This window comes from Ruditapes philippinarum, unplaced genomic scaffold (assembly GCF_026571515.1).
Source record: "Ruditapes philippinarum isolate M1 unplaced genomic scaffold, ASM2657151v2 ctg270_1_1_1_1, whole genome shotgun sequence".
Lineage (NCBI taxonomy): Eukaryota > Metazoa > Mollusca > Bivalvia > Venerida > Veneridae > Ruditapes > Ruditapes philippinarum.
This window is the reverse complement of record NW_026858176.1, coordinates 166,776-221,646: the sequence shown is the minus strand read 5'-3', so window position 1 is coordinate 221,646 and position 54,871 is coordinate 166,776. Positions and strand designations below refer to the sequence as shown.

The following is a 54,871-nucleotide window of genomic DNA, read 5'->3' as shown; positions in this document are numbered from 1 at the left end:
AAGGACAGCGCGCTTTTTTTTTAGTGCTTGCCTATAAAACAAAACTTTGACAGTTAAGGGCACACAAGACTTTAACTAGGAATTTCTAAGTACAAATCAAGAAACATTTTCACAGAGTTATCTTCTCTTGCTTACAGATTAGGTCTCATGATGGCACATAAGAACTCCAACTTCCAAAGTAATATCTCAAATGGTTAAGTCAACAAGTGGACAAGAATGAAAATCTTAACTGAGTTTCTATGTCAAAAAGGGCCATAATTCAAATAAAATCCTTAACAGAATTACCTTCTCCTGCCCATGTTTTGGGACCATGATGGTAAACAAGTATTCCAACTTTCAAATTAATATCTCAAACAGTTCAGTCAAAAAGTGGACTGGTACTAAAAACTTAACCAAGATTCTAAGTCGATAAAAGGCCTTAATTTTTTTAAACACAATCCTTGACAGAGTTACCTTCTCTTGCGTACAGATGGGGGTAATGATGTGAAATAGCATTAAAAGTTTCAAAGCAATATCTCAAAGGGTTAAGGCAATAAGTGGATTTTACCCATATTCAATGTATTTTCTAAGTCAAAAAGGGGCATAATTCTGTCAAAAACCTTGACAGAGTTATGTCCTCTTGTCTGTTGATGAAGGTCGTGATGGTAAACAAGTATGGTCAGTTTCAAAGCAATACCTCCAATGGTTTTGAAATAAAGTGAGGTGGTACAAAAAACTTAACCAAGCTCAATACACTTTCTAAGTCAAAAAAGGGCCATAATTCTGTCAAAAACCTTGACAGAGTTATGTACTCTTGTCTGTAGATGGAGGTTATGATGGTGAACAAGTATGGTAAGTTTCAAAGCCATACTTGTAATACTTCTGAAATAAAGTGGGGTGGTACGAAAAACTTAACCAAGGTGTGACGCCGACGCCGGGGCGAGTAGGATAGCTCCCCTTTTCATAGAAAAGTCGAGCTAAAAAATGAAGTCTGGTGAAATCTGTATAGACAGATCATACCGAATGAAATCTGGTGAAATCTGTATAGACAGATCATAATGAATGAAGTCTTGTGAAATCTGTATAGACAGTTCATAATGAATGCAATGTAGTGAAATCTGTATAGACAGATCATACCGAATGAAGTATGGTGAAATCTGTATAGACAGATCATACCGAATGAAATCTAGTGAAATCTGTATAGACAGTTCATAATAAATAAAGTGTAGTGAAATCTGTATAGACAGATCATACTGAATGAAGTCTAGTGAAATCTGTATAGACAGTTCATAATAAATAAAGTGTAGTGAAATCTGTATAGACAGATCATAATGAATGAAGTCTAGTGAAATCTGTATAGACAGTTCATAATAAATAAAGTGTAGTGAAATCTGTATAGACAGATCATACCGAATGAAGTATGGTGAAATCTGTATAGACAGATCATACCGAATGAAATCTAGTGAAATCTGTATAGACAGTTCATAATAAATAAAGTGTAGTGAAATCTGTATAGACAGATAATAATGAATGAAGTCTAGTGAAATCTGTATAGACAGTTCATAATAAATAAAGTGTAGTGAAATCTGTATAGACAGATAATAATGAATGAAGTCTAGTGAAATCTGTATAGACAGTTCATAATGAATGCAATCTAGTGAAATCTGTATAGACAGATCATACCGAATGAAATCTAGTGAAATCTGTATAGACAGTTCATAATAAATAAAGTGTAGTGAAATCTGCATAGACAGATTATAATGAATGAAGTCTAGTGAAATCTGTATAGACAGTTCATAATGAATGCAATCTAGTGAAATCTGTATAGACAGATCATACCGAATGAAATCTAGTGAAATCTGTATAGACAGTTCATAATAAATAAAGTGTAGTGAAATCTGTATAGACAGATTATAATGAATGAAGTCTAGTGAAATCTGTATGAAATCTAGTGAAATCTGTATAGACAGTTCATTATAAATAAAGTGTAGTGAAATCTGTATAGACAGATTATAATGAATGAAGTCTAGTGAAATCTGTATAGACAGTTCATAATGAATGAAGTCTAGAGAAATTTGTATAGACAGATCATACCGAATGAAGTATGGTGAAATCTGTATAGACAGTTCATAATGAATGCAATCTAGTGAAATCTGTATAGACAGATCATACCGAATGAAGTATGGTGAAATCTGTAAAGACAGATGATACCGAATGAAATCTAGTGAAAACTGTATAGACAGATTATAATAAATAAAGTGTAGTGAAATCAGTGTATAGACAGATCATAATGAATGCAATCTAGTGAAATCTGTATAGACAGATCATACCGAATGAAGTATGGTGAAATCTGTATAGACAGATGATACCGAATGAAATCTAGTGAAAACTGTATAGACAGATTATAATAAATAAAGTGTAGTGAAATCAGTGTATAGACAGATCATAATGAATGAAATCTAGTGAAATCTGTATAGACAGATTATAATAAATAAAGTATGGTGAAATCTGTATAGACAGATCATAATGAATGAAGTCTAGTGAAATCTGTATAGACAGATTATAATGAATGCAATCTAGTGAAATCTGTATAGACAGTTCATAATGAATGAAGTCTGGTGAAATCTGTATAGACAGATCATAATGAATGAAGTCTAGTGAAATCTGTATAGACAGATCATAATGAATGAAGTCTAGTGAAATCTGTATAGACAGTTCATAATGAATGAAGTCTAGTGAGTCTAGTGAAATCTGTATAGACAGATCATACCGAATGAAATCTGGTGAAATCTGTATAGACAGATCATAATGAATGAAGTCTGGTGAAATCTGTATAGACAGATCATACTGAATGAAGTCTGGTGAAATCTGTATAGACAGATCATAATGAATGAAGTCTGGTGAAATTTGTATAGATAGATCATACCGAATGAAGTCTGGTGAAATCTGTATAGACAGTTCATAATAAATGAAGTCTAGTGAAATCTGTATAGACAGATCATACCGAATGAAATCTGGTGAAATCTGTATAGACAGATCATAATGAATGAAGTCTGGTGAAATCTGTATAGACAGATCATACCGAATGAAGTCTGGTGAAATCTGTATAGACAGATCATACCGAATGAAGTCTGGTGAAATCTGTATAGACACATTATATAGGGTGAAATATAGTAAAATTAGTGAAGTTAAGTTTTTTAGTACACATAACTTGGTAAGATCTTTCAAATCAGGACACATATTAGGATAGACATTATTAGTTCAGTCAAATCTGTATAGACAAAATATCAAGAGTAAAATTTGGTGGTCATGAACCTTTTTCAGTACATGCGGTAATGCATTTTTTATGTTTTTGTTCAAACTATTCCTTATAAAAACCTAATTTATTTTTCATTAAAATGAAAAAGTTTCAGAAAAACGTATCTTTTATTCCTTACAGTAGATCTATATTTACTTTCACGACATCATGCAGATTTTACGACTTTCAAATCTGTATGGACGAGTACCTTCAAATCTGTATAGACTTTCGCCCTTTCCCATCAACAATGGAATCGTTGTACAATATTCCCTTTTCTGTGTTAGAATGTCCACGGTTGAGGTTAAAGAAGCCGACGTGGATCAAGCAACCCTCTGCGATGACAATGTTTGCAATTGTCTTGCTGTCATATTTTCTTGTGACAGGAGGTAATCATTATTTGATTAAACTTTGGGTATTCAGACTATTCTCTCCCTTAAGCCTAGGTCACAAATAAGAAAATGCCGCCGGGCGGCGACTGTTTCTCCACAAAATCGCAATATCGGCCGGCGTCCGTCCGGCGGCAGTGACTATCGGACGGCAGCAGCTGAAAATTTTGCTCATCGGGCGGGCGCCTTCGAGTTTTAAGTAATACTTAAAAGCTAACGGCGGCCGGAAGATAATTTTTGGTGTCACTGAGTATAAATATCATCGAGCGGACATCGCTCGGTCGCCGGGCCGCGACAGGGCGATGATTTTTTGATCGGGCAATTTCTTGTTCTTCTAAAACACCGTCCGATTTAAAAGGCGTCCCGACGGACATCGGCCGGGTCCCGCCCGGTCCCTGAATAGAGACAAGTTGTCAAACGATTATCGCCCGGTACCCGGACGATTCATGTACAGGCACCGGGCGGTCATCGTTTTGTCATCCGGCGACCGGGCTGCTTATGTTTGTTGTAATTTCAGCTTGAAGAAGTTGTAATTGCCTCAAAAATATATTTGTGAATTTCTTTTGAATACTAGTAAACATGAATTTTTTCTTCAATGTCCATGAGAATGTTTAATTGATTTTTGCCTTCTACGGCCTCGACACTGGCCGTTGGTGACTCGGTGTCAACAACACTGACCATCTCCTTGGCCTCCCCCTTGGCTTTGGCAGCTGACTTCTTTGCTGGCATAATTACAACTGGCTGATTTATAAAGGATGTCATTAAATGTAAAGTTATTGTCGCCCGGCGCCCGCTTGGCAACCGTCGGATTCACTCTTAAATCGCACAGGCGCCGTACGGACATTGGGCGGCGACCGCCCGATCCGTTTAATTCTTTCTGTAAAATCCATTTGGCAAAAATATCCCAACGACTGTTTCATTCATGACCACGCAAGGTATCAGATTTAAAATCGCCCGGGCGTCCACAACATCAAAAAATCTGCCGATTTTATAAAAATCGTTTAATCAGACGGCGCATATTTTATTTGTGACCTAGGCATTACGAGTTTCTGCCCTGACGTTTCCTCCTTGACGGTTCTCTCCCTATTTTGGGGGGGAGAAACGTCTGCATATTTGCAAATATGCATACAGTTACTCCACATTTTTATTTTTAATATGAAAAAAGGCAAAGCCTCAAAGCGAGCTCGATGTATTTTTAACTTTAAATAGTATGAAATAATCGCTCATTTTTATTTTAAAATTTCCGTTTTAAAATTGTCATTCGATATTTTATACACTGCTTCCATTTATTCTGGTTCCCTCCTATTAAATGAATATAATTAATGTATTTTGTCATTTGTGCTACGTGAATTACCTTAATTTACAGGAAGAAAGAAGGAATCAGCTCAACTGTTGTTTCAATGTTTGTAAACAAATGCATGCAGTGACGAGTGCGTGTGACGTCACACGTACTGTGTTAAATATGGCTTCGCCCCTTTATTTTTTCTGGGTTTTTTTCTTACACGTCAAGAAAACATATAATTATTATTAAATGTTGGATTTTTATGTCTGGGTGGTTAAATTTGTTTCCGATAGAAACGTTCTTTAGAGGCACTGTTCCAGTGGTATGAAAAATAAAGGCTGTTCTAGTGGTATGAAAAAAACTGTCGTTAAATCTTACGTGTGTAGAAACATTTTGAGAATAATGAATTTTGAAAACGTTGATAAAAGTTTTTTTGTTTATTTCAGTCTATGCGAAAGTCAAATTTTTTTTCAGGCCACAAGGACCGAGACCCTTAGGTTTATTTCCGGCCCGGATGATATTTTTCCGGCCCAGACATTTCAAGCATTATTTTATAATAACTCGGTTGAATGTAAAAATGATTGTCTTTCTTTAAATTAGTGAGACCATCAATATAGAAACATAAGAAGATGCTGACCAATTGAAATAACTTAAGCAGGGTTCTCACTAGGATTTTCAAAGGAGGAGTCCTTGGACTCCCAAGCACAGAAAAGTAGGAGCACAGATCACATTGAATATGTTAAGCCATCTTTGCTGCACTTATGCAGTTGACGAATATGATGTATATTAGCAGAGTAAGCTAAGGGTTGGAGAGTCGGAGTTTGAACAGAGAAAAAGCTTATTCAGGAAAATGGTAGTATGTCCCAAATGAAATACACTGTACCATAAAAGTGATTGAAAAGATTTAAAATATAATTTCAAGAACTCTACATCATCAGACCATTATGCTGTTTTCTTCCAGATTCACTCCACACACCCCCCTCCCATAAGAAAATATTCATTGTAATATGACAAACACATACTGGTAATGGCTCCATCTCAACTAATGTGAACAATAGCTTTAGTAATTTTAATTCTTAAACTACATTTAAGTGTTATTACACACATTTTAACAAAACAAAGTTTCCTTTTGGTTACGATTTTTTTATTATAAAAAGCGGCATCGCGAAAATATGTGACAATTGAAAATTTGTCTGTTTCCTGCAGAAACATTCACAATTCTACTTGTTGTTGGTTTTGATTACATTAGATTTAATATTTTTTGATTATTTTAAGATTGTTACTCATTGGCTATTTCAACAGGCATCATAAAACAAAATTTTCAAATCTGTAATTTACGGCAAAATTTACCGTTGTTGATTAAACTTTTTGAAGACAGAGTTGACTGGTATTTATTTGACAGGTACAAAATAGATCTAAGGTTGGTCAATATCTTCTTTAATAAATTCTTTGCATCACCGGGAACTTGTTATCAATCAGGTCATTGATATTTTAACTTTTTGAAATTTTATTCGGACATGAGGACTGACGGAAAGGAATTTTTCTCGGACCGCATGATTTTTATTCAGCGAGGACCGACGGACTTTCGCACAGACTGTTATTTTATTTCACTCTATAATTTTTCAAGTGAAATAAAGATTATTAAAAGTGAAATAAATGTAATACTTAACACGTTTGCGACATTAAAATAGCGTACTTGATTTGATTGTTTTGCACGTGCTGTTTGGCGCTACATTGTGACGTCATAAACAATACTTTAAACGTCTGTACAGCGTTAACGACTGAATAAAAGATATTGGTGTTCGGATTCATTTTCTTAGTAAGACCATTTTCTTTCATTCTAGATAGTTTTCACATCAAAATTCGACAAAAAATTGTTTGGATTTATCAGATTTTTCAAACAAAATGGCGCCCTCAATGTGAAAATACACAGGGAGATAATAAGAACGGCGAGTGCATTGTTGTCGGGCCTTCTTTGTTTATACGATAGTGTTAGAATGTTTTGTTTGTTAAAAAAAGAGGAGGTAAATGTACATTTAATGAAATCCGGCAAAACCTATGTACGGGAAAAGTCGGTTAAAATTTTCAAGTTCAATTTTCATTTTACATTTTCCGTTTTAAAACTGTCATTCCATATTTTATACACATCTTCCGTTATTCTTATTCCCTGTCCAATTATGGTTCCCATAGAAGTGCGCAGGTGACCAGTCTACACATCCGTTTTCAGTCAGAATTCCTCAGTTTTTATAATTCGAGGCCAGCTCGTTGAGCTCGCTATTATTGAAGTATTTAGATGTGTAATAAACATGATAAATGGGCAAGTTTATTATTATATTATTAGCGAGTTCGACGAGCTGGCCCAAAGGGCCTGCTCGCAAAGCGAGCTTTATGGTAACCCGAGTACCTGCTAAGTGATGGTTTAAGAAACTTTCGTCCGAAGTACCGAATTGGACACATCGCAACTTTTCCAATTACAAGATAACGATAAAAGCCGATGTACTCTGATTGAAAACCGAAACGTAGACTGGTGTACTGCGCACTTACATAGGAACCATAATAGAAAAGAGGAACCAGAATAAATGGAAGCAGTGTATAAAAAACCTAATGACAATTTTTAAACGGAAAATGTAAAATAAAAATTAACGATTATTTTAAACTAACTTACGGTAAAAGAAAATCGAGCTCGCTTTGAGGCTTTGCCTTTTCCATATTAGGTATAGAATTCTATATGTATTTTTTAATTGTTTTTTATTTGATTTTCTTTTAAATATACGCATGTAGTCTATAGCTTCGCGGGCCCAGCCTTTGACTTCCCTGTATTAATTAGAGGAAAACAAATATTTTATTGAAGTATTTAGATGTTTAATAAATGATGTTTAATAAGTTTATTATAAATTGATATAAATTAGCTTTAATGATTTAATGTCAAGCATAATGCATGTTCAGAATACATATAAACCAAATCTTTCTTTCACTTAGTAAATAAGTAAATTCATGTATATTGTACCGTAAAACAGAAACAAATAAATTGATGGTGTTCAACCTATCATCAGAGGGCTGCAAATATTTCCAAAATTATCCAAACTCCACACAGTGATTTGATTGGCTATGCTCTGTGATTGGCTATGCTCTGCATCAGAGTTTGATAAATCCCATCCGCCATTTTTTAGCTCACCTGTCACTTTGTGACAGGGTGAGCTTTTGTGATCACTTTTCGTCCGGCGTCAGTCCGTCCGTTGTCCGTAAACTTTTACTTTAAATGACATCTCCTCATAAACCTCTAAGCCAATTTCATCCAAACTTCACAGGAATGTTCCTTTGGTGGTCACCTTTGAAAATTGTTCAAAGAATTTAATTCCATGCAAACTCTGGTTGCCATGGCAACCAAAAGAAAAAAACTTTAAATGTCTTCTTCTAAAAAACCCATAGAGCTAGAGCTTAGATATTTGGCATGAAACATCTTCTAGTGGGTGTCTACCAAGTTTGAACAAATCAAAGCCCTGGGGTCAAAATTGGCCCCGCCCCAGGGGGTCATTGATTTTCCTTATATGTATATAATAAAAACTTGAAAAATCTTCTTTTAAAGAACCCAAAGAGCTAGAGCTAAGATATTAAGCATGAAATATCTTCTAATAGGTGTCTACCAAGTTTGTACAAATAAAAGCCCTAGGGTCAAAATTGGCCCCGCCCCAGGGGGTCATTGAATTTTCCTTTATGCATATAGTAAAATCTTAAAAATCTTCTTTTAAAGAACCCAAAGAGCTAGAGCTAAGATATTTAGCATGAAACATGTTCTAATGGATGTCTACCAAGTTTGTTCAAATAAGAGCCCTGGGGGTCAAAATTGGCCCCGCCCCAGGGGGTCATTGATTTTCCATATATGAATATAGTAAAAACTTAAAAATCTTCTTTTAAAGAACCCAAAGAGCTAGAGCTAATATATTTAGCATGAAACATGTTCTAATGGATGTCTACCAAGTTTGTTCAAATAAGAGCCCTGGGGTCAAAATTGGTCCCACCCCAGGGAACATTGATTTTCCTTATATGTGTATAGCAAAAACTTAAAAATCTTCATGGAAAAACCCGAATAGCTAGAGTTTAGATATTTAGCATGAAACATATTCTAGCGAGTGTCTACAAATATTGTTCAAATAAAAGCCCTGGGGTAAAAACTGGCCCTGCCCCAGGGGTGTCATTGTTTTTAAATATATGTGTAAAGAAAAAACTTAAAAACTCTTGTTTTAAAAAACCCAACAAGCTAGACCTTAGATGTTTAGCATGAAATATCTTCTAATAAGTGTCTACCAAGTTTGTTCAAATAAAAGCACTGAGGTTTAAACTGGCCCTGCTTCGGGGGGCCAATATACAGGTGAGCGACTTCAGGGCCATCATGGCCCTCTTGTTTTCTTTTTAATCTCTAATCACAGTTGCTGTTTTAACGTTATCTAAAATCAAGCATACAAAGAAACCTAGCTGTGAAAAATATACCTCCAAGGCTTTAAGCAATGCGTACTGGGAAGCTGTAATAAGTGTCACCTAGAACCCTGATAGATAACAGAACTTTTTCCTGACCAAGTGAATTAAAACAGTTAAATGCATGTATGTAATGAATGTATTAAGAACCAATCTCATGCCTCGACAAATCCACTCACCCGCCGGCATTTGTGAGTGAAATTTCAGGTCGGACGTGAAAAAAGTTTCATCAAACCCGCCCGACCGGGCAAGTGAGATTCTCCAGATCCAAAATCCAAAGTTTCCCTTAACATTTATAAAGGATGTTTTTCGGTAAACAATCCACCTGCAGAGGACTTTTCAATCGTAATATCTATTAAAGGAAGACCAAAAATCACATCCTGGCTCAAAGTACAAAACTTTACCGAATTGTTTGATGAATTCATTAATGCCTCCCCCTTCCCTAATGAGAACAGCATTTGACAATGCTTTGTACATACGAGTTTGGTAAAGTTTTATTCTTAGCAATAAGACGGATTCCGTAGCCGAGTGCGTTTAAATATGACTGAAATAAGTATTCAGGCTATGTCCAAGGTTATATATTAAAAGCATGAAAATTATAATGAACAGTATATAATTAATAAAGCCAGTTAAACTGATAATGACCAGTAAAAAATCAAAATTAATGTTAAGAACAATTAAAACAAAACAAAAATGTCATATCTTGCTTGTTATAAAAATTAAGGTATTAAGGTGTAGAACAATTTAAAACTTCCTCTGCTCTTTGTCTAAATTAAATATTTACCTTGGTTATAGGTTATTAAATTTCTTTACCAGTTTTTAGTTAAAAACGGATCGTCCCTTTTAATGGATAAACAATTGACAGCCCTACCAACAAGTAGGCCAGCTTAAAAACAAATTAGCCCTTAAACCTTAATTATGATTTTTGTAAAGATCAATAACAATTTTACTAACAATTTACAAAATTTACTTTTTCTTCATTCAGTTTATTAATTCTCCATATCACTGAATCCTTTATTTTGTAGCATTTTAAGTCATTTTGAAAAATTCCAGGATGTGATTATGTGACTTGTTCAAACGGAGTGTTCACTACATGTCATAATTGTGGCTTTTAAATGCCCCTTTAATTCTAATGAATTGAACAAAAGTGCCTTTCTTTTCATTCTGGGAACAAGCTAGGCATATAGTATAACAAGTTTATGTTTGATTAATTCCAGGCATTATCTATGATGTTATTGTAGAGCCACCTAGTATTGGTTCCACCACAGATGAAAGAGGGAATTCTAAACCTGTAAGTTCAATTATACATGATATTTAGCTCACTTTTAGCTCACCTGTCACAAAGTGACAGGGTGAGCTTTTGTGATCGCTTTTCGTCCAGCGTCCGTCCGGCGTCCGTCCATAAACTTTTGCTTTAAATGACATCTCCTCATAAACCACTGAGCCAATTTCATCCAAACTTCACAGGAATGTTCCTTTGGTGGTCACCTTTAAAAATTGTTCAAAGAATTTAATTCCATGCAGAACTCTGGTTGCCATGGCAACCGAAAGAAAAATCTTTAAATATCTTCTTTTAAACAACCCTAAGAGCTAGAGCTTAGATATTTGGCATGAAACATCTTCTAATGAGTGTCTACCAAGTTTGTTCAAATAAAAGCCCTGGGGTCAAAATTGGCCCCGCCCCGGGGGGTCATTGATTTTCCCTATATGCATATAGTAAAAACTTAAAAAATCTTCTTTTAAAGAACCGTAAGAGCTAGAGCTTAGATATTTGGCATAAAACATCTTCTAGTAAATGTCTACCAAGTTTGTTCAAATAAAAGCCCTGGGGTCAAAATTGGCCCCGCCCCAGGGGGTCATTGATTTTCCTTATATGCATATAGTAAAAACTTATAAAATCTTCTTTTAAAGAACCCAAAGAGCTAGAGCTAAGATATTTAGCATGAGACATGTTCTAATGGGTGTCTACCAAGTATGTTCAAATAAAAGCCCTGGGGTCAAAACTGGCCCCGCCCCGGGGGTCATTGATTTTCCTTATATACATATTAAGCATCTTTAAGTAAATATCTACAAAGTTTGTTCAAATAAAAGCCCAGGGGTCAAAACTGGCCCTGCCCGAGGGGTGTCATTGTTTTTAACTATATGTGTATAGTAAAAACTTAAAAAATCTTCTTTTAAAAAACCCAATGAGCTAGAACTTAGATGTTTTGCATGAAACATCTTCTTATGGGTGTCTACCAAGTCTGTTCAAATAAACAAATAAAAGCCCTTGGGTAAAAATTGGCCCGGGGGGGGGGCTATATATACAGGTGAGCGACCTCAGGGCCATCATGGCCCTCTTGTTTACTGTTGCTTTTTTTTTCCGGGGGGGGGGGGGGGGGGGGTGGGGTGTTCGGGTTCAGTTATCTTTGGATAGGATCTTTTTTGATAGACTTATGAATTAGAAATATTTTAGATTTTCCTAGTACAAACAAACTTACAGCATCATATTTGAAAATTAGTCACACAAGACTAATCTTTTGTAAATGGCACCATGTAGCTCAAATGGCAACAGGGAATTAGCTTGGAAAACCTGTTAGTGCCAGGTAATTGCCTACTAGGCTCTTTAATTCACAGTGTTGGATCTCGATCTAATTCATTTGTTGTGCCTCAGCTTCTCAATAAGCCAGTATTGACATAGATTTAAGTTCATAATTTCTTCAATTTTCAGGTAGCCTTTATGCCTTACAGAGTAAATGGTCAATATATTATGGAGGGATTAGCTTCTAGTTTCCTATTCACCCTCGGAGGGCTCGGTTTTGTTATTCTCGACCAGACAAATTCACCGGTGATGCCTAAGCTTAATAGGATACTGCTATTCTGTGTAGGATTTGCGTCCATTCTTATCTCATTCTTTATGTGCAGAGTTTTTATGAGAATGAAATTACCGTAAGTACTTTAGTTGTAATTTAAATTTTATCTAATTACATTAAAATGCAACTACTGCAATTGTACTGTTGTACATGTACATGTCTTCAACTTGCCAATATGGAATAATGTTTACAATATAGTACATCAGGCATGCAAAAACCCTTAGAGCTAGAGCTTAAATATTTAGCATGAAACATCTTCTAATTGGTGTCTACCAAGTTTGCTCAAATAAAGGCCCTGGGGTTAAAACATGGCCCACCTTGGGTCATTTGTAACTTATATGTGTATAGTAAAAACTTAAAAAACTTCTTTTAAAAAACCCAAAGAGCTAGAGTTTAGATAGTTAGCATGAAATATCTTCTAGTGACTGTCCACCAAGTTTGTTTGAATAAAAGTCCCTGGGTTAAAATTGACCAGCCCCGGCGACCTTTATACAGATGAGCGTTTTCAGGGCCATCATGGCCCTCTTGTTTTGAGTATGTAATAAAAAAAATATCACTATATCTTCATTCACTAGATTTTTCGAATGAGTTAAATGAAATTTCACATGTATAATGCAGGCCTCTGGAAAGCATAATATTATTTGACACAATCAGCATGAGATTCTACACTGACTTAAAGGCCCATTATGCATTAGAAATGCATTTTTTTTTCTCAAAAGATTTTTATATTTTGTGTACTTTCATAGTTTCCGAAAATTTACTCATGAGCCAATTATCTCAATCATCTTTTTCCTCTGTTGCATTTAGTCAATTTGTACATTTATAGTGATTCAGTATTTTATAATGGAAGTCAAAATTCTATTTTGTTGACATCTTGCTACTTTTATGACAAATAATGTAATACGCCCTACTTTTTAGCTCATCTGTCACAAAGTGATACGGTAGGCTTTTTTGTCGTCCGTCTGTTAACTTTTACTTTAAATGACATCTCCTATATAAACCGGAAAACCAACTTCACAGGAATGTTCCTTTGGTGGTCACCTTTAAAAATTGTTCAAAGAATCTAATTCCATACAGAACTCTGGTTGCCATGGCTACAGGAAGAAAAAACTGAAAAAAATCTTTTTAAAAAACCCAAAAGGCTTTGGCTAAGGTATTTGGCATGAAACATCTTCTAGTGAGTGTCTACAAAGTTGTTCAAATAAAAGCCCTGGGGTCAAAATTGGCCCCGTCCCCGGGGGTCATTGATTTTCCTTTATATGTACATTGTAAATAGGAAAAACTTAAAAGATCTTCCTTAAAAAACCCAATAACTAGAGCTTAGATATTAAGCATGGAACATCTTCTTGTGAGTGTCTACCAAGTTTGTTCAAATAAGAGTCCTGGGGTAATGTTCCAATTGGCCCTGCCCAAGGGGCTTGTTGATTTTCTTAATATGTGTATAGGGGAAAAATCTTTTTTTTTAAAAAACCAAAGAGCTAGAGCTAAGATATTAAGCATGAAAGATCTTCTAATGGGTGTTCACCAAGTTTATTCAAATAAAAGCCCTGGGGCAAAATTGGACCCGCCCAAGGGGCTTACTGATTTTCCCCTGTATGTGTATTTTAAACTTTACACCACACAGTATCTGTATGACTATAAATTGTATGTATACAATTTCATGTTAAATAAAAATTTTGTTATGTTATGACACTTTTAAAAACTTAAAAAATCTTTTTAAAAAACCCAAAGAGCTAGAGCTTAGATATTTGCATGAAATATCTTTTAGTGAGTGTCGACCAAGTTTGTTCAAATATAAGCCCTGAGGTCAAAATTGACCCCACCCAGTGGCCTGGAGTTATGGCCCTTTAATTATATATAAAGGAAACACTTTGATCCTAGATGTCATTTAGTATCACTAGGGTAATTAAGATTTTTTTTTTCATTAACACTTTTCACACAAATTTCTTGATTGTATTTTCCCAAATGGAAAGATTATTTTTGATTACTCAAACAAATACTAGTATACATTCGAGCGCAAATTCCCCACTTTTGTTGCTAAATATCCCCGCTTTTGGGGTGCTCTTGTTGAGTGATTTGGCTGTTTATAGAAATATTATGTATATTATATAATTATACAAATATGTCATATACAGAATTTGAAAGATATTGTCATATATTGTCATATTTTGTAAGACGTATTTGTATATAGGAAGAATTTGACATATATGGAATTAAGCTACTAATTATAGAAATATGTTACTATAATTAGAAATATGTTGCAATATTTAGAAATATTTGCTAAACATTGTTTCCATAATTTTATGGAAAGGTGATTAATTTAGAATTTTCTTTTTTGTTTCAGAGGTTACCTACAGTCATAGAGAAGTCTCCAAATATTATAGTACCATCAACTTATCTTAACAGCTTTAATATAATAAACATTTTGTAATAATTATGTAATAATTTGGAAAAAAAATTGTAGAAGAAAAAAAATGTTATCATTCAAATTGATCATAAAATTATATGAAGTAATCAATTTACGGTAGAACTTTAAAACTATGAATGCCTTCTAAACATTGAGTTAAAACTCAACATGGTTTAGTTTTGGTTTCAGGTTTTAAAGTTCAGCTGTTAAACCTTTACAAAAAGGGGGTCTGCCAAATGTACATGTCTGAATTGAACATACAGAGACACACAGAACTTTGTTTAGCTTCCTTGTGTGTCAAAAATAATGATGAGAATTTTCTTTTTTCATTATTCTATTACTATAATATATGACTTCCGTGTTTACATTATATAATATAAAGTAGATTATCATATGAAATTATGTTCAAATTGTTTAGAGATTTAAAAGAAGAAGAAGAAAATCTACATGTAAATTATTGGAATTTAACAATTAACTGGAACAACTTTTGTCAAATTTTAGTATATTTCAATTTAGCTTTGTTTTTATCATTTGTTTTGATCGGAAATTTTGTAGTTAGAATATTTTGTATGTTTTCTGGCTGTATGAGTAGAATGATAATTTAAGATTTGACTTTTCTCTTTATAAGATGATTGAATGTGAATGTTAAATTGTTTTTACATGGAGAATTCTTTATGTATAACAGTATATAATGTAGAAAAAAATAAAGATATGTTTTATAATAAAGCTTTGTTATTTCTTGTAGCAGTGATAATTGCTACTTAACTGCAGAAGTTAGTGGGTTTGATTGATCTATGGTTGAGTTTTACAAGATGTAAGAAACAATTCACTCTTGCCTGGAGATTATCACCAGAAATGTCAATAATGAATAAAAGCTTTGATCACCAGGTCAAATCAAAGGAAAACCTTGGTAACATTTGTGATTTGATCTCCGTTAAAATGTCAGAATTTGTATCAATGTAATATACATGCGAGTTTGAATATAGGTTAACTCTTAATCCAAAAGTAGGTCACTAGGTAAAAATCGAAACCTTGTACACACTCTAGAGGTCACATTTTTGATTTGATAATGTTTGTTTTATTGATATCTTAAATAAGTTCGAATTTAAGTTATCTCTTGACGAAAACTATTCATTATCAAAAATATTTTAACACCCATGGGGTCACAATTTAGATCTGACCCTTATTTGCGGTCAAAACTCTAGTTATTGTATCAATGATATACTGGTCGTCTTTGGTCAAATACAAGGTCTTGTAAAATAAAACCTGAGCAATTAGACTAAGATGACAACTGGAGTTGTCTCTCAAATCCATGTTAGAGTTGAATTCGGAGTGTCTTTACCATAAGCGCTGTTCACATACTCCAGGTCCTTATCAACCACAGGAGATTCAACACAAAGAATGAACCGGTGGTAACCCTACCATTCGCGTTTTCAAAATAATTTACTTCAAACGTTTTCCTTTGAATCCGCCAGTTGTCTCCTGACTTCAGAACTGCCAACTGGCGTTCTGCAATAAACAATTAGTACTGCCTCCTGCACCCAACATATATGTTATCTAAGCGTGGTCACCTGAACAGACCTTAATAAGGGCGTTCCCTCGAATTGAACTTTTATCCTGAATTACAAATTTGCGTTGTAATATGACCTTCTTTGTTGGGGCGACGTCCAACCCATAACAAATCAATTTACGTTGTCCCCTTTTTTCCTACCCATTGCCTCATCTCTTTTATTCGGCTTTAATGCCTTGAATCCGCCATTAATGTCATTTGTCCGCCATTTGCATTGTCTCGTGTGAATCAACCTTTAAGGTAGTCACCATAATCCAGTATTGCCTTTCTATCAATTGTAATTTGTATAATCAACTTTATACTGATTGTCCGCAGACTACACCACTGTTGTCTTTCCTTGAACCCATCTTTGGCCTTTCTTGCCACCTGAGTCAACAATAAGCATTGTCTAAGAAATCCACCATTGACATTAGCATGAATCTACTATTGCGAAAAAAGCATTGGCATAAAACACACCATTGTCGTGTTGGCTGAAACCACCATAAGCAGCTTCCCTTTTACGAATGGCGTTGTCACATGATTCCACAATTAGCATTGTACATAGAATCAAACTTTTTTGTAATCATGCCCTAAATTCGCCTAAGCGTCACTTTCCTCTACAACCTATTTGAATGGTAGTCTCATAAGTCTGATATTAGAAATGTCCCTTAAATTCAAAATTAAGAAATTCAATATTCTCCTCATCCACTATTGGCTCTACTAAAACTAAAAGGTCTAATACGCCTTCCCGATTTATCGATCCGGATGATAAATCTTGCATTATTGCTTTCAAATTTCTCTGCATGTAGATTTTTAAAACAACAATGCACGCAAAAAAATCCTCAACTTCATTTCAGTATTGTGGGGAAAAAGTCGGGCAATAGATTAAATAATGACATTCTTAATGACTGGCCTGGAAGATGTGAACTTGCATGCCTAAGATAACTAAAATCCCATGATGAATTTATATACAAGCGTCAGCTTCTGTTTTTGACTGCATGTACTCTTGAGTTTTTATTTCTCTTCTCACTGCATAATGTTACGTCCGGGAAGAAATCTATATACTTTAAACATTATCAAAACTCATTTTAAGATGATTTAGGTCTAAAAAAGACCTTTACCAATGGCATCTAGATCTATATTTAATGCAAAAATAACGTGATAATCTACTAAGTGACGTTCAAGTTAGAACTAAAAAGAGTTGAAACTTGAAAGTAGATATTCAAGTCTAATGTGTAATTCACACTGAGTTTAGTTTATAGATAATAAGGTAAAGGGATGTGAATTATTGGAGCATCAAATACGTGCCATTTAGAATAAAATGCCATTTTTATTGGTATGAGTAAATTGCAATCAAAAATAAAACAGTAACAATTCATATAAATAAATTTGTACAAAAACTGAAGCAAGAGATAAAAATTGTAATGGCACATTATAAATAAAATAAGAAAATAATAACCCAAACAATAAATTCCAAAATAATACAATACAATGCATGTCATTCAGCTTCAGCTTTAAGATTACCGCCTCCGTGGTCGGGGGTTAGAGTCGATGACTTCCAATCCAGTTACCTCTCTGGCGTGGGTTCGATCCCCGGGAGATGCTTTGGTAGTTTAGCGCGGAGGAAGGTTGTCTAGTACTGGTGTAACTCTCCAGGAACGATGGTTAGGAAACTACCCGCCTATATAACTGAAATACTGTTGGGAAAAAGAGTAAAATGAAACAAACAAACAAACAAATCAGCTTTAAGCTTAAAAAGATTCTACACAGATTTAGATATAGAATCGTGAACAGTAAACATCTAAAATGTTGAACAAAAATGGAAACCTTAAAGGTTCGAATAAAGCAGAAATGAAATGTGTTGCAAATAAAGCTTAAAATAATCAATTTTTTAATGCAGATGAAACTGCATTGCCAGACTACTAATAATATACACAATTCATTTAATTTACTTATAGACTTAAGTGTCTTGCAACAACATTCAGCACAGATACATGATATTGTAAAATTCAAAATAGTCATGAACAGAAAAAATTTAAAATGTAGAAAAAAATGGAATCCTTAAAGGTTCGAATCAAGCAAAAATGAAAATTGTTTTCCATTTATCAATTTTTAATGGCAGTTGAAATTGCAATTCCAAAGTAATAACAAATAACGGAATACGTTTATTTTAGCTTTTAAAGTTCTAGCAACAACAATCAACGCAAATACATGATATTGTTAAGTTAAAAAAAATAAACAGAAAAAGTCTAATATGTAGAAAAAAGGAAACCTAAAAGGTTCGAATCAAGCAGGAATAAAAATTGTTTTCAAATAAAGAGTAAAATAATTAATTTTTAAATGCAGTTGAAACTGCAATTCCAAAGTAGTAACAAAAACAACACACTATATTTCATTTAGCTTTAAACTAATTAAGTGTCTAGCATCCACATACAGCACAGATACGTGATATTGTATAATTCTAAAATAAGTGAACAGAAAAAAAATAACATGTAGAAAAAAATGAACGTTAATGATATTCGAGTCAGGCAGAAATGAAAATTGTTGCAAATAAAACTTGAAATAATCATTTTATAAAGGTTGTCGGTTCTAGTTTAGTTTTCATGTTTTTTTTTTTGAAAAATTCAAGGCCCATAAAGGGCATCGGACAAATAACATATAACAACCACATGATTAACAAAAAAAATATAACAAAACAACAAATAAGAATATCATTTTCAGTTTGTGGGGGAGAATAATGAAATACAATGGGACTAGAAAGTGATATGAAAAATAACATAAATATAACTTTCACAAAGTTAATCTATTGTCAAAGTAATAAGGTTAGTAAGTGTAATAGCAATAGAAAAGTTGGTTTAAAAATATTTATTCAACATAACATTTAGCATGTGAACAATATTTATAAAATACATTTTGGGATTGGGCAGAAAGCAATAAAGGTTATGAGTGTCCATTCCAAAATACTATGTTAAAAACGTAGCTTCTTAAAATTTCTCCCTAATATCATAAAGCGGCAAAATTTTCTGTTGGTAATGCAAACCATCTATTGCTGATTTTGTAATGTTTGCAATTGGTAAAATTATAGTGAATTGGTATTTTGTATGTAAGTCGAAATATACTACTTTTCTTTACATTTTGCCACCTTTACAATATATTACTACATGTTTATCACTATTTTCCTCAGGAGATAAACACCTTACATGCTCTTAATCCATTAATTATCAAATTAAAAAAAATAAATAAGAAATATGGATTCCTGAGCTGCATAACAATTGTCAAAATTTTCAAATATCAAATATGAGCATAATATATATATCTTTAATTTTTTATTTTATCCGATTCAGTTTACTCAAACATAAAGAATCCAAAACATCTAACTCAGTCAGGACCCAGTTGTTCCAAACATTGGTTAGTGATACCCAACGGACAAAATCATTATCTAATGGCTAAAAATTGTCAGTTGGATAAAGTCTGTCGAAGTACAAAGGCTTACGTGATTGCCATCAGCAGACCTTTTGGCTGCGTTGATATGACAAATGAAGAATTTGAAATATGCAATTTTTCTTGTGTCGATACGAAGGCGATTTCAACACCCATGACAAGCATCGCCGTGGTCCTAAGAAAAAAAATGAGTAAAAGATACACAAAAATTTAGAAAACTATGTGTAAATATAAATATGGTATGTATTGTTTAACATATTGCTTGAGTAAATGACACAGTTTGACATGGTGAAGTTGATAGGTGCATAGGTGCATATGAAATTCTGGGCTAGACTTGATTGCTTCTTAAATAACGTATGTCACTTGTCGTCTGATAGACAAGAAATGAATTTTTTTGGGGTACTTTTACTCGTTCACATTTTTTATCACTTTACCCATGTAAAATACAATGCAATATGAAATGGTCATGTTATCTTGCAATATAAAAGAGTCATGAGATCTTGAACGTGTACAGGACTCTAGGTAAGAATGTCACGAAGCGCGAGAGCTTGTTTTGTTTCATGTCGCGCCAACACAATTTAGGTCATGGAAAGCGCCGAGTGTAGTTCGTTCTGGTACAGTCCATGGGAGCCAAATACAAGTAAAATGAAAAACTTCTTTCCTTCAATAACCCTTTTATTACATACTCTGACCAATTTAAATCAACAAAGAAGGGCGACATTCAATGGATGCATCCCCCAACACAGGACAACCGGCAAAGTGCCCAGCAGGACACCAAACAGGACAGGACACACGGGCAAAGTAAACGGACGGAATGTCTTTATAAAACAGTATAGTTGTCAACAAAAACGTAATTGAAATTTCACCAGCAATATTAATCCGGAACACTACCCAGAGTGATATATACATTCCTACTCTCAGATCGTATTTGTGCTTCTGATACACGATTTAATATAGAAAAAATGTACAGGTATTTAATAAAAACACATGCTACCTAGTCCCGAATCACAAATTCCTGATCTTCAATCTGTGACCGTACACTACTAGCAAGCTCGCCATGGACGAATTCTATGAAATGAAAGAAACACATTATCTAAAACTAAATAACTCACTAAATGTACCTAAAGAACAATCAAGTCAAAATCAAACCAATTTAACTTTCAGACTCGGTCCTATCAAGTCTGGGCATGAGACATAACATATCACATGCCTTGAAGGCATTGCCTTCCCTCCAGCACCGGCTTTTAAAGCGTTATTTATCCATATTTACTTAGTTTAACACTATGAAGTTTTCCTATCCGATAACTAACAAATGACTGCGAAGTTAGTGAGTGATCAAATTAGTGTCCATACGCTGCAAATGTGTTTGTTCTAATTTTGTCGTGCCTTGTGCGTGTGAGATGTTAGGGTGAGAGGGTGCATTAAGATCAAACATTAAGGAGTCATAATGATGGCATAATTAGTTTCATCATACACAAACTTGTATATAAATTAAAAAATTGTTATGTTACCTAAATTTTCAGAATCGTTTTCTGACCGCTCCCTTGGTTTCAAATGACCTCGTTGACCTTTAAACCCACCATTAGATTCACAGTAGTCTAGAAAACTTTAACAGAAAGATTAGTTTTAGACTGTTAAATAAAAGAAAATATAATTTTAAGGTTAGTGACGAATCACAATAAAGTCCACTGCGGATACAACGAGACCGTCGGGACTTCGCATGGTTCCTCATTATAACTGGGTCTCGTGTAGATAAAATCTTTAGAAATAAATCGTTGGATCATGAAATAACGTTAAAATACGTTAAAGGGACTCCACTGAGATTTAAAAACCTAAAAACATAACATTTGAATTTCTCACATAGATGAGCGGGGGCACTTTAAACAGAAATATGTGCAAAGATAGTTAAGAAATATACTTTAAAATAAATTGAAAATCGTATTTTTATGCTTTTCTTAGCCCGATTTAAGTGAAAAGCGTTTAAATGCTTTTCATTTTGGGTCACTTTTTTACAATTTGAATAATTATTCTGAAAAAAATACGAAGTGCGCAAATGATCTGAAATTTTGCAAAAAGATTAGTGGTCTAAACCTACATCAAATGATACATTTATCTGGAAAAAATATTTTCCGTCCGATCATGTCATAAAACCTCAGTGGTGTCCCTTTAGTAAAAGAAATCATATATGCGGCTTAATTTTGAATGATGTTGTTAAATAATCCAAAGCTTTTTCATGGTCTGTTTGTTAATTATTCAGCGAATAAAAATAATTAAATGTTGATCCATTTGATATAATAATTTAGTAATACCAATTACAGAGATAACACGTTCGAATATCATTACACTTAAATTTGATCATTGAAGAAAAGGCACGAAATTCACAATTAATAGCAGCAGATACATCATTTTGGTTAAAACAAACTTATCACCAAGCATAAGATCGAATGGAAACAACATATACATGTACTTCTACCGTTCATAAATTCTATACAAAATATTTCATTTGATATCATTTTACAATTGAAGGCGTGAAACATAATGAAGTATTCACAATACTTACTTTATGATATACGGAAGAGCATTAGTGCCAGGTGTATGCTTTTTATTAACTCGAAATTTCGAGTTACTTATCTCGAAATTTCGAGTTACTAACTCGAAATTTCGACTTACTAACTCGAAATTTCGACTTAGTAACTCGAAATTTCGACTTACTAACTCGAAATTTCGACTTACTTATCTCGAAATTTCGAGTTACTAACTCGAAATTTCGACTTACTAACTCGAAATTTCGACTTACATTGAACGACTTTCATTGGTTGCCGGTGAAAGCAAGGATTGAATTCAAGATACTTTCTTTCGTGTGTAGCTGTTGCACATTGACAGAGCACCTTTAACATTTATTTAACAGAACAATTTTGTAGGGTCAAAGTGTCCACACATACTGAACATATCCTTCGCTTTTTTTGTGGAGGGGGAGGGGGGGGGTTGTAAAATCACACTTTCCACATTTCCGTGTAAACCGGGTGTTTCTTTTTCTTAAGCACACATACAACCATCATGTGGAGAAACAACAAGTCCAAAACCCACCCTATTGTAAACTGTGCAATATCATGTGTTAAATAAGTTTTAAATGGCGTGTATACGCCAGTTAGTCTGTCACGTTTCTTTATACTAATAATGTTTTTGTAACATTTATTTATTCATTATTTACTAATACTTTGATTCATATTGTGTTGATAAAAGTTGATAAAAGTGATACTTGTTGTTATATATATGTTGGGAATAATATAAAAGCATCCGATTTTACAAGAAATATAGTCAGTCCAACAATTTTGACAAAGGCCTCAGCACGCCCTATTTTGGCCACGCCGCGATACTTTCCTCAGATGTCCCACACGTGAAGTATAAGATCGGTTTTTTTACAGGGATGAGAAGAATATGATTAGTGAAAAGATATGTTCGAACAGATGGGATACAATACAACATCTGAAGAACGCCTGAACGTATAAATTAAAGGAAGCCTTGTATTTTTTAGGTCGGGTGTGTACATGCCATTACTAAGTTTAAGTTAAAGTTCAATAGTTTTTGTCCAGGCACCCGTTCCTCCATCTCTGTAATCGTTCAAAGGCACTGCCTACTATATCTTATACCATCTAACTAATAACTTTGGTCATTCTTGTAATGTTAATAAGTCGAAATTTCGAGTTAGTAAGTCGTAATTTCGAGTTAGTAAGTCGAAATTTCGAGATAAGTAACTCGAAATTTCGAGTTAGTAAGTCGAAACTTCGAGTTAGAAAGTCGAAATTTCGAGTTAGTAAGTCGAAATTTCGAGATAAGTAACTCGAAATTTCGAGTTAGTAAGTCGAAATTTCGAGTTAGAAAGTCGAAATTTCGAGTTAGTAAGTCGAAATTTCGAGTTAGTAAGTCGAAATTTCGAGTTAGTAAGTCGAAATTTCGAGATAAGTAACTCGAAATTTCGAGTTAGTAAGTCGAAATTTCGAGTTAGTAAGTCGAAATTTCGAGATAAGTAAGTCGAAATTTCGAGTTAGTAACTCGAAATTTCGAGTTAGTAACTCGAAATTTCGAGTCAATAAAAAACATACACCTGGCACTAATGCTCTTCCGTAATGATACCTAAATACTACTTTTTATTACATTTGACCTACCTCTTCCAGTTGTCATCTTTTACCAATATCATTGGATTACCAATTACAACAAGAAGCGATCTAGCTCTAGTCAATGCAACATTAAAACGCTGAAAAAAGGGTATTAAAGGTTTTTTACACGCAGATAAATAATATCCTATTAAAAATCGGAAATATTTTTATTACACAATCATAATGTACAGTCCTTTGACGGGAAGATCTGTCGAAAGAACAGAAAAACAAAGATAACAACAAATACTGTACACGATGTTGAAAATCGCACAAGGTAATGTAAAGTGCAATATTTCTGACGCCCCACCCCCTAGCACAGGCTTAAACGGTTTGTCCTCATAACTAAAGATATCAATGATACCAAAGAAGCAGAATGTATATCAACAAGATACAGTACGGTAAGTCAAACTATTCATTGTCTTTCAACATTGAACAAAATCTGCTCTGGTGTCCGATTTCTAGTTAACAAGTCAAAGGTGAGGATGTAAATGATTCAATAAACAACGCTTTTAGTTTGCACTAGATGGCATAGTGGGGTTCTAGTAATTAATTTAAACATTTATCTGTTGCCTTTTGAATTTATTTAATGACAAACACATATTGTATTTTGGGGAAAAAGATGTAAATTAACTTTTTATTCAGAGATTACCAACAATTAAAATATTAATAAAATAAGCGGGCGAGATCCATTTTTCTGAATAATGTCTAAAAACTACATTAGTATCGGTATATCGGCTATAATTCTTTATACTATGTTTAATTATACCTTTGGGTTTTTAACAAAACCGAGACGATGTTCAACGTCCTTCTGGACATAGTGTTGGTTGCTTCGTACAGTTGATATGATGATGACCTTGAACTCTTGACCTTGAAACTCCTCTACCGAGCCTATCATAATCTTCTCTTGATTGACATCAAAATTCTTCTTTTGAATCATTCTCGTATCTTTGCCACCTTATCAAAATATAAAGCTTAAACCAATAGAAGTAAGTACTACTAATAAAAACACACGATTCTACTCGTAATTGTACATTTTAAGTTTCCACTATGAATATCAGGAAAAACGTGATACCTCCAAAGCATTAAAATCAGCAAATTTACATGAAAATTAATGACGCGTTTGATTGAGTCTGTACATGACGGATAATGGAATGTGCAAAATGCCTCACGCCCCCTAGCACCGGCTTTAGCGGTTCTCAATTTTCAACACTTACAATCATTGATCCCGGAGGACCAAAAAAAATATAAAAACACAAAGTATGAAATATAAAGTTGTAAAACCAGTGCATCTTCAGATCACGCTGTTTTCATGATCGTTTGAAAATTGTTGCCAATAGAAACAGTTACCAACTGTAATAATTAAAATTTAAACGAAACTTAGAATTCCCATAAATCATCAACAGGCCTACAAGAAAGCATCATCGCTGACAGATTCCATGAATAATTGGATAAAATATTCAAGTCTGTCAGATTTTGACAACATCATTCGAAGTGTCCGTTAGATTGATGATATTTATACTCAGTTATATTATTCTTCAGGAGATTTCTTGTTTTAATTAGTCTTTCATCACTGGGAGGGATGCAGATTGAAATGAGCACGAAGATCGGAAAGCTGAATGAAAACGTGTTAAGGAGTATGAAAATAAATATATTAAAACATCTATTCTTATCTTTAATTCAGGGATGTTTTTCACTTATGCAATATTGTCGACTTTACCTGTTTTCTGTAAGGCGATATGATGCCAATATCTTTTGTCCTAATTTTAAGACCACCTCTGCTTTCCTTCAGTAAAAGCGCTAGGTATTTTTCCACTTGAGAAACTTCGTCCCTGTAAGTTGTAATAAATTGATATTATTGACGCCAAATTCTACGTATTTAGCTTTATCACATAAACAGTGGCGCAGGAGTGTAATAAAGCCATTCAATAAAAGCGATATTACATTAGTGTAATGACACTTTGACGTGACGTCATTTGCGCTATATAGAAACATAGCGTTTAAGGTAGCTCGCTACTTTCCGACCGAAATTTGACAATATCTCAGATCTTGATGATTTTTGGTATACAGACATGTAGATATGTAAGATTTACTTCTACAGCATTATTTTATAGATAAACAGCGTTACTATGACGTCAAAGCGCCCTCTATTGGTGGCGGCGAAATTGCGTCTTTTTATCAATAAACCGGTCTGTTCTTATCAATTTTCATCCGATTTCCTTCATTTTAATTTATAATGTTCAGTAAATGTATGTCTTTGTAACGATGTCTTTCTTGAACATTTGCTTAATACTCTGCGAGTCTACGTTATTTTCCCTCACGTTCTGACGTCCATATTTGATGCAAATATCGCGCGATATCACAATAAAGATTGTGAAATAATAAAAAATCAACACGGTGAATTTTGCTTTATTTTTTTAACATGTAGTGAAGTCATTAAAGAAAATCATTATGCAATAAAAATATGGGGTCAACGCGTAAGATATTTTGCTATTACTATTTGAATATAAAATAAAGGGTGAGTAAAACGTAATGAATTTGGTGACGTCAAATATTTTTCTCAAGGAAATTTTCACGACTTTTTCGATAAATATCATACTGACAGGAATAAAAATGTGTGAAAACCATCAACAACAATAGTATTTAGACATGTTCCGTAAAAATGTTTTTTTAAAAGTCCTGTCAGATGCCTGCATTTCGATGAATATCTTCAATTATATACATGTACAACAAATCAGGGTATAACTGTCTGCAAAAGTTGGTATCAATCTCTGAAAAACTGCAACGAATGGATATAAATACCTCGAGGACTGAAAGACAATTCAGAATATTGAAAGATATAATTAAAAGGCCACCTAAGTGGAAATTATAAAAACATAAATTTTGCAAAGAATGTCAGAAAAAAAGAATGAAAAGGCTGGTGCAGTCGCAATGTCATCATGTTATGTGTATGTCGGTACAACATAAACTTCCATGTTATCATATGTAACAATTTTGAATTGTATAATTTTTATATCAGTTAGTAGGAACAGAGACATAAATAACATCTATGTCTCTGGTAGGAAATGAATGAAATTTACGTTTCAAAAATATATGATCAACTGGAAGTAGCAACGATTTGTACGTACGTCATGATTCACTGGTAGTCTTAATTATATTATAAAATCTAGCAGACATTTAATTCATAAAATTGCATTATGTGCAGACAAAAAACGAGCTTCTCCCACAACCATAATCACACAAATTGAGAATCCTACATAATTGCCTTCAGTACAAGGGAATCTGTATTTAATATGCAAAATTCTCCGCTTCTGAACACACAAAATAAATCAACGGATATTTCGCCTCTAATCAAAAAATGATCGCGGCTTCAGGTCCCCTCAAAGATGCGCTAGTAAATGCATACCGCGAGTCAGCTAGTTTAAAATAAAGAAGAATATCTGTAATTATGTGAAATACGTGAGAAATTCAAGCCATAGCATGAGAGCGTGATTCCTGCTTTAAATCTGAGTCTCACGCTTAGTGCTGGGTATTAAGCTGCGAGAGAAAATATATAACTGATGGCTGTTAATAAATAAATTTAATACATGTAGAAATTTTTGAATTAAATGTCTGCTAGATTTTATAATATAATTAAGACTACCAGTGAATCATGACGTACGTACAAATCGTTGCTACTTCCAGTTGATCATATATTTTTGAAACGTAAATTTGATTCATTTCCTACCAGAGACATAGATGTTATCTATGTCTCTGTTCCTACTAACTAATATAAAAATTATACAATTCAAAATTGTTACATATGATAACATGGAAGTTTATGTTGTACCGACATACACATAACATGATGACATTGCGACTGCAACAGCCTTTTCATTCTTTTTTTCTGACATTCTTTGCAAAATTTATGTTTTTATAATTTCCACTTAGGTGGCCTTTTAATTATATTTTTCAATATTCTGAATTGTCTTTCAGTCCTCGAGGTATTTATATCCATTCGTTGCAGTTTTTCAGAGATTGATACCAACTTGTGCAGACAGTTTTAACCTGATTTGTTGTACATGTATATATAATTGAAGATATTCATCGAAATGCAGGCATCTGACAGGACTTTTAAAAAAACATTTTTACGGAACATGTCTAAATACTTTTGTTGTTGATGGTTTTCACACATTTTTATTCCTGTCAGTATGATATTATCGAAAAAGTCGTGAAAATTTCCTTGAGAAAAATATTTGACGTCACCAAATTCATTACGTTTACTCACCCTTTATTTTATATTCAAATAGTAATAGCAAAATATCTTACCCGTTGACCCTATATTTTTATTGCATAATGATTTTCTTTAATGACTTCACTACATGTTAAAAAAAATATAGCAAAATTCACCGTGTTGATTTTTTATTATTTCACAATCTTTATTGTGATATCGCGCGATATTTGCATCAAATATGGACGTCAGAACGTGAGGGAAAATAACGTAGAATCGCAGACTATTAAGCAAATGTTCAAGAAAGACATCGTTACAAAGGCATACATTTACTGAACATTATAAATTAAAATGAAGGAATTCGGATGAAAATTGATAAGAACAGACCGGTTTATTGATAAAAAAGACGCAATTTCGCCGCCACCAATAGAGGGCGCTTTGACGTCATAGTGACGCTGTTTATCTATAAAATAATGCTGTAGAAGTAAATCTTACATATCTACATGTCTGTATACCAAAAATCATCAAGATCTGAGATATTGTCAAATTTCGGTCGGAAAGTAGCGAGCTACCTTAAGTGCGCTAATGTTAGCGTTACACTATAGTCTTAATTGTCATTGAAAAATTACTCATGTTTTCCAGTTTACTGTTCTTATTTTCTATATGCGATAGATAGAATATTACATTCGTGTAGATTCAATACTAAATTTATTGAACTCGTTGAATAAAACAATATTATGCTCGCCAGAGGCTCGCATAGTACGATTTTATTCAACTCGTTCAATAAATTTAGTATTAAACTACACTCATATCCTCTATCTATATATAACTCTTGAAAGACATCATATTATTGACGCCAGTTACGTATTTAGTTAAATATAACGCCTGTAAGATATAATATTATTGACGCCAATTACGTATTTAGACATTTAAATATACTAGTTGAATCTTCCAATTCATTTCCTTAAATTTTAATAATTCTTTGAAATTGTGATGTAATTCAAATAAAATTTTCAGAAATGTTTTACAGGATGCAATCTTATTAATTACATGTGTATCGATAAAATATGTCAACTAATTAATTTCATAGTTAGCTATAGTTCGGCTGTTTCAGGCTTGGGCGCTTTTACGATTTTCGCTTTCAAATTAGTAAGTTCTACTTTATTGAAGTTAATTTATTATTTTGGCAATTTTTTTGTTATCATAAAGTTCCTAGCAATACAAGAAAACTGCGCACAGAAAATCGCATAATTCTAGCTTGTAATAAACGGCATGCGGTGTTTCGAGTCCTTAATTTGAACGTAATATGTTGTTTTTTGTTTGTTTGTTTTTTTTGTTTGTTTCTGTTTTTATAAAAAAGCTGCGTGAAGTTTATCTTAGCAATGCGTATTGACTTAAAATTAAGTCTGATATATTCAGAATTTTTTATTGAAAAGATGGATTAAAATGAATTAGGTATTAATCTGATTAAAATCAGCTCCTTATTAACGATAGGAAATGGCGAGCATCAATAACAGATCACCTTTTTTGGACCTTTCAAACAGTCAATCATCGACGAGCTTCCACAATTTCTAACTTTAACCGCTGGAAAACCATGCAATACAATTTTCACGATTTCGAGAACAGATATGGCGTTGTAACATATAATATTCAAATAACAATGTGTAATTTTAAAGAGGTTATGAACATTACTTACTTAACAAACAGGTAGTTTGATATGTTTCACATTCTAGATTATAAAATTTCATGTAGAATCCTCTTATTTTGTTAAGCAAAGTTAAAGATATGATAATTATGAGTGTGGCACATGATGATTTAATTATTTACATTAACAACAACTAGCATTCCATTTGCGTATTAGAAATATAAAAGTTTGTCATGCACTTATTCACGATGACTCTGTATATAACACTAAAATATTTGATAATATCAGGTACGTGATTTATAGGTCCATTGGGTCGGGTTTAAATGTTTTAACCTAAATCTTAAGATATGTTTCACCCCTATAAGATGTAACACAAGTAACATACCTGTTGAAAAATGAAGGGCTCCCCGACTCCCGTTCATCAGCACCAAATACCGAATGAAATATAATCGGAAAGCCTCTTTTAGCCAAATGATCCCAACGCAACATGGAATCAAGAATCATTCTGTCTCCGCATGCCTCTAACTCCCCGTCGTAAAACAAGTCACGTGGTACACTAATAATAGCATCATGTGAGCGATAGTTGCGAACAAGTTTTGTAACGAAGCGTTCATTGTACCCCGAAGAGTCACATCTCTGGTACTCCGGAATTGTATTCATCAATCGCTCCAAAATAGAAGTTTCTACATCATAACAATAGGATACATTGATGTATTACTGCTAATAGTATTATATACCAATGGAATACAAATGATCAATTAAAGCATTGCTGGAGCCCAAACTGGAAATCTTTAAACTAGCACTAGTATTGACGCTACAGGGCCTTCTTTTTGTACAGTCTGTCTGGGACCTCAACAACTGTTTTGTGTGATTTCATTTAAATTGATATTGACTTATATAAAATGAAATTTTGAACAAGAACTTTTGATTGTTTCTCTTTTTGCATTTAAATGCGTATACCAAGCCCAGTTTTGCTCCAAAGGATGATAATTAGTTTTATATATAATTTTCATAAAAAAGCAATAAAACAGAAAACGATGAATATATGAGTGAAAAAGTTCCTCTCAAACGACGCCGAAACTAACCTGAAGTTAACCGAATTTTAAAAGATATACAGGTTATATGATCAAATTTGATATCAGAAAATTTTAATAATTGCTGGACAGTCTTTATGTTAATATTAAATGATTATTTATTTTATTCACACAAAGTAAATAATTTATGTAATGTTTTAAATTCTGCACACAATAGATTATCTCTGTATGATTATATATAGTGTCATCAAAAAGCTTGCAGTCTTTTAGGAAAGCACCAACTTTACTTACCCTGTAATAGATAGGGAAGCAATTTTACATATACAGTTTATTCATTATTTTATTCAAATTAGACATATTTAGTCAGACTATCACATATTTCAATAAAATTATGTGATTAACATATTTTACTCAAGGATGAGCATAGTATATCTTTAAGTGTTTAATATTTGAAAGTAGAAAAAGTAATGGTTCATTAAAATTTAATGCTCTCTCTTTATACAGAGAGGAGGACAGGGGTCCGGGTGAGGATATATATAAAAATCTGGAAACAAAGTGATCCTTCGGAAGCATTTATCACAACAAAATTACATGAAAATTGCAGACTCGGTTTGATTGAGGCTGTACAAGAGGGATAATGGATTGGATAAGTGCAACATCCCTCATGCTGTGCTTTTTATCTTTCCTGATGATAATAGCGGGTTACAATATTTGTTCAAATTCCTGTCTGCAAGTACATCTTTTTGTCACTAGAAAAAGTGCGTGTTTATGTCTTTATGTGCTTACCTCCCAACTGTGCTTAGTGTCATTACGAGAATTTTGAATTTCTTCAGCTCAGATACAGCTGGATAAATAAAATCTCTTTCTTCACGGTCAAAGTTGAGCTGTTTCGAATCCATGATTTCTTTAGGAATAGTAATTAATGGTCTAGACACGGCATACAGTCTATAGATGTCATTCTTCTTTATTGTGCCAGGTTGGTTTGGGTTGATAAGTTTCTTCATTAAGAAGTCGGCGGCAGTGTTTTCTGGACAACACGCTAATATCCGTGCCTCGGGTTGGCTATGATATATCTTCAAGAAATTCAACAGATTTTTTTTGAAAATTAAGAAAAAGAGATTGTGTAAGACTTTCTTCCGTAAAGACATAGTTCTAGAACCAAAACAAATATTAATATTTTTACTTCATGTTATAGATCAAAGCCATACATCAATCATCAAGGTTGCTCTGTCCCCTTTTATGGGTCTCTAGGGCTAAACATAGAAAACCCTTTAAACATCTTCTTCTTCAGAACTAAATGATGGATGATCACCAAACTTTGCACGTGGCATTCTTGGATAGTCTTTTATCAAGTTTGCTCATATTAATTACGTATGTAAATATTGCATATAGACATAAATATTTCAACGGATATGTTTGATGAAAGACATAAAAATATTTCAATGCTTATTATAGAAAAAATATGAATATTTCAGAATATATTTTAGATAAATAACATACATAAAAATATTTCAATGCATACTCTAGATCAAAGACATAAATAATTTTAATACAAACTCTAGAACATCAATATTGTAGAGCAAAATGCTAATACCCCTCAATATACGCATGTATATTGTAGAACAAAATGTTAATATTTTACATCCATATTGTATAGTTAAGCTATATATATCACTCGAAAACATGACATCTAAACACACACGACACAACCATGCATGTGAAAAGAAAAATGACTTGACGATAAACTTTAAATTATCATATATCTGCGCTGGAAAATCTTTACATCACCGGAATTGTGGCAAACTTCACTGTCATTTATACTTGTCCTAAACACTTAGAAATCCTTTCATAGGATAAAGATTCAATGCGAATTTAAATAATTGACTTCTTTTAATGCTTTTATTTTTCCTGATCTAAAAACGTTTGTCCGGTTATCCACCCGCATTTATGCCCTCCGGTTGGAATTACAGGAATTTCCATTTGGATTTTTTTCCCAATCTTATCATTTATTCGAACGGGCATTTCAATTTTACCAGACCCGATATAAATATATAGATTATCAATAAAACATCCTTTGTTATATATCGCATAATGGCATTTGTTATTATAAATGTTGTTAAACCTGTCTTATAGCCTCGGTAACTGTAACTGTCTTTCCGGTTCCTGGTGGACCAAATATCAAGTAAGGACCTGGACGACTGGTTCCCTGCACAATGTTCGTCACAGCCGTCCGCTGCTCTTCGTTGACATTTCTATCAAACCAAGGCCTTAACGAATTCAACGATTGATTCATTTAGCTTATAAAACTTAAAGGCCCATTTTGCCATAGAATTACAAAAGATTTATTTCTCACAAACTTTCTACCTTTGGAATCTCTGGAATAATACTCATTTGTTAATGGTCGCATAAATGAATATTGGCCTAGTGGTTAATGTGTCGGACTAATAACCCAAGAATTGCTGGCCGCGTGTGTTCAAACCCCGTCAGGGACAAGCCGTTGTTTCTTTGAGCAAGAAACTTTACACTCATTGCTAAGTAGTGGTTGGTTTAAGAAACGGATTCGGGAGTGTTTCAATAAGCTTATATCGTCCAACACAATCGAACTAAAATAAATTAGTATAAACCAATAGTTTCTTTATTATAACTGCACTATATTAGAAGCTGTTCATAAAATTGATCGGAAATGATACAATACAATACAGATTAAATATTACTGATGAAATAAAATTCAATGACAACGCTTTTATAAAAAAAATTTAAATTTAAATTAGTTGTTGACTTAAGTAACATTCATAAATTACTTTAGTGGAACATTGTCTTCTCTCTTGGATAACGAGGTTTCTTCGGAAGGAAAAAGAATCGTTTCTGCATATTTCAGACCGGTCAGAGCTCTATGCTGTACCCATAGATTAAACTTTAGAAAGTCAAATCTAATTTCATATCTTTTGCCTTTAATCCAAGTATCTCTCAATCTGTAATGGAAATTAACTGTACAGTAAAATCCTGATATTGTCAATATCAAATAGTAAACATTAAAGCTACAGTATGAAATGTTTTGCACACAGCATGGGTAAATTATTAGAATACCCATATGTTTGATTTCTTTGTCACTTCTGAAATTATTTTTTTAAATTAAAAATCCGACTTAAGCCGTTGCATGGAATTGCATTGGGCATGCTACACAATATCAAGAGGCGGTGCGGGAAATGTGTCACGCTCCCATGGGCGGCACTTGATGTGTAGCATTTACTTTTAAAGGACAACTGCTTGGGTATGTCACAGTTGCTTTTCACATGAGGAAGCGCTAAATGTTTCACACGTTTCACAATTACTACAGGACTTGTGTATTACAAGTACTAGGTTGTGGTGTCACAGTAATTTTTTAACCTGCTTCGGTGTGTTACGATAACTGTCTATAAACTGGTTTGTCACAATTACCATATGGCGATGAAGGTGGCCGAGGTAGAAATATAGGTAATCTATAAATATATATCGTGTGCATAATTGCAGCAAGTCAGTGGTAAAGAATTAAACAATAGCTTATTTTACAAAATCGTCACAAGTTTAAATCTTAAGAATCTAGTGAAGTGGGTATACTATTGAAGGTTGCAGTTCGGTTTGATTGATCCAATGGAGGGCGGCGGTTAAAGCACGCTATCGTGCATGCCGTCTAGCACAGAATTCAATATTGAAAAAGGAAAACGACTTCAAACATTTGCAGATAAAAACTATCAATAGTGTTTGCAATAAAATTGTGAACTGTGGTGGTTAATATTATTAATAAATAAATATAGTAAAATATGTCAACCTATCATATTATGTTAAAACAGGACATATTACAACATAAAACATAAGAAAATTGTTCGCCTCACCTCTTGGAAACACCTAGATCTACAGTCTCCAATTCTACCTTATGCACTATACCTTCATATCGAACATTTCTATTTCCATCGGCAAAAATATACACCCTATCCCCTCTCATTACTGAAGGTCGTCTCTCCATCAGACCTGGAACCTGTGTACATAAAATTGCAATTTTATTCCCCAAAATGGTAAAATAGAAAATAAAAATGAATGTATAGTTTTAAAAATAATCGAAAGTAAATCAAGAAAACATGTTTAACGGCTTTTAAATCGATCAAGCCAAACTGACGTCAACACATAACGTAACGCCATGACAATAGGCGAATCACGTGTACACAAATTACTGCATGAATACCTGCAGTTGTAGTTTGTACATATACGTAACACATCTAAACAATAAACTGCAAAATAAAGATAAAGGTTGACAAAAAATGTTCGTAATTTACAACACATTACGCTCTCTCACACATTATTACCAAAATACATATATTTTATAAATATTATAGACAAAGTTTAATCTTTAATAGAAATAACAAAACTGGATAAAGAATGGGGCTAGTGCTTGAAATTTAATATTTGCAGGGAAACAATAATTGGCATATTAATACATCTTTGCAAAGAATGTAAATAAATAAATTTCAGAGTAGTGTTGGAGCAGTACCTATATATAGATTCTTGCGGAAATCATGATCACAAAGTAGAAAAATATCGCTTTTTGCCATTTCATTATCGTATCTTAATCTTTCTAGAGATGAACTAGACGTTTCAAAGTTCATTATGTTGGATAAAAAGGCGAGACCTGAGCATTTAATAATTCAAGCGCCATGTCTAGTATATACCGAAATACGGTATTTCGTGTTGTGCTACAACATTTTTTTGTAATACTCACTCAGAATTAAAACCTTAAAACTAAACATTTTACATACCTCTAAAATCATGACTCCTCTGTGCATGTCAAGCGTCATTTCGTGAGATTTGAGATCATATATTTTTATGTCTTTAATCATTTGGAGCTCTTCTGTCCACAACAGTGTGTCAAACTTCGACTTATAGTTCGTTATGTCGAGGTCGCAGTCTATTGCGCGTCTGTATTAGCATAGTTATAAATAAAGTTATCAATGGTGAATGAAAATTGTCAAAATCATCCAATACATTGAATCTCAGTTTGTTGATTCTTAATAGATTAAATCTGAAATAAGTTTGACTGCAATTTAAGACAATGTTATAACAAACAAAACACGAATTAAAAAGATACTAGATACCAAAGTTATAGCTATTATAGCAATTGTTCAATTTAAAGACATGTGATTTTGGATAAGGAATTAAGAAATTTTTGCACTTTTCTTTTATTTCATGTTCCTTTAATAAGTAAACGAATGAATTTTATAAATAAAAATAGGACGTTATTCTTTTATATATCATTATATATTTATGTATTCTAACCTTAATTTCAAATCTAGTATCTCATGTTTGGCATTCAATCCTTTATCTACCTGATGCTTAAGGAAGGGTGGAATGAAGCTCGGAGAAAGCCTGCCCCCTAACAAGTTTTTCCCGGACCTGAAAATAAAGCAAATATATGTACCTTCTTGTTATAATTTACATACTTAAGTGTTTAAATAGACGTTCACCTTTATTTTTTGTAGGAAAACAATTATATGTTGCATTTCAGTAATTTAATCTTTGAAAAGTGCATCATATTGCTGTTAAGTCTTCTTCAAAACTTCAAAACTGCATCCTGAGAGATGTATATAACGCGTCAGGATTTTCGTTTCTCAGTCCACTTTACAAATTTACATATAGAGAGAGCGGTATATTAGAGGTACCCACCTTATTGTTTGTGCATTTTATCCACTTTCATTCTTTCGGTGTGACAATTATATAAAAACGATTAATCTAATAATAATAATAATAATAATAATATATATGTTTCTGTTAATTCATTAACTTTCATCCTGTTAACAAAAGTTTGTCTAATTTGTTAAATACTTATATATAAAAGCTTCATAAAAGTACGTTTATAAGTAATTTATCATTTATCAACATATCACTTTTTCATAATTGTCATATTTGGAATGTTTGTTTTCTCTAATTTTAATTTTTCAATCCAATTCAATATTCTATATTTGAATATTGAATTGAAAAATATTAATTTTGAATATGTATATATGCACGTGACGTGATATTTTGATATGATAGTTTTTGCTAACGTGTTAATTGCAGTCAATTATCGGCAATTTCTGTGTTGCTCCAAAAGGCAAGGAATAAAATAATTGACAAGAGCCGTGCTATATACATGCGGTAAGTAAAACAGCGCGGTGATAACGTGAAGATTACTTTGCATTACTTATTTATTTTTTTTACAAGGAAATGAAAATCAACGAATTTAAGAACCCACGAATATGCCCGTTTTGATAAAACCACAAAAATTCATGCCCACGAAAATCAATGATTTCACAGTGTCTGCTTGTTTGGTTTGTTTTGATCTGTTGTATCTTGCTTTTTTGTTATCACACATCTACATGTATTTATATTATAATACATAATATGACCTTACTTTCAAACAATTAATGTTGTTTACAAGTCTAAAACTATCTGCTATATAGCATTAAACAACACACAATCCGGTAAAAAGTCATAAGAACAGACTTACTTTGGGCACGGCTCACCAGGTACTGTTTCTTCAACACGTTCATCAGGAATCTTGTCAGGTTTCTTATATGGACCAATAGGAGCCATAGCTTCATGCAAATCACCTAGATGAAAACAAGCATTGATTATATATCATGAATGCATGAATCTTTTGTGTAAGATTAATGCTCATATGTAAACCATGTACAAAATAATATGTGTCAAGAACGGTGCGGATATATTTGTTATGATTTGTGCCATTCGTGTTTTCGCCCCGCGACCCAGACAAGCGAAAAGTCGAGAATAAACAAGTTAAAATAGCGGTGTGCGGAGCGGAAACACTCTAATTAGCAAAGGCTAATAAAACTTCGCCCCGTGCCCTCGCTAATAAGCATGTTTTGCTCCGCGCCCCCGTCATTTTAACTTGTTAATTCGCGACTTTTCGTTTGGCGGGGTCGCGGGACGAAAACACGCTAATTTGTGAGGGCGCTGCGAAGTTTTATTTATTCAATTTCGCCCCGCGCTCCCGCTTATTAGCCTGTTTTCGTTCCGCGACCCCGTCGTTTTATTTCTTTAATCTCGCTCCGCGCCCCCGCCATTTTAACTTGTTAATTTTCTACTTTTCGCTTGGCGGGTTTGCGGGGCGAAAGGTTCTGTGTAACTTTACAATGCCTTCAAATACTTTTACTCAGTCCTTAATATAATATCTTATAAAAAATAAACAATGTCGTACAGCAGTGACATTTAAGGAAACATTTAGTCACTTTCTGTGAATAGCATATCATTGTGTATAATTATCATTGTGTATAATTATGTCTTAAAATATAAATGATTTATTGGCACATTTGTGTATTTGCCTAATCATAGAAAGTAATTCACATACTTCATCAACCTAGCAGTTTAAATTGTTTTATTTTATGCTTTTCAGTGGATTACTGATTTATCCGTGAAAATTATATTTGGTAATTTCACAGTGAAAATTATCAAAATATAATTTCACTTTTTTCAATGACGAAACTACTTTTTTAAGATTTTCCCCATGTGGTACCTCAATTTTATTTTTGCTGACAATTCTGACAATGTCAGGCTGTTTAAAGAAAAAGGAAAGCTGAAATTGATAAATACCTGAAACGTCAAAAGTAATAAAAAGAAGAAAACTTACTTCTGTTCATTCAAATTCCAATCACCAAATTTCGTCTCTAAATTTTTTGTTTCATTTTTACAGTCTGAAAAATACATTCCTTCCACATGCAAACTGCTCTTGATGACATTTGGGCATATTAAAGTATCCTACGAGTAATAACTGCCGTATGCTTTATGAAAAATTGAAAAGCAATGACAGCTACAGCTCGTAGAACAAGTAAACAAACCCAGCGTTCCGAGCAAGTTCCAAGTCTTCCATTTTCATAGCTGCTTTTTTCATGTTTTCACATCTGTCAACACTTAATTTTTGTCTGTTTCAATCCTCAAATATGTTTTCTTTCTTTTAAAAAGGTGTATGACTAACAATTCCAAATGATATCCCTCTGAATCAAACACAAATTATTTTCCTCCCGTGAAATACACAACTTTAAAAAATGGCTGCCGCTTACATTAAACAAAGCCAGGTCTAATATAAAGTCGCAGTAGGTAACAGAAATATGGATGGATGGTTGGAATTTTCTCCTACACGAATTGTTTGTTTTTATTATTAAAACAAGCGATCATTTATATTTTTTAAACAAAATAAATAATATCACTGTCATTTAATGTTGATTGTCGGACTTATTTTTCAGCTCAAGACTTCTTGTTTTTAATGAGAAATTCTCACGAAATGGGGCTCTCAATGGGGAAACAGATTTTAATATTTATGTTAATATTATGGAAATTTCGTTTAAACTTGTTTTTTAGCATAAAATAAAAAGAAAATTTGTTTGTTTGTTGTGTAAGATGTAATTTTATTTCATCTCGTGAACTTTAAAAACAGTATTCTCACTCGTGGCTACGCCACTCGTGAGAATACTGTTTTTAAAGCCCACTCGATGAAATAAAATTTCATCTTACACACAAACAAACAAATATCCTCTATATCACACCTTGCATTTCTTGTGTATAAATGAATAATAAGTTAAAATACGAACCGCTGTGAGAAATAAGTTATAAAGATGAAATGGAAATGAATTTTAGGATGTTGAAGCTCGGTTCTATTGAGTTTTTTATGGACAGCAAAAAACTAATACAAAGGACTGGATTATATTTAAGCAGCCATATTACCTAGCACGTGCACAGAGACAAAACGTGGAACAAGCTCTTCTGAATGCTGGTCAGCAGTGTCTTGTATGAGCTTATTGTTCCTATCCATCCACTCAAAATAGAATGCTAATGGAACAAAGTGGTGGCCAAAATCTACAGGAGCCTTACATTGTACACGCATCTCAAAGCTAGTTCCTTAAATAGATAAAAAGATGATTTAGAATGAGCCACATTAAATAACAGTCAACTTCGTACTCTGATATATACTATATCAAAATTCAGTTACACTTAGCTTTAAAAGTATCAAATAATTCAGTCTTTATATCAAACCCTACCTAAGATAAGATTTTTTTTAATTAAAAGCTCATACATAACCTGGTTTACCATATTGTCTGTTTGAAATATAAGTTAAAAACAGACTTTGAATCAAAAGAAAAGTACACAGTATAACCAGTAAGTTTCTTAATTCATTTTTAACAAAAGGTTTATTGCCATGAAGTTTAAGTAAGATGACGTGCCGGGGGGGGGGGGGGGTGTGGGAAAAGATAGTCTTTGGCAAACATGGTGACCAAAGAGACCAATTTGTTTTGTCTTTCTTTCGAAATTTTGTGCAGAGCCCTTCAATTTCTTTGGTGCCGAGCCTGATAAATTTTGTATTATCAGACACTGGTTTTCTTTTCTATTTATCATGTTTGTAATTATAATAAGCGTTCTTTATGAAACAAAAAGCAGAAAAGAACCTCTGAAGTTCATGCCGCGCTCAGTAATATGCCAAGGGAAAAAAGTCCCAAATGTTTTAGTCAAATGTAAGGTATTCAAAATATATATTCGATTCAAAATGTTTAATCAGTTTAATATTTCCAAACTACAATTCTCCTCATTTTTTTTTTCAATATGCATTGATGAGGTGACTGAGAAAGGTTAGGGTGACTGACAATGCTATATTTATCTGGCATGCACTTTATCAACATAAATCAATGACATGATAAAACTTTGAATATTATCATACTAAAACTCATTCCTGGTATTTTACAACACAGTTGACAACTTGTATTAATACCTGGCTGTATGTGAAAGTGGAATCTAGGGGGTCTAGTGTTGTCTTTTTGTACCAATCTAAAAACGCCTGTATCCCATAGTAACAAATACCTTCTTAGTAGTAGAGTATGCCAATCACGGCTCTTGTTTTTGATGGAAATCAGCATGAATACCTCATCTTTAGGTCTACATTCTTTTTCTATAAGCAAACTGGTGTTTACCATTGGTACAGACTCAATTTCGATTCCACTTGGACAAGTCAACATCTGGTCCCTGGATTAATTAAGATTTAAGATACCATACAAGAAATAAATACATGTAATTTCATTTCATACAAATGTAAACTAGTATGTAATTTTGAAATACATATGACACAATAAAATACATAAAGTCTGAACAAAATATATCCCTTAAAGAAAATACCTATCACTGAAAAATTAATTCTCAGTGTCTACATTTTTTTTTTTTTTTTTTTTTTTTAAAGAGAGAAATTGAATCCCTAAAGAAAGTCCAAAAAAGGCTCCGTTTGATAAAGGATCTCCATGGACCCTAGCTAGCACCAGCCTAAGCAGAATTCAGAACTTAAATATAGTTATGATGTAATTTTGAATTAAGAAACATCCGCAGATGTGTTTATACGCCAGTTATCATGGAACCTTCAATAAGACACATTATTGCTATTCCATGAAAAGCGTTGTATGGTCCCCCAAGTAAACAAATGCGAAAACCCGAAACGTTTTCCTTCCGTGTGTGTGTGTGGGTGTGTTTGTGTGTGCGTGTTGGTGTGCGTGTGCGTGCGTGCGTGTGTGTGTGTTGGTGTGCGTGTGTGTAGGTGTGTGTGTGTGCCGGTGCGTGCATGCGTATGTGTGTGCTTGCGTGCGTGTGTGTGTGTTTTGTTTTTTGTTTTTGTTTCTTTGTTGTTTTAATTCTTGTTTCTTTTTTCATTCTGTTTTGGTGGGGGTGGGTTGTGTGTGTGTGTTTTTCTGGTCTAAACAGATGTAATAACATATATTTTATGAAAGATAATTTCAGTCCTGTTTTAAATATGTAGAAACAGATTCACAAGGGAGATTGATTTTCATGACACCAGCCCTAAACAATGTCCAGTCTAATAGGTTGTCTGCAACGGCACCCAATAGGGCATCGGTCAGAACCTTTACAAGGGACGAGAATGCCTTAATGGCGGTGAAGGGAAAGGACCATGAAAAAAAATAAAAGTTATAATAAATAAACAAATTAGCATTAACTCGCAAGATTAAGAAAGATCCCGAAATAGCAATTAAAATTTTAGGGGATTAAAGGGACGGGGAAAATGATTACTAAAGGGCAATTGCTGTGTTTCGCTGTTGACTTCATTTCAACGCAATTCACAAAAGATTTGCGTTTCTTTATACTGGTAACAAAGGCTGTGAAATTTATGCCGAACCATTGCAACTGTGCTAAAAATAACAGTAATTATGCCAAAGTGCGTTGTTATTTTTATTCATGTAAAATTTTGTACCACTATATTAGTTGTTCAAAATAGCATCAAATAGTATCAAAATTTCAAAACGAAGTACTAAAAAATAAGGAAATGGAAATTAACGAACCTGTTTTTGTAGATGTTGTAATGAAACTGATGAATTCTGTGTCTAGTACCGTTTTGATGTTGATCAAAATCGTTTTCTCCCGAGCATTGTACCCCACAAACGCCACAAAAATTGGGTGTACATGCCGCTTTTTCTTGCCATTTTTCTAACGTTTTCCTGTAGTCTTCAGAACCAATTATGTTTCCATACTCTCCCTGTACATCCTTTCCAAATATGTAATAATCACCCAGCTCGTGTATCATGTTCTTGTATCTAAGATACCGCAAAACATCTCTGTATTTAATATCAGTATAGTGAGGATTACTATTCCGACGATGTAGAAGAAATTCTCCTTCATATATCGCTTTAAGATCATCTCTTTTAATGACGTCTGGATGATCATTGTCTGTCAGATATTTTATAAATACCTTAGTCTCTTCACCTGCAGAAGTTCCACGATTTCTTCTCCGCATTTTCTAAGAAATGAAAAATATACAAATATTTGATTTTCATGATAAAAAAACAGTATGAAAATAATCTGTAACTAATATATAGCTTATGATATTCCTCACGTAAGCAACTGTGGTCAGAACAAATTTGTTTTCCTATGCCGTATATTATTTTGTTACTAGGGGTCATTGGTTTGTTCCTCGAGCTAGGCGTATACAATGAATCTCGGACATATAATGTAATGGTAATTTGTTGGGTAAATGCTGATTGGATAATTAATCGGTTGCTTGCAGAATAAATGGTAATTACTAATAAGTTGTCCCGGATAGCTTGATCGACCTCCATGAAATGACCAAAATTGTGTAAAAATTAGAGCTATCATGAAATCAATGTATCGTTGATATTTTTGTGCTTTGTTAAAAAGGACCTTCGATAGTTTACATGAATACATGTTTTTAATAAGGGCATAAATTGTGAATGCTAGTTTATAAAATATATACATCTCCGTGTTGTAATTAGTATGCATAAATCACCGATTTGGATATATTATTTATATTCTCGAAAACACGACATCAACAAATTAATGCTACCGCCGTAAGGACCAACAGTGATTTTATTGCATAGCACAAACTTTTGGTACTTTTATGTTCAATAGGGAAAATTTCGGGTCATTTTAGACATACAAACATATTAATTCAGACAAAACAAGGAAAGTGACGTTACATCGTTGAGCGACAAATAATTATTATTTCTATATAATTATTTATACGACATCCCCAGCAACGATATTCAAAAAGTGTCTTCTTACTTCTGTAAGAAGACACTTAAGGTATTACCACCCTAATAACTGAAAAATTTATATCATAGGTCAGATATATACCTTAAAGTACACCTGTATGCAAAATTTAAACAAACTTTACCGTACGGAAATCGAGTTATGTCCACTTTTATGAACTGAAGCTAGGGTGTATGAGGGCCCTGTTTCAGAAATAAGTAACCTTTAAAATAATTTGCAATAACATTCTAATGAAAAACGTTTTCCCATTAAATTTTGGTAAGAAACAAATAGTACTATTCAGCAAACAATCAACATAAACAAAATTATGGTTTCTACTAAAAATTTATACTTTTACCGGTCTAGTTTTTGATTTTATTACACTTTGAAAATATCAGGTACCATATTTATTACTAGATTAAAATAGCATTATTTAGCCAATAAATACCTATATGAATTAAATAATAAAAAATAAACACTTTTTTCTACCCAAAATGGATGGAGAGATACATAAATAATGTTAAAAGAAAAAGAAAATAAAATAAAAAAGTTGACCCATCTGAGGTCTGAACCCATGACCCTCAGTTTCAGTGTAGTTAACAGTAGTTCTAGCCCATCTGAAATACTCTTCAAGCGGAGATAAGGCATTAGGATGGTAATACCTTAAATACAACAGAGATATAGTGCAGCTGAAACATATGGTGTCCTACTTGAGCCAGGTACATGACACCTTTTGCCATGCAATGTTTTTCTTCTAAAATTCTCATGTCGCCCTTCTTTATCTGCTTCGACTCGGACAATTTATAGTTTATCCTAGCAAACTGTCTTCTTGCGTCTGTAAGAAGACACGTTTTAAGAAAAACTCGAACTGTTTCTAAAATACTATTGACACTGGTGGTATGGCACAATATGGAAAAACGCTTATGTCTACTGGTACTTCTTCACAATATCGTTAACGGAATATGTCTGATAGTACTATGTCTCAATATCGATAAAGGAATATGTCTGATAGTACTCTGTCTCAATATCGATAAAGGAATATGTCTACTGGTGCTATATATTAAATATCTATACAGGAATCTGTCCACTGGTGCTTTGTCACACTATCTCTAAAGTTATCTGTCTACTGGTGCTCTGTCACACTATCTGTAAAGGAATCAAAATACTGGTGCTATGTCACACAATCTGTAAAGTAATCTGTCTACTGGGGCTCTGTCACACTATCTGTAAAGTAATCTGTCTACTGGGGCTCTGTCACACTATCTGTAAAGTAATCTGTTTACTGGGGCTCTGTCACACTATCTGTAAAAGTAATCTGTTTACTGGGGCTCTGTCACACTATCTGTGAAGTAATCTGTCTACTGGGGCTCTGTTACACTATCTGTGAAGTAATCTGTCTACTGGGGCTCTCTAACACTATATGTAAAGGAATCTGTCTACTGGGGCTCTGTCACACTATCTGTGATGTAATCTGTCTACTGGGGCTCTCTCACACTATCTGTAAAGGAATCCGTCCACTGGTGCTGTGTCACACTATCTGTAAATTAATTTGTCTACTGATGCTCTGTCACACTATCTGTAAAGGAATCTGATTACTGGTGCTCTGTTCACACCTATCTGTAAAGGGAATCTGTCTATCTGGTGCTCTGTCACACTATCTGTAAAGTAATCATATTACTGGTGCTCTGTCAACTATCTGAAAAGGAATATAATTTCTGGTGCTCTGTCACACTATCTGTAAAGGAATCTGATTACTGGTGCTCTGTCACACTATCTGTAAAGGAATCTGTCTACTGATGCTCTGTCACACTATCTGTAAAGGAATCTGATTACTGGTGCTCTGTCACACTATCTGTAAAGGAATCTGTCTACTGGTGCTCTGTCACACTATCTGTAAAGGAATATAAATACTGGTGCTCTGTCACACTATCTGTAAAGGAATCTGATTACTGGTGCTCTGTCACACTATCTGTAAAGGAATCTGTCTACTGGTGCTCTGTCACACTATCTGTAAAGTAATCTGTCTACTGATGCTCTGTCACACTATCTGTAAAGGAATATAAATACTGGTGATATGTCACACTATCTGTAAAGGAATCTGTCTACTAATACTATGTCACAAATCTATAAAGGAATCTGTCTACTGGTGCTATGTCACAATATCTCATAAAGAAAGTGTTTACTTGTGTTTTATCACAATATCTATAAAAGAATATGTCTACAGTTGTAATGTCACAATAATTATCTTTAAAAGAATCTGTCCACTAGTGCTATGTCACAATTTCGATAAAGACATGCGTCCAATGGTGGTATGCCACAATATCTATAAAGGCATATGTCCAGTGTACAGTGTCATAATATAGATAAAGGCATTTATCCACTGGTGCTATGCCACAATATTCATGAAGGCATATGTTAACTGGTGCTATGTCATAAATATCACAAATTTTGTACCCATTTATCAAGTCCTTTGGAAAACAAATATAAAGTAGGTTAAAATACGTAAAAATATAGTGAAAGAACACCAATAAGAAGTAAATTACTACAATTCTGCCGTTAGAATAATCGCTCTCGCATATGATTGATTTAAGCAGTGTTAATTACTACTTAATCCGGTTAACAATCCGTCGTTGGGGGGTCTTGTTTCGAAAATATATTTTGAACAGTAAACTAGCTACGTGTGTGCTTCTTATACCTTTTTCAGCCATTGATGCAACAAAGTCGTATTTTATTTATGGAATGCTTGGTATATAAAGCGCAACAGTGTTACCCATTATACCCTGTGATATCTATGAAACGCGTTCCAATTCACCGGTTATACCCGGTGCTATCCATATTGATCGAGATTTTTCCATTTACAATACAACAAATAGTTATTCAGTAATTTATAAAGAGAGAATGTCAAAGCAGATCTACATTTTTAAATACTCAAAAGAATATCGATATGTAGAAAGAATTGTATCAGATCAAGGTTTAACGCTGGGGAATTAATTATTACATATTTATCTATCTTTGTGCGACCAGGCTATTTACATTTTTTTCTAAACTATTTGTTGTTTGTTCCGTGTTTTTTTTGTGTTTTTTTTTGGTTCAGATTTTTAAATCTAATACCTGGTTTATGCGGGGGTTATCCCTTCGCTGGTGTGGGCTAACTGGCAAACTGTTCACCAACATATATACAACTAAAAGTGGAATTTGTATACAAATCACGTAACACTAATAATAGTTGAATTGTAATGTAAAAATAATTACAGTCATTTGCCTAGAATGGAACGAATTATTTGAGTTAACAATTATTATCACAATAAAATTGGAGTTGTACAAAAATGTCGAGTATCTGGTAACAAATGCCGTGAAAATGGCGTCCTTCATATTTATATTTAATACATAGTATATATTCAGATAAACTCATGTAGTTCCGTCCATTCTTTGTAAGTTTTAAAACATTTAAGCAAAATTATGATATATGATAGTCATGTAGCAAAAGGCAATGTAGGTTACACAATGTGTTTGTCTTATCAAATTTCATATGTACAACGTGTATAGAACTTTATATATAAGAAAAGCTCGAAACGATTTAAAACGTGTTTAAATTAATTAAAAAAGTATTTTACTAACCTTCAAACACAAAATAAACACTCACAAATAATAGTAGTAAACCGTTATGTATTTTACAAATGACTAAATGTTTATAATCATGCATCTATATTGAGTAAAGTCTTTATCCTTTTTTTTTCATAAAAAATGTATTGACGGTTAAAAGGTACTAAATAAATTTCCTTCTTCATTATGTACTTACAAAAGCCACAGGAGGTCTGTAAACCTATATATTCCTGCAGACATGATATTATATAGTAGATTTCGAGGATATTGGATATTAATTACCATATTTTGTCGCATATAAAATTTGGACGTGGGGTCGGTGTAAATACAGAATATAACAAGAAAAGCATTGATGCAAAACATCAAAGGGTGTCCAAGCAAGAAATGCAGCAGGTGAAGATGAACAAGTAGATATATGATTATAAACTTTTCAATGGTTAATTGGTTTTTACCAGAATTGTATATCACTTATGAATGAACGGACGAAAGACATTGTTCATTATTAATTTTGATTGGCATGCTAGAGATTAGAATATTACTTGTTATTTCTTTATGATCGTGGTTATTAATAGCAACGGATATACATGTATACAATCATTTATAATCCATATGTGTAATGCATGATCAACACCACACTTGTGTAATTGTCCCTTATTATGTTATCGCTATTAACGAATACCCCCTCTAAAGGTATCTGTTCACACTTATTAACAATATGACACTGATTACATTACCATGTTGACCATTTTGAGCATAATTGTTTATTATACAATAATTGTAATACATATTTTAATAAAAAAAATACATATTTTATGAATATTGTTTTCTCTTCTTTTTTTTGTATTTTATGTGCTATTTTAATACTGAGTTTTACGTTTACTACTATTTTAAGAATTCAATTGTCATATTGACCGACGATTATAAGTAAAAACTTAACTGGAAAAAGTCAGTAAATTATGGTTAATCTTTCAATATATAATATTGTTTATTCTTAAACCATATATATGTACATTTGTATTTTTCTTTATCATTTTTTAAATTATCAATCAATTGAATAATTCATAAAATCTAATTTGTAACTTTGAATAATTCCTCGGCATCTTTACTAAACACGAATAACAAATTAAATCAAATGTTTCAAAGTTTATAGTGTCATATTAATACCATAAAAATGTACCTTTTTTCTCAATTAATGTACATATTTATTGTTTTTATCTCATATAGATAAAATAAAACATGCTATTGTTGGGGTTTTTTTTTTAATTGTATGTTTATGTATAATAATAATCAATAAATTTGAGAGTTGATCTGTGTTTATTAATTATTGTAACCAAACTAAGTGACAAACATTCATTTTAAAAAAAACTTATATAAATATAAAATATTTGTTCTGTTCTGTAACGATATCAAACATCTACTCCAAAACCGGGAGAGATCGGACAATAAACGTGTGGTACTATTCGCCGGTCACCAGTAAATTCCGGTCAAAATAGACCAGGAGAGACCGGGAATTACCGATAGGAATACATCCCTCTATAAATAGATTTTCGGAATATTTATGTCATCAACTCATCATTCTATTCAGCTTTCGGATATATATACCATACTAACCCACCGTGTACTACAAAATGATAAATAAAAATACCCCGAAGAGCGCGATTTATTGACGGAAAAGGTTATTTCATTTGAAAATGCTTGCATTGCGAAATTCTCCAGTTCGCTATTCATTGTATATATCGCGACATTTCATTTTTAAGTAGTAATCAAGCACCCTCATACTGATCGGAATGATCGGCTTTTATTATGTCCGACTAAAAGGCTCGAGAAGTTGCTGTCGCCCTTTCACAAAATCTGATTTCATTCCATAAGAGGCGCCGCGCTTCGGCGCGGACGCCAAATAACTCTGTGATGTCATACGCTATTAATTATTTGGTTAAAACTTACTTTATTCAACAATGCTTATAATTTACATACTAGTTAATGAAACAACATGCATATGACCATAAGTTAAAGATTTTTACTGCAAGCTATCATCTTACAATATCAGCGTCGGTTAGTGGTGGTTTCCATAGTTTCATCTATCGCTGATAAGCTAATCTGTAAAATCCAGATATATGTCGTTAAACTAGATCTAGATACTCTTGTATCACTTTTCTTGCAGCCCATCACATTACCTGTTCTATTACAAGTAGAATAAGCGAATACAAAAATGAAAAGTGAATTGTCCATATTGCCATGTGATAATAATTTGGTCTTAACCGTATTTTGACAAGTCCATTACAGGGTAAGTCTGCATATTATAAGAGATTGAAATTGTCAACAACTATATAAAGTTTAATTTAAAAAAAATATGTGCACCATGGTTGTAGCTCTGTTGGTAAATCAACGTCACTGTAACTTTAAATGATTTGCATGATGTCGTTTTTTTTTGTTTTTTGTTGTTTTTTTTTTGTTTTGTTGTTTTTTTTTGGGGGGGGGGGGTTATTGGATTTTTTTTCACCTTTTTTTTTCTTTGTCTGTATCTGTATTTTGTAATGATCATTTGAGTATATTTTGTTCCTCTAAATTTCTATTTTCTATTTATTTTTTATTTCATTTTTGTTCTTTTCTTTATAAAGAACCAACTACATGTCAAGTGATTTTTGTTTTATTCAATTTTTTTAATCAAACTATTTTAAAGACATTATTATTACTAAATATTAATAATCTGTATATATGGATCAATTTATAACACACTTCATTGCATTGTATTTTTTACATCTCTGATAAAACTGTTTCCCAAAACTTAATACAACTTCATTTCAACCCTAGTAAAAAAAATTTCTATTTTATGCATTTGTAAATATTTGAAATAAGAAAAAGATACATAAAACACTCAAATGTAATGGTACCTTACCATGATACGAGCATCTTAATGCATGAAACATCGCTGACACGGACGCTCTGTCTACTACGCTATCAAGGCACACATGAAAATATGACATGTTACTTTGTGTTTTATTAAATAATATAAGGTTTCAGACCGCCTTACCTATTTTTAGACTGCCTTATCTAATTTTAGACTGCCTAATCTATTTTAAGACTGCCTTATCTATTTTCGCATTATTATTAATCTTTATGTATTATCGTCTTGGGACAGTACTTTGGCAACAATGCCCCCAGGTTAATATTTGAACAAAGTGTGAAATATACCTCAAATATTTAATGCATATAAAACGTTTTTGAAACGTTCATGATTTAGAAAATTCAAATAATTCTGGTATATACATAAAATTAAAAGTAGAAAAAACTTTAAACTCAAAATTGTTCCAAGAAGTTATATGTGATCCTTTAAAAAATTCATAGCATAATTTCAAAAAATGATAATCCGTTTGGTTTGCGTTTCTTTTTTTGCATATAAACCAAATCTAGACGTATCTGTGTAAAGTGGCCCCCTATATCAATAATTATTAGGCAAAGGCATATTTCAAAGTCTGCACTTTAAAAAATGGCGGACAACTATTTGTTCCTCTCTCGTTAGAGAAGGGGAATCATGTGGTGCGTGTATGTGGTCGCACGGTCACTTTCCTTAAAACCTGTCCTCGATGCATGTATGTGGTCGCATGGTCGAAAATTTCTAGTATAATGATAACGTTTTCAAAGGTTTCTGGTACGGAACAGTCCGGTGCATAATCTTCATAATCTTATAATATGTTGAAATCTAAATAAGGGGCGTTAAGTCATATAACAACTTGGTTACTTCTGATTTGGAATATCAAAGTCCAATAAGCACTTTTTCACTCTTAATTAAGATCTATAAAAGCTTAATGAAATTTGATTCTCCTTTAAAAAAAACTTATTACAATTTTATACAACCAGCTGCAACGAAATAGAAATTATTACTAATAATAAGGAGAAATGAACCTAATCACAACTTTGTATTTCTAAATAAAAAGTGCTATAAATCCTTATAAGGAGGAATAAAACAATATCAGGAGTTGAGAAATAAAATCTTAATGAGGAAGAAACTTCAAAAGATAAAATATGAAATAAAAACCTAATTTGAACTCCGTACTTACTATACTTACGTTTTTATACAAAGGACAAATAATAATTTATCCCTCCTAATAATTTTTTTAAACTTTTAACTCCAACCGACTATAATTTGAGCGCAACAGTAGCCTCCCTTTAAACCCTTACGCTATTTGCAATGTTATCAAGAGAGTTCACTCAAATTGACTCAATTTTGAGCGCAACAGTCACCTCCCTATGAACCCGTACGCCATTTGCAATGTTATCTTGGGAGGCCACTCTAACCGACTCTATATTGAGAGAACAAACATCTCCCTTTAAAGCCTTAAATCTTTTGCAATGTTATCAGGGGTGGTCGCTTTAACCGACTTTATTGTGATTGCAACAGAAACCTCCCTTTGAACCCTTATCCCATTTGCAATGTTATCAGGGGTGGTCACTCTAACATATTCTATTTTGAGCCAAACATTCATCCCCATTTGAACCCTTACACCATTTGCAATATTTTAAGGGGAGGTCACTCTAAAAGATTCTACTTTAAGGTAGCACTCCACACTAAATTTCAAGTTTCTGCCGTCAATGTCCTACAAGCAATATGTCTAATAAATCTGATCCCAAACTACACAACCTGGAAAAAGAAAACACATTTTGTTAAGAACATATATGTCATAACATTGCAAATCTGTAATGAAATCATCCCATGTGCAACAGTCAGGCAGTTAAAAAAATCCCAATTCAATCCGTAAAAGCCAAAAATCTATAGTGGTCTGAGGCCCAAAACAATATTTTTCGTCCCTCCGGCAAAAAAATACCTGCAAATATACGGACTACAGAAACTCTGTCACTGCTTTAGCAACTCCCTAAGCATGCAAACTATCACAAAGAAATAGGTGCTTGGCCTTGTAGATTCTTTGCTATTGCTGAAAGTTTGTACCCCCCTGTAAAATCACTTGTTTTCACCGAGCATGCTGTTTATAAGCAATGTTTACAAACAATGGCGGCCTTGACATCTATAATAAGCAGCATGTTCTTTCTAACCATGTTTTCGAATTTGCCAATGATCATATAACATGTTACAAAAACAAATTTCATGCTGAAAATGCATTTTAAAGACAACCAGTCATTTAAATCCACAATAGTCACTATATCCATGAAATCCTCCCTGGCCATTCGAAGCTGTGGCTTCATTTAGTGTGGTGTGCTGCCTAAGCCTTTTGATCCCCTATCCCATTTGCAATTTTATCAGGAGGCACTTTTTTACAAATAGGATTGTCGATAATTTGTATATACGAGTAAAAGCATACTATTGAAAGCCTAAATCTTTCACCACCTTAACAATTACTCAGTTATACGTACAGTGTAATAGCGGTTGAGTGTTGGCTTCGTCAGTGTTGAGAACCTTTTTCAACGAACTGGACTTTAGTTCCTCGTGAATTTATTTCACAGAATACTATTTGAGAACATACAGTTTTATACACATTCGCTTTAAACATGTTAAGTAAGAGGCAGCAGATAAGAGTGATAAATGAGGACTGGAAGAAATTTAAATACATTGTATATAAATATACAAATGAGCAAAAATTGTTAAAAATCTAGCAAACTGAATTCAGAGTTTTAAATATAATTCAACTGACAATACTTTTCATTTTGTTCAATGACTGTTAAAATCAGATACATTCAATTTTTGCTTAACCGTTATAAATTCAACTTTAAATAACAATATTAAAAATCAAAGGCTTATAAAAGAGAATATAAAAATGTTTTCAGAAAGTAGAAAATATACAGACACAAAAAGATATCCAACAATTGCATATTTGAACTCGAAAAAAAACATTTTCTAAACACCAACACCAACAATATTGGAAAATAAAATGCAAACTGTAATAACTAAATAACTTGCAAAACCCATTATATCATAATGGTACGACAGGTTAATGTAAACGTTATCGTGTTCGACTTAAAGCAGCAAACCTTTGTTTTTATTTTACAAATGCCTTAGTCTTAGAGTGAATCTATATCTTTAACTTTTTTCATAAAAAATAAATGTATTGAAGGTTTCAAAGTACTAAATAAATTTCCCTTAAAAGGTCTCAAGATGTCTACAAACCAATATATTCCAGCAAACATGATGTTATACCGTAGTTGATTTATCTCGAGGATATACAAATGTAAATCAATAACCATGTTTTGTCGAGTATTAAATTTGGACGTGGGGTAGGTGTCACCAGAGACTTCAAACTCCTTACAGTGATTACCTCCCTTGACAAATTGTAAAGATCAATGTACTGATCAGGGGAGATCACAGCGCAGGAGATTGCATAGACTCTTAAAATATGCCTAGGTATTTTGCAATCCTTCGATGCATGACAAAGTTACAGTCCGGGCACGAATGTGTGTATCTATAAACTCTAAGTTTGATATAGTGTACATCAAAATGGTAGTGTGACCTTGACCTTTGAGGCAGGGACGTGATAAGTGGACGCTACACATCGTCTTCTTGTGGTAGACATTTACGCTAAATTATTCTAAAATTCTTTCATGCATAATAGAATTACAATTCGGACACAAATGTGTGAACCTATTAACTTTTATTGTGATAAAATGAAACTTTAAAATGGTAGTGTGACCTTGACCCTTGAGGTAGGGCCGTAATTCTTGGACGTGACATATCGTTTTGATGTGCCAGACATTAATGACTTATCATTTTAAAATCATTCGTTGCATGACAAAGTTAAAGTCCGGACACGAATGTGTACCTATTTACTATAATTGTGATAATGTGAAACCTAGAAATGACAGTGTGACCTTTTGAAATTCTTGGACGCCACACATCGTCTTGATGTGGTAGACATTTGTACTAAGTTACTTCAAAATCCCTCAATGTGTGACAAAGTTACAGTCCGGACACGAATGAAGTGGGGACGCACAAACAGACAGACAGACGGACGTTCAGACAGACAGACGGACGGTGCGATTCTAATATGCATTTCTGCTAAAAAAATTCTTATCAACACCTACATCAGGTGCGATTAGATTTATAACTCTAGCCCTGTATTTCTAGAATTATCTCCATTTCATTTTTGAGCTAGGGATTTATTGAAAATTTATATATTTCTAAGAATTATCTTTGATATTACAAATGACATCAACTTTAGACTTAACTTATATCATGGCAAGGTTCATAACTCTAGCATCCTTATTGAAAGAGATCTTAGAATTTTATTTTAAAAACTTTATTATTTACTTTTTGCTTGAATCATTTTGGTATCTTTTTTACATTTTGTTCACATTTAGCTCTTTCCCTACTAGATTTAATGATAAGCTTCAATAATGCTTTGAATCAATTATTATTATTACTAAACATTATTTTACTCCTTCTGAAAAAAAGAAAAATAATAAATCACTGAGGCATGATAAACCTTTAATATGAAAGCAATTTACAAAAGTATTTTCATTGTGAATTGTACATGCTTAAAACCATGTTATCCATTTTTTTTCACTTTAACTATTATTAAAAATTGTATATATCTCTTTACACTAAAATGTAAAATCTTTTCCGTTACATCTATGTCTTCCAGCTTAAACTATACATTTTTGAATAAAACAATCAAGGGTGCTGCTATTATTAAAACAGTGACAAGGCATGTAATTATAATTAAGTGCTCATCACTGACCAGAGATACTTCCTTTGGATTGGCCAGGCGGTATGTGTCAGACAGATTGACACGCGACCGTGGTTGTTTGTTTCCAGCTAGATATTGTATAAATATCATTCAACCGGGACTTTTTAGAACCATGTCATAGTTAATCAGGTACAATTATGAAAATTGTAATTTAAGTAACTTATATATAAAACGATCTCATCAATGTTTATTGATTTGTGAAGTGACAATTAGTGTGAGTTGCATTAAAAAAATATTAACATGTGTTACGACCGGACAAAATGAGTGTTATTTCACTTTCCTTAAAGATTTTAAAATACAAATAAC

At 33.1% G+C, this 54,871-nt stretch overlaps 3 protein-coding genes across 4 annotated transcripts; 1 reads left to right on the top strand and 2 right to left on the bottom strand.

Moving 5' to 3' along the window:
* Window positions 1-3,495: 3,495 nt before the first annotated feature.
* On the top strand, window positions 3,496-15,403 carry LOC132752418 (oligosaccharyltransferase complex subunit ostc-B-like). The gene is made up of 4 exons (XM_060742740.1): window positions 3,496-3,663; window positions 10,636-10,709; window positions 12,129-12,346; window positions 14,615-15,403. The coding sequence occupies exons 1-4, from the start codon at window positions 3,525-3,527 to the stop codon at window positions 14,631-14,633; spliced, it is 450 nt and encodes a 149-aa protein (XP_060598723.1). The 5' UTR covers window positions 3,496-3,524; the 3' UTR covers window positions 14,634-15,403.
* Window positions 15,404-19,355: 3,952 nt separating this feature from the next.
* Window positions 19,356-30,486, bottom strand: LOC132752417 (putative helicase MOV-10). Of its 2 annotated transcripts, XM_060742738.1 has the most exons (7): window positions 30,062-30,485; window positions 25,542-25,653; window positions 24,591-24,778; window positions 23,834-23,922; window positions 21,179-21,273; window positions 20,662-20,735; window positions 19,356-19,842 (listed from the first exon to the last, which is right to left on the bottom strand). In XM_060742738.1, exons 3-6 carry the CDS (start codon window positions 24,759-24,761, stop codon window positions 20,662-20,664), a joined length of 429 nt encoding a protein of 142 aa, XP_060598721.1. In that variant the 5' UTR covers window positions 24,762-24,778; window positions 25,542-25,653; window positions 30,062-30,485; the 3' UTR covers window positions 19,356-19,842. The 2 variants fall into 2 exon arrangements, with proteins under 2 accessions (XP_060598721.1, XP_060598720.1); XM_060742737.1 differs by lacking the exon at window positions 20,662-20,735 and having other exon boundaries at window positions 30,062-30,486.
* Window positions 30,487-30,685: 199 nt separating this feature from the next.
* On the bottom strand, window positions 30,686-47,053 carry LOC132752420 (putative helicase MOV-10). Its single transcript, XM_060742742.1, has 12 exons — window positions 46,887-47,053; window positions 42,065-42,519; window positions 40,498-40,748; window positions 39,459-39,632; window positions 37,228-37,330; window positions 36,018-36,134; window positions 35,501-35,660; window positions 34,583-34,725; window positions 33,512-33,682; window positions 32,833-32,977; window positions 31,497-31,783; window positions 30,686-30,761 (listed from the first exon to the last, which is right to left on the bottom strand). Exons 2-12 carry the CDS (start codon window positions 42,514-42,516, stop codon window positions 30,686-30,688), a joined length of 2,079 nt encoding a protein of 692 aa, XP_060598725.1. The 5' UTR covers window positions 42,517-42,519; window positions 46,887-47,053.
* Window positions 47,054-54,871: the final 7,818 nt, after the last annotated feature.

Bases quoted from the DNA above. Each gene is read 5' to 3' on its own strand.
- LOC132752418 (XM_060742740.1), top strand. From the start codon at position 3,525: ATGGAATCGTTGTACAATATTCCCTTTTCTGTGTTAGAATGTCCACGG. The intron at 3,664-10,635 runs GTAATCATTATT...GATTAATTCCAG, and splicing joins ATATTTTCTTGTGACAGGAG to GCATTATCTATGATGTTATT. The intron at 10,710-12,128 runs GTAAGTTCAATT...TTCAATTTTCAG, and splicing joins AAAGAGGGAATTCTAAACCT to GTAGCCTTTATGCCTTACAG.
- LOC132752417 (XM_060742737.1), bottom strand. From the start codon at position 24,761: ATGATTCAAAAGAAGAATTTTGATGTCAATCAAGAGAAGATTATGATA. The intron at 23,923-24,590 runs GTATAATTAAAC...CCCTTTTTTCAG, and splicing joins GTTTTGTTAAAAACCCAAAG to CGTTTTAATGTTGCATTGAC. The intron at 19,843-21,178 runs GTAACATAACAA...TTTTTTTCTTAG, and splicing joins AAACGATTCTGAAAATTTAG to GACCACGGCGATGCTTGTCA.
- LOC132752420 (XM_060742742.1), bottom strand. From the start codon at position 42,516: ATGCGGAGAAGAAATCGTGGAACTTCTGCAGGTGAAGAGACTAAGGTA. The intron at 33,683-34,582 runs GTGAGGCGAACA...TTTCCATTACAG, and splicing joins GATCTAGGTGTTTCCAAGAG to ATTGAGAGATACTTGGATTA. The intron at 31,784-32,832 runs GTTTAACAACAT...AATTTCTTGAAG, and splicing joins TTACCGAGGCTATAAGACAG to ATATATCATAGCCAACCCGA.